General features: G+C 43.0%; 3 non-coding genes across 3 annotated transcripts; all 3 read right to left on the minus strand.

Annotated features, from left to right (window-relative positions):
• Positions 1-8,964: 8,964 nt before the first annotated feature.
• Trnat-agu (transfer RNA threonine (anticodon AGU)) lies at positions 8,965-9,038 on the minus strand. The gene has a single exon. It is a non-coding gene; the product is annotated as a tRNA-Thr (tRNA).
• Positions 9,039-25,760: 16,722 nt separating this feature from the next.
• On the minus strand, positions 25,761-25,834 carry Trnat-agu (transfer RNA threonine (anticodon AGU)). The gene has a single exon. It is a non-coding gene; the product is annotated as a tRNA-Thr (tRNA).
• A 10,564-nt stretch (positions 25,835-36,398) lies between these two features.
• On the minus strand, positions 36,399-36,471 carry Trnat-ugu (transfer RNA threonine (anticodon UGU)). Its single transcript has one exon. It is a non-coding gene; the product is annotated as a tRNA-Thr (tRNA).
• Positions 36,472-72,089: the final 35,618 nt, after the last annotated feature.

Genomic DNA, 72,089 nt, shown 5'->3' on the forward strand with positions numbered 1-72,089 from the left:
TACACCGAGGGAGTGAACAGTTCAGAAGTAAGAAAGGAGTTAGGCAAAGGGACTCAGTTTCACCGAAATTATTTTCTGCAGCTTTGGGAAAGGTCTCGATATTATTAAGTTGGGATGAAGAAAAGAATGCGCATACACGGATTTATCTGAACCAATCTCGATTACAGACTTCTTTGCTTCCGATCCGGAAGTACTTTCAGGAAGGATGGGGTAACTTAACGTAACAAACATGGCAATAGGCGTGATGGTAAATTATACTGTGAGCAAAATATTGTACAACCAATATGTTGACAGGAAAATTTGATGAAGTGAGAGAACTGCGTCCGAACATGCCTCGGAAGACCTAACGGTACGGACCGACCGCCGTGTCGTTCTCAGACGATAGGCGTCGCTGGATGCAGATATGGAGGAGCATGTGGTCAGCACTAGAGACCTGCATGACCGAGTAGGCGAGCACAAAATAAGAGATGGGGCGAGCACACTCTAACTGTATAGGAAGCCGTGACCGGATACGTAGCACGTAACTGCAAACACATTATAGTGTCATTATCCGTGTGAGACTGCAGCCAGTACAAGCTTCTCATTTGTGGTGTGTCTCTCTCTGTAATCATACTGCGCGAGGAAGCCAGTGCAGTAAGACGTAAGATTGAAACCAATGCTTACACATTGAAGAAACGGGAAGGTCTAAAAAGTCAAGTATGGAGTACATTTCTGTTGGTTGTAGACGAAAACAGTGCATCTACTGGGTACGTATCAGGCAGAAACTGCTCAACATTATTGTGTTTCGAGTCGGGAACCACTCATCTAAAGAAACATAGTTGCAAGAAACCTCAGAAAGATACAGCTCCTTGAGGGATACCGGGAATAATAAAAAATAGTACTACAGCATAGTATCTTGCAATATGTGCTAAAGATATCAGTCCTTTTAATGCTGTTTCCGGTGAAGGTTTCAGAGAACTAGGCCAAGAATTAATACATCTAGGTGCGCATTATGGAAAATTTAACGTGGCAGATGTCATGCCACATCCCTCTACTATAAGCAGACATGTCAAAGAAGAAGCTGAGGCAGTAAGAAACAGCATAATCCCTTCTGTTATTGCGGAAGTTATTAATAAAACATGTGCTACGATAGTTCATATGTAGACTGATTCGCGTAATCAGGTGCACTATTTGACGCATACAACACATTACATTAACACAGACTGGTCTCTTGTGAACAATGGTTCATTTACAACAAAATTCCCGGACGTTAAGAGGACGGGAGTAAATATTATGAAAGAAATTGAAGATAGGATGGCTGATTGGGACATTTCGCCTGACATGTCGCACAGTTTTGTTTTTGTCCCCGACCAGGGTGCCAATGTACGTAAAACACCTCGTTTTTACGGGAACGTTTCGATGATTTCCACATCAGTTCTGTATTACTTGTTTCTTTTGTTTATTATCATAGATCCTTCAAGTACTTTGTCATCACGAGCCGGAAAGAGATATCGTTTCAAGGAATGGAGGAACAACAGATCATCCGCAGCAGATGAAGTAGATCTCTGCATTTTAATGCACCCCGGAGATGATGATGATGATGACATCTTAAAGTGGTGGCGAAGATATGAAACAGATCTGCCAGGCCTGGCTGCAGTTGCAAGACGTATTTTATGTATCCTAGCAACAAGCGCACCTACCTAGTGAAAGATGCTTTAGTAAAACCGGCATGCTACTAAAATATGGCCACGCCAATTAAATCCGGAACGCGTTAGTGATTTACTGGTGATCAACAATAACTATAATTTTGTTTCTGTTACAAACAAATGCAAAGTATGACAAGTTACGTCTGTAAATGTTTAATGTTCTTTGTACGCTTTCTTTATGATGATGGTTGTCTTCTAGATTACGGGAACAGCACTTATTTAATGTTTCCATTAATGAGAGGAAAAATATATCTTCTGTTCGTAAATGAGACTCGTCTTGTATCCGCAGTTGTATTGAAATATCATTTTATTTTCCAAGTGCTTTATGAATGTAGCTGTGTCAAGTACGCGGTCTTGGAAACGTTACTTTTGTATTAAAAGAGAGAGAGAGAGAGAGAGAGAAATACATTGTGTGTGTGTGTGTGTGTGTGTGTGTGTGTGTGTGAGAGAGAGAGAGAGAGAGAGGCGTTGTATTTGTAAAGTACAGTGCAGCGAACCGTGGCGATGCGAGGTGTGACGTCAGCGGTGACCGGTCAGGCTCGGTTATCCGCGTGTCCGGAATCCGGACAACAGACATGGGACGAGTACGTGACCGAGCCGAGTCGTATGGGGCCGGACACAAGCGGCTCGGTCCCCACGTCAACAAGCGAGCCGTGACCGGTCAAACATTGAGCGTTGCAGCACTCTAGTCAGCACACCGCTCTCCCGACCGTTGTCAGTTTCCGCGACCAGAGCCGCTATGTCTCAGCCACGTAGCTCCTCAATTGCCCCACATGCCAACGGTGCTTGGCAGACCCAAACGGTCACCCATCCAAGTGGTGACTAGCCTAACAACGCTTACCTTCGGTGATCTGACGGAACCCCGTGCAGCGACCGCAGCAGGGCCGTTGGCGATGTAGTGATAGAAATAGGTGATAAATTTGTATAACTATGACAGTGGGAAACAACAGGCGGATGGATACATAAAGCGTCTCATAGATGGTTAATATTATTGTTTGCTATTATTGAACAATGTTATCAATTTCTACTCTAGGGTGCTTAATAAATACGTGCGATAATATTGAGCAGTATTTGTCCGGTTCGAAACCTTGGACGATCAAAACGCTGGCGTTGTGGTTATTACTTTGTTTTCTTGCGAGCAGAAGAAAAAAAGAAACTGGATGAAAAACTGAGCGTCAAAAGTTACTAAATTTTGTTGTTAAGCTTGTAAATTTTGAAATAAGTTCTTCTCTCATAGCTGTAGAGTACCGCCCTATACAGGGCGAGTCACTAACTATTGCCACCAAGAATAACTCCGAAAGTATGATAGGAGCTGAAATGTTTGTGGGATAAATGTTGCATGGGACAACGGGGGCCATACTATGACAATGGTTTTTTGTTGCTATGTGGGGTCGCTTCAGAGATATGAAGATCTTGCTAGGTGGGGTCGCTTCAGAGATATGAAGATCAACTTTGTTTTTTTTTTTTTTTTTAAATGGGATGCTATAGTTTTGTATTTATTTTCTGATAGCGGCTATCGAGACGAGTCCAATGGCGTGTAACAGTAAGGTGTTTGAAGGTCAACTAAGGTCAGAAAGGTGGCATGAACGTCCATTTACAGAAGGTGTTCGAAGTGATTACCATTGGTATCAATGCAGTGCTGCAGTCTTCTTATCATGGATTGAATGGTATTCCTAATCACATCCGCACTTATCGAAGCACATGCTCTGGCAATTGTCTCTCGCAAATCTTCAGGTGTAGTTGGAACGAGTTTATAAGCAATGTCTTTTACGAATACCCACAAGAAAAAAATCCAGACGCGTCAAGTCTGGCGAACGAACTGGTTACGACACATCTCCTCCGCGTCCAATCCAACGATTTGGGATTTGCCTCTGCAACTCATTTCTACCCATCAGCGAAAAATTTGCCGGACACCCATCCCGTTCATACCACATTTTGTTCATTGTTCCTAAAGGTATTTCTTCCAATAACAGACCTAATGTTTCTTGTAGGAATGTGGTATACTTCCTACCATTAAGATCTCCTTCGATGAAATAGGGGCCTATAATTCTGTCCTCCAGAATCCCACACCATACATTCACAGACCACAGTTTTTTGTGTGCTATTGTCACAGCCAACATCGAACTTTAGCTGTCTAATAATGCATGTTATGCAAATTAACATTTCAATGGTTCGTGAATGTAGCTTCGTCAGTAAATAAAATCAAATTAATAAATGTGTCATCCCTCTGAATCTGAAGCTGAGCCCATCGGTAGAATTCAATACGACGCATACAATCCGTACCAGTTAATTCCTGGTGGAGACTGATACGGTAAGGATGATATTTGTGGCGATGCAGAACGCGAATAACACTACTCTGGCTCATGCCAGATTTCCTTGCGATTAGACACGAACTAACACAAGTTTATCGAACCACAGTGGCAAGAGCACCTATTTCCGTTTCCTCGTTAGTAACTTCCCTTTGCTGGAAATGTTTCCGATGCGTTAAAGATCCAGTTGTTCTCAATTTATCATACACATATTTAAATGTGCGACTTGTAGGGTGAGTACGTTGAGGATATCTTTCAGCGTATAAGTCTCTAGCTCTCACTGAATTTCGTTGGCATCCTCCGTAAATGAGAAGCATATTGACTTCTTCTTCGAAGGAATACATCATTCACATTCGCTTGATTCGACGATACTAGTCTTACCGTTCCTATTAGTGTTGTATTGCCAAACCGTCGAATGGTGTTTACATGTCAATAGCATGTTAGATGGATACGCCTTATTCGGCGAGTATTTACTATTTGCACGATATACGAGACAGAATTGTCAGAGCATGTGCTTCGATAAGTGGCAAAGTGATAATACATGATAAGAAGATTGCAGCACTGCACCGATACCAATGGTCATAACTTCGAACACTTTCTCTATGTGGATGTTCATGCCACCTTTTTCACCTTAGCCGACCTTCAAAGATTTTACTGTTACACATCAATGGATTCGTCTCGAAAGCCGCTATCAAAAAATAAGTACCAGTATCTTTGAAGGACCCCACCTAGCAACAAAAAAAACCAACGTGATATTATGACCCCTGTTGTCTCATGCAACATTTGTCCCACAAACTTTTCAGCTACCATCATACTTTCGGAGTTATTCTAGGTGGACATAGTTAGTGACTCATCCTGTATATTTAGTGGGCAACAACTCATACGAATCATTATTAATTTTATGGTTGTGATGCGATCTTTCCTCTTATTTTAGATTCATTCTAGTAGACGAACGCAACAGCGAACACAAGGAAGCCCAAGCGAGAGTGAGATGCGAGAACAGACGGCGCAGTAATTCTCAGGTAACGCAAATATTTTTAACAGTTTTTGATATGCTCACTGTTTTGGAAAGTCTCTTAATGTCACCCACACACGCTCAATATTACTGCAAACTCGAATATATTGATTAATGATATAGGCCTCCTAGAGGCTGCTTGAAGAAAGGTAAAAATGGCTTGAAGGTCATCTGGGATATGGAAAGCTGTATTCTGAACTAAATTCCCCATGCGGTTTAAACGGAAATGATATGGGCAGTGTGTAGTACCACCACCGACTTACGGCAGTGAAGAACAACATTTCAAAAACTGAGGGCTGCCCAACGAAAAATGGAAAGATGCAGTCTGGGACTGAAAAACTGACGAACAGATAAAAGACAAGAGCTGAGGACGTGATAGTTGTTGTTATTGGCATTTAATGAGACGAAATGACGAAAGACGGACAAAGCAGGTCCTGTTTTAAGAGGAGATCTAATGGAAGATGGGTTGATGACATAAAGAAACAAGCAGGACAAACCTGGAGACGGAAAGCAGATATACACTCCTGGAAATTGAAATAAGAACACCGTGAATTCATTGTCCCAGGAAGGGGAAACTTTATTGACACATTCCTGGGGTCAGATACATCACATGATCACACTGACAGAACCACAGGCACATAGACACAGGCAACAGAGCACGCACAATGTCGGCACTAGTACAGTGTATATCCACCTTTCGCAGCAATGCAGGCTGCTATTCTCCCATGGAGACGATCGTAGAGATGCTGGATGTAGTCCTGTGGAACGGCTTGCCATGCCATTTCCACCTGGCGCCTCAGTTGGACCAGCGTTCGTGCTGGACGTGCAGACCGCGTGAGACGACGCTTCATCTAGTCCCAAACATGGCTCTGAGCACTATGGGACTTAACATCTGTGGTCATCAGCCCCCTAGAACTTAGAACTACTTAAACCTAACTAACCTAAGGACATCACACACAGCCATGCCCGAGGCAGGATTCGAACCTGAGTCCCAAACATGCTCAATGGGGGACAGATCCGGAGATCTTGCTGGCCAGGGTAGTTGACTTACACCTTCTAGAGCACGTTGGGTGGCACGGGATACATGCGGACGTGCATTGTCCTGTTGGAACAGTAAGTTCCCTTGCCGGTCTAGGAATGGTAGAACGATGGGTTCGATGACGGTTTGGATGTACCGTGCACTATTCAGTGTCCCCTCGACGATCACCAGTGGTGTACGGCCAGTGTAGGAGATCGCTCCCCACACCATGATGCCGGGTGTTGGCCCTGTGTGCCTCGGTCGTATGCAGTCCTGATTGTGGCGCTCACCTGCACGGCGCCAAACACGCATACGACCATCATTGGCACCAAGGCAGAAGCGACTCTCGTCGCTGAAGACGACACGTCTCCATTCGTCCCTCCATTCACGCCTGTCGCGACACCACTGGAGGCGGGCTGCACGATGTTGGGGCGTGAGCGGAAGACGGCCTAACGGTGTGCGGGACCGTAGCCCAGCTTCATGGAGACGGTTGCGAATGGTCCTCGCCGATACCCCAGGAGCAACAGTGTCCCTAATTTGCTGGGAAGTGGCGGTGCGGTCCCCTACGGCACTGCGTAGGATCCTACGGTTTTGGCGTGCATCCGTGCGTCGCTGCGGTCCGGTCCCAGGTCGACGGGCACGTGCACCTTCCGCCGACCACTGGCGACAACATCGATGTACTGTGGAGACCTCACGCCCCACGTGTTGAGCAATTCGGCGGTACGTCCACCCGGCCTCCCGCATGCCCACTATACGCCCTCGCTCAAAGTCCGTCAACTGCACATACGGTTCACGTCCACGCTGTCGCGGCATGCTACCAGTGTTAAAGACTGCGATGGAGCTCCGTATGCCACGGCAAACTGGCTGACACTGACGGCGGCGGTGCACAAATGCTGCGCAGCTAGCGCCATTCGACGGCCAACACCGCGGTTCCTGGTGTGTCCGCTGTGCCGTGCGTGTGATCATTGCTTGTACAGCCCTCTCGCAGTGTCCGGAGCAAGTATGGTGGGTCTGACACACCGGTGTCAATGTGTTCTTTTTTCCATTTCCAGGAGTGTATATGGAGAAGTCTGGAAGAGAACCATATTCAACAGTAGATGATAAATATCTGCCAACGATAGTGACTATATACAGAATGTTTAAAGAAAAGTCACATATTCCCACAGGAGATAGAATTCGCCAAAACTAGATGTTTCGGAAACCAGTATCTGTTGAGATATGGGACAATCTTGCCTCTAATTCCCAGTTGTCTTTTATGTAGAAGTAGACACTATAGGCAGTGCTGCCTGCGGTTACCACGCAGTCTGATACATCCTTCAGCTCTTCTTTGCTGTGAATCAGCACTCTTTCAAATACATCCACCTCCATTCGGATTGCGTCACATGTATTGGTCAAACGTTCCTGTAACTACTCATTCTCAAGGGGTTGCCTTTGAACGTCTCCATAGCCAGAAATCCAACGGATCCACGACGAGTGAACGGGAAGGCCACGCTACCGGATCTCCTCGACTAATCCATCGACCGTGGAACGTCGTGTCCCGTCGTGCATAAACCACAGTCGTTGTCTTTCTGCAGGGATAATGTTCCCCATTACCGCTGGTAATTCAGCGCGCAGAAATCGGCGACACACAAGTTTCGTTAATCTTATCGGTAAAGTGCACGATTCTATGAGTCCGTCGCCAACAATTCCTGTCCAAACACTGATACTGAAGTGATCCCGATGTCTCACCTGCATGCTTGCTCCAGGATCTGCATCTGCATTCATGTTCTTACTGTGGTAATTTACTATGCCATCTCTTAATTCTACACTATATTCCTAAGAAGTAAAACGGTCTATATCTCAACATTTCTTGCAGTCCACTTTTATATTATTTAATTGAGAGGGGTAGGACGTCAAGCGGGCCGACTTGGAGCAGGAGATGCACCACAGGACATTTTAATTTCCACTGTCCATACCTTTACAAATAAATTCATAAAACTTTGTCAGCATGATCGGGAAGGATTAAGGATTCACACACATAGCAGTGGAAAAGGATAACAAAATAATTTTTTTACATGTGAAATTTCATCATTTTTTCACTTACTATTGGCCGCATTTGTTGTTATAGATACACATGTTTTTATAAGTAAGAGAGAGTCTTCGATGAGTTTTGCACAGCTTACGAACCATACTTGCAGGTGTAAGAAACTCTAAAATTTTCCAAATCTATTAAATAATGTGGTAAAAATTGAGATAATTAACTTTAAAATGTAACAGCTCATTTATTTTTTCATAAATTAAATAAATTCTAGAGTTTCATACAACTGTAAGTATGGTTTGTATGCTGTGCAAAACTCATCGAAGAATCTCTCTTACTAATGACGAAAAGTGTACCTATAGCAACAGATGCAGCCAACAGTAAGTGAAAAAATAATGAAATTTCACATGTAAAAATTTTTTTTATGTTTTTGAATTTCCACTGTTATGAGTGTGAATCCTGAGTCCTTCCTTGTCATGATGAGAAATTTTTATGAATTTATTCGTAACAGTATACGCAGTGGAAATTAAAATGTCGTGTGGTGCCTCTCCTGCTCCAAATCGGCCCGGTTGACGTCCTAATCCCCTTAACCTGGCAAGTTTTGACCAATACTACCTCCAGAGGCAATATGTGACACTTTTTTTGAAAACTACCTTAAAATTGAGTTAAATTGTTGTACGCTCTACCAATTGTGTGGTGTGTATTTTCCAACTAATGTGATGATCCACCAGTAGTCCAAAAAAGCAGTTCACTGTGTACTTCATGTGTCTTATCCTCTGAATAGAATTTTTGTAGATTGTAGACTTGTACAAGGTACTAAACTGAATATATTCTGAACCTCGTACGTCTTGCTTTGGAGATAATGATCAATTGTTTATCATTGTCTGTAGATGCATCTCATAGCGGGAGTAAAATTAGGAAGGCACCGGAGGGATTCGAACCCTCGATCTCCTGTTTACTAGACAGGCGCTTTAACCAACTAAGCCACGGCGCCACAGTATGCTGCGGGCACTCATGTCGGTGAAACCAATAAGTGAGCAGCTGGTTACTGCAGCTGGTGCGAATGACGACACTTGGAGCTCCAAGGCAATGCTCGTCAGAGCAAGCTCTGTCGAACAGAACTAGGTGAGAAGTCGCAGAATTTTTTTTCTTTCAAAATTTCCAGCAAACAACGTGTCGTGGTTAACTCACAGATGCTTTAATAAATTTCATTTCGTCATCGTTCTGTACTGCTCAGGTCCCCAATGAAATGTCGGTCTACGCCAGTACAAATGCTTAAGTTCTCTCTTGCCGCTTCTAAGTGGAGGTGAGAATGCCTCAGTACAACCCTGCGCTGCTCAGACTTGAGTATTAAATCCGCTGCTACAATCTACTATATCACGCGAAACCCTTCTTCACATCTACCACCTAGAAACTAAATGTAGTTCACTATACGGTATATTGACAAAGTGCTCTACAACCTGAGCTATGTACAGGTTTTCCCTCGAACAATCAGCTGTGCGACCGAGGTTCTAGCAACAACAGAGGCCCTCAAACAAGCACTTAATATGAACGATATTCTCGGAATAACACATTCGCTGACCGCCCTTGGAAAACTAGAGCATCAATCATGGAGCTTGAAAAAGAGCTATCATGTATTTGCTGTAGGGGAGTTACTCTATGAGTGTGTCAAACCATACGGGAATCATAGACAACGATATAAACTATCTGATCAAAAGGATCTAGACACCCCTAAGTAATGTGGAATTGGGACTCCCGCCGGTTTAAAAGGAGGCAAGGATAATTGTGGTCTCAGTACTCACAACTAGGGCAAAGTGGTCCATCCATCTCCACTGCACATTCAACATGGGTTTAGAAAACATCGTTCCTGTGAAACACAACTAGCTCTTTATTCATATGAAGTCATGAGTGCTATTGACAAGGGATTTCAGATCGATTCCGTATTTCTGGATTTCCGGAAGGCTTTTGACACTATACCACACAAGGGGCTCGTAGTGAAATTGCGTGCTTATGGAATATCGTCTCAGTTATGTGACTGGATTTGTGATTTCCTGTCAGAGAGGTCACAGTTCGTAGTAACTGAAGTAAAGTCATAGAGTAAAACAGAAGTGATTTTTGCCGTACCCCAAGGCAGTGTTATAGGTCATTTGCTGTTCCTTATCTATATAAACGATTTTGGAGGCAATCTGAGCAGCCGTCTTCGATTGTTTGCAGATGACTCTGTCGTTTATCGACTAATAAAGTCATCAGAAGATCAAAACAAACTGCAAAACGATTTAGAAAAGATATCTGACTGGTGCGAAAAGTGGCAGTTCACCCTAAAGAACTAAAAGTGTGAGGTCACCCACATGAGTGCTAAAAGGAACTCGCTAAACTTCGGTTACACGCTAAATCAGTCTAATCTAAAAGCCATAAATTCAACTAAATATCTAGGTATTACAATTACGAACAACTTAAATAGGAAGGAACACATAGAAAATGTTGTGGGGAAGGCTAACCAAAGACTGCGTTTTATTGGCAGGACACTTAGAAAATGTAACAGAGCTACTAAGGAGACTGCCTACACTACGTTTGTCCGTCCTCTTTTAGAATACTGTTGCGCGGTGTGGGATCCTTACCAGATAGGACTCACTGAGTACATCGAAAAAGTTCAAAGAAAGGCAGCACATTTTGTATTATCGCGAAATATGGGAGGGAGTGTCACAGAAATGATACAAGATTTGGGCTGGAAAACAATAAAAGAAAGGCGTTTTTCGTTGCGACGGAATCTTGTCACGAAATTCGAATCACCAACTTTCTGCTCCGAATGCGAAAATGTTTTGTTGACACCGGCCTACATAGGGAGGAACGATCACCACGATAAAATAAGGGAAATCGTTGCTCGTACGGAAAGATATAGGTGTTCATTCTTTCCGCGCGCTATACGAGATTGGAATAATAGAGAATTGTGAAGGTGGTTCGATGAACACTCTGCCAGGCATTTGAATGTGTTTTGCAGAGTATCCACGTAGATGTAGATGTAGATTGCGTGTTTGTGAGATCTGGTGAATGGCTGGTGACACTCACTTGAAAAAGCTTCACGTGCTCCGAAAGTAGGCTCTTACAACCATCACAGACGCGCCATGGTTTGACTCAAACACATACACCAAGACACAAACATGCTCTCCACACCTCACTCATTAAACACAGAGCACAATCATTCTATCAAAACCTTATAGCTCAGACAGAAGGCAATGTGGAAAAGTCCACACATCCTTCAGATTATGTGGGCACACCCCCAGATATGATGATACTGCCAAAATGTTGTCAGTAGAGAAGCGCAACAGGATGGGTGGGGCAGGAGAGCTGTGATACTCATGGCTGTGGCCGATAGTATTTTATTTTGCTAGAAGGTCGCCTTGATGCAGCTTGACACTCGTGAAGTACGAGGGCAGTTCAATAAGTAATGCAACACATTTTTTTCTGAAACAGGGGTTGTTTTATTCAGCATTGAAATACACCAGGTTATTCCCCAATCTTTTAGCTACACAACACTATTTTTCAACGTAATCTCCATTCAATACTACGGCCTTACGCCACCTTGAAATGAGGGCCTGTATGCCTGCACGGTACCATTCCACTGGTCGATGTCGGAGCCAACGTCGTACTGCATCAATAACTTCTTCATCATCCGCGTAGTGCCTCCCACGGATTGCGTCCTTCATTGGGCCAAACATATGGAAATCCGACGGTGCGAGATCGGGGCTGTAGGGTGCATGAGGAAGAACAGTCCACTGAAGTTTTGTGAGTTCCTCTCGGGTGCGAAGACTTGTGTGAGGTCTTGCGTTGTCACGAAGAAGGAGAAGTTCGTTCAGATTTTTGTGCCTACGAACACGCTGAAGTCGTTTCTTCAATTTCTGAAGAGTAGCACAATACACTTCAGAGTTGATCGTTTGACCATGGGGAAGGACATCGAACAGAATAACCCCTTCAGCGTCCCAGGAGACTGTAACCATGACTTTACCGGCTGAGGGTATGGCTTTAAACTTTTTCTTGGTAGGGTAGTGGGTGTGGCGCCACTCCATTGATTGCCGTTTTGTTTCAGGTTCGAAGTGATGAACCCATGTTTCATCGCCTGTAACAATCTTTGACAAGAAATTGTCACCCTCAGCCACATGACGAGCAAGCAATTCCGCACAGATGGTTCTCCTTTGCTCTTTATGGTGTTCGGTTAGACAACGAGGGACCCAGCGGGAACAAACCTTTGAATATTCCAACTGGTCAACAATTGTGACAGCACTACCAACAGAGATGTCAAGTTGAGCACTGAGTTGTTTGATGGTGATCCGTCGATCATCTCGAACGAGTGTGTTCGCACGCTGCGCCATTGCAGGCGTCACAGCTGTGCACGGCCGGCCCGCACGCGGGAGATCAGACAGTGTTGCTGACCTTCCGGCGATGATGACACACGCTTTGCCCAACGACTCACCGTGCTTTTGCCCACTGCCAGATCACCGTAGACATTCTGCAAGCGCCTATGAATATCTGAGATGCCCTGGTTTTCCGCCAAAAGAAACTCGATCACTGCCCGTTGTTTGCAACGCACATCCGTTACAGACGCCATTTTAACAGCTCCGTACAGCGCTGCCACCTGTCGGAAGTCAATAAAACTATACGAGACGAAGCGGGAATGTTTGAAAATATTCCACAAGAAATTTCCGGTTTTTTCAACCAAAATTGGCCGAGAAAAAAAAGTGTTGCATTACTTATTGAACTGCCCTCGTAGCATATGGTACAAAAGTGGTTCAAAATGGTTCAAATGGCTCTGAGCACTATGGGACTTAACTTCTGAGGTCATCAATCCCCTAGAACTACTTAAACCTAACTAACCTAAGGACATCACACACATCCATGCCCGAGGCAGGATTCGAACGCGCGACCGCAGCGGTCGCGCGAGTACAAAAGTGGAGTGAGTACAAACGACAGATGGTATGTATGTACCAGTCCCGTGGGAGAATTCGCCAATTGTGATGAACTTGCTTCTAAGTGGTCGACACGTTCGGGTGCTAGGCGCCAAAACGCCTAACATCTCTTATTAATTATTTATATACTTTTCATTGTATGTAACCCGGTTTTTAGTATGACAATCTCTCATGGTTGCTCTACGAGTCCATCGTTTTTGTTTATTAAATTTCACTAGTTGTGAGAAACATAATGTTGTGTCTAGACAAGACAGCCTAGACACAATGAGAGGAAGCCGAAAGGCACGCGCTTAAACTCTCGCAGGCTGGCTGGCGTGAGGTCTGAAACAGGATACGTAATGAATGCTATAAAGAAAAGTACGTAGCTTCTGGAATACTTAACTTTAATCCACATTTGTAGAACATCGCTCCTGATGATACATTAATGGAATCTCAATATCACTTGAATACGGCGCCTTGCTAGGTCGTAGCAAATGTAGCTGAAGGCTATGCTAACTATCGTCTCGGCAAATGAGAGCGTAATTCTCAGTGAGCCATGGCTAGCAACGTCGGCTGTACAACTGGGGTGAGTAGCTAGTACGTCTCTTTAGACCTGCCGTGTGGTGGCGCTCGGTCTGCAATTACTGACAGTGGCGACACGCGGGTCCGTCGTATACTAGCGGACCGCGGCCGATTTAAAAGCTACCACCTAGCAAGTGTGGTGTCTGGCGGTGACACCACACATAAGAGAAACGATATTGCAACGGAAGTGCTTCGGACACCTTCGGCTCTCTTCGGCGCGCCGGGGAGACGAAGTACTTCGGCTGCGCTAGTCACTCTGTTTCGGACGTTCCTGAGGGTCGGACACGTATCTCAGTATCGTGCGTTACTTAGACGTGAACATGCAATAGTCACTCTGTTTCGGGTGTTCTTCAGAGCCGGTCATGTACTCTATATCGGGCGTAACTTAGCTGTGGCTATGTAACACTCACTCTGTCTAAAGTACCTGAGAGCCGGACATGTGTATATATTTCGGAAGTTGGATGGAAGAGTTACCATACAATTAAGAAAGCTATGGCGCGTGTTGTGTGAATATTCGAATTATAACCAAACAGGATACATTAAAGAGAAGTGTCGCCTACCATCATTGCCAATACTACAGATCTTGCCCTCTGTAGATACAGAGGCTAACCTGGGCAAGTAGCATCCTGCAAAAAGCACAATCAAAGGTTGGAATTGACAGCGTTGCAGCCTCCGCCGAAGAAGTACCCACGACCGACGAGCTGTCTTCTGCGCTGCGGACACAATTTTAGAAGGCGACAGGTTGGTGGAAAGAACGGTCAGAGACTCTTATTCAATCTCTCCAGCTCCCAGATCTGACTTCCAAAGGGACACATGATTTATAGAGCTCAGCGACTTCGAATGTGCTCTACTCATCGCACGTTATCTGAGTAATAAATCCGTCAGGGACGTTTCAACCATTCTAAATCTACCCAAAAGCAACTGCTGGTGATGTGACTGTGAAGTGGAAACGCGAAGGAACCACCACAGCGAAACCAAGACCAGTCTGAGTTCGTGGAATCACGGACAGGGACCATTGTGCATGACAAAAATAAAAATCGCGATCCACTAGAAACAAGACATGTTACCTCCCCACTATATTTGTTTCTGTTTGAAGGTTATCCCAACTTTATCTCTCCCACTCTATAAACATCTAAGAATTACAAAAACTATGCCCCCCCCCCAAACTGTTATCCAACTTAAACTCATATGCTAACCTTTGAATAAACAGCATCTAATTTGAACTCAACTCTAACTGATATGAATACATTTTGAAGTTAAAATCTTCTGGGTTATTAGGTCGCGTCATGTTTCTTCTAAAATGTTCGACATTTCGACCCCTCTGCTGGGATGTTCCTCAGGATCTTCTGGTGTCCACTACCGCTAGAACACTGTCAGAGACGAGTGTCGCGTCCACTTATAAAGGGGAATTTTTTGGCGTTCGTGCTGGAGAAGTGATAGTATTGGTTAAAATACATGTGTCTACCATTGGTGGGCCATAGTCATAGGCTAATACAGAAGAAGGGGCGTTGGTAGCTCATCTCCTGTGGATACCATTGCCGGTCATCGTCATTGGATAGAAAGGCACTGTTCCACACTTATGCTGGAGAAGGGTTATTGGTTGAAATGCCTGCTACCGCTATTGGTTGGTCCTCATCAGAGGCTACATTTGAAACGGACAGAGCAAGAGAGGGGGGAATGTTTACCCAAAACATAATTCTGGACGTAGAATGTCGAATTCCGTTCATGAGGAAAAGTTTATAGTTTCGTGAAACAAACGAAGTATCACTCAGTCGATATTCACTACAAGATAAACTACTACTGACAGCAATAAATACCCCACCACCAACTGTATTTAATCCATCTTTCCTGAACACTGTTACATCGCTTGAAAAAGTTTCGGCTGAACTTATTTTCGGCTTCAGCCAGCTACCTGTACCTATAACTATTTGAGCTCCAGTGCTTTCTATTAGGGCTTGGAGCTCTATTTCTTTCCCAACACAGCTACGACAATTTACAGTTACAATACCGATAATTTCTACAAATACGTTACTGTGTTTTACCTGCCCCTTTTTAGACTGACGCCCTTTCTGTGGTTTCCTGGGACCCTCTAACATAAAAAACCGCCCAGTTGGAAGATGCTGCAATGTGGTGTCAGGTACCGCCGACAGATGGTTTATTCGATACCCTATCGTGAGAAAGACCTCCTAAATTGTGATCCTTCTCCGCCTTGGCTGCTGTGTTCGGAAGTAACTCGCCAAAATGATAACCTTCTGTTATTAATATTAGAAAAACGAAACAGTGAATTTACTTGCATTTCATATAAAAACATCTCAATAACAGGCTATCATTCCATTATTTCAAAAATGTTTATTACCAGCAAAATAATGAACAACTGCTAAATGAAAAGGCAGACGAAGCGCTTCGAAGATCTTCGGGTCGCGCCGAACTTGGATGGCGGGCGTGGTGGTTCGGCTCTCAGGTTAGAGGGCGATCGCCAGTCTCTGAGAACAGACATGTTGTCTGTCGCAGTCTGTATAAGTTAAGACTTAATTAGGAATCTCTGGTTTTTGGACAAGTAATTAAGAACTAGTTTCATAGTACCCAGGTAAAACGAAGTTCATTATTTTGTTTATTCTCTGTGAAATTGTGACTAATGGAAATTATTTGTAATTCATAAATTGAATTGCACAGTTTCTCGTATTCCGTTAATAAAAAGCGTGTGGTATCCCGTTTAAGCAAAACAATTCAAAATTTAATAATTTATATATTAGTTCCTCGTTAACAGTTTATGATAGTCTCAAGATAACGGATTCACGTCCATCGTGCTGTTTTCTGCGCAGGGGACCACAACTATAGAAGACCCATTTCGCTTCGTACCTCGTGCTATCGCACTTTTGACAATGAGCGTAGTTGTGGTACTGAGTCAAATGCTTTTCGGAAGTCGAGAAATATAGCATCTACCTGACTGCCTTTATCCATGGCTTTCAGGTTGTCGTGTGAGAAAAGTGTGAGTAGGGTGTCGCATGGTCAGTTTTTCGGAATACGTGTTGGTTGGCAAGGCGAAGGTCGTTGTGTTCGATTTATCTCCTTAGTTTGAGCTCAGAATTCGTTATAAGATTCTCGACTAAATGGATGTCAAGGATACTGGACAGTACCTTTTGAAAATATTTTGCCTGATATTCATATTAGGCTTCACACATTGCTCTCTTGGCTGCCAAACGCATTGCATTCGGCATCTCTGCGTCTATAGCTCTATATTTTGTTGTACACCGATTAGGCAGTAGTCTCTGTTTCTCGAGAAGGTTCTTTGTAGTGGCCGTAAACCGTGAAGGGTCCCTCCCATCGTGAACTGTTCTGCTGGTTACGTACGCGTTCGTTTCATGGTCAACTATTATTTTAAACTTGAGCCGAAGTTTCTCTACATGCTCCTGTCTTGAGCTAAAAGTTTCGAGTTTCTCGTTGGGGCTTGACTTTGCGCTTCTTTGTCTAGTTTACTGAACATATAATATATTCCTGGAACGCCCTGGAAAGACTAGAACATTAATCATGTTATTTGTGAACAAACTATTACCAGTGTGATGTACATGAACTAATCTATCAATGTATCGAACAGTACAATAGAGTGCAACTTCTTTGGTTCAAAGGGCATTATCGAATCCCAGACAACGACATGACTGATTAGCAGCGAGTAGTATTGCAGAGGGAATTCCTTTCTTATTACGTCTACCTCACACAGCTCTACGTCTTTATTCTTGATGTTTACATATTTGCAGCGCTGTGCCGCCAGTGAGCTCCTAATTGAGCCATGTAACATGGCGGTGTGTAACGTAAGTTTGCCAGTGCGTGAGAAAGAGCGGTATACTTCTTTGGTTCAAAGGGCGTTCTGGAACCCCAGACAACTACACTCCTGGAAATTGAAATAAGAACACCGTGAATTCATTGTCCCAGGAAGGGGAAACTTTATTGACACATTCCTGGGGTCAGATACATCACATGATCACACTGACAGAACCACAGGCACATAGACACAGGCAACAGAGCATGCACAATGTCGGCACTAGTACAGTGTATATCCACCTTTCGCAGCAATGCAGGTTGCTATTCTCCCATGGAGACGATCGTAGAGATGCTGGATGTAGTCCTGTGGAACGGCTTGCCATGCCATTCCCACCTGGCGCCTCAGTTGGACCAGCGTTCGTGCTGGACGTGCAGACCGCGTGAGACGACGCTTCATCCAGTCCCAAACATGCTCAATGGGGGACAGATCCGGAGATCTTGCTGCCCAGGGTAGTTGACTTACACCTTCTAGAGCACGTTGGGTGGCACGGGATACATGCGGACGTGCATTGTCCTGTTGGAACAGCAAGTTCCCTTGCCGGTCTAGGAATGGTAGAACGATGGGTTCGATGACGGTTTGGATGTACCGTGCACTATTCAGTGTCCCCTCGACGATCACCAGTGGTGTACGGCCAGTGTAGGAGATCGCTCCCCACACCATGATGCCGGGTGTTGGCCCTGTGTGCCTCGGTCGTATGCAGTCCTGATTGTGGCGCTCACCTGCACGGCGCCAAACACGCATACGACCATCATTGGCACCAAGGCAGAAGCGACTCTCATCGCTGAAGACGACACGTCTCCATTCGTCCCTCCATTCACGCCTGTCGCGACACCACTGGAGGCGGGCTGCACGATGTTGGGGCGTGAGCGGAAGACGGCCTAACGGTGTGCGGGACCGTAGCCCAGCTTCATGGAGACGGTTGCGAATGGTCCTCGCCGATACCCCAGGAGCAACAGTGTCCCTAATTTGCTGGGAAGTGGCGGTGCGGTCCCCTACGGCACTGCGTAGGATCCTACGGTCTTGGCGTGCATCCGTGCGTCGCTGCGGTCCGGTCCCAGGTCGACGGGCACGTGCACCTTCCGCCGACCACTGGCGACAACATCGATGTACTGTGGAGACCTCACGCCCCACGTGTTGAGCAATTCGGCGGTACGTCCACCCGGCCTCCCGCATGCCCACTATACGCCCTCGCTCAAAGTCCGTCACCTGCACATACGGTTCACGTCCACGCTGTCGCGGCATGCTACCAGTGTTAAAGACTGCGTTGGAGCTCCGTATGCCACGGCAAACTGGCTGACACTGACGGCGGCGGTGCACAAATGCTGCGCAGCTAGCACCATTCGACGGCCAACACCGCGGTTCCTGGTGTGTCCGCTGTGCCGTGCGTGTGATCATTGCTTGTACAGCCCTCTCGCAGTGTCCGGAGCAAGTATGGTGGGTCTGACACACCGGTGTCAATGTGTTCTTTTTTCCATTTCCAGGAGTGTATATGGTTGACAAATTAGCAGCTAGTAGTATTACAGAGGGAATATCTTTCTTATTACGTCTACCTCATACAGACTTAGTAACCACAGTCAAAAAAGGGGCATTCCATCAATGGTACTGCTTGAAGGAAACTTCTCAGGCGACAAGAGGACAAAACTTCGCAAGGATCCAACCACTCATTTCTAAAAGAATACACCAGGGCGTGCTGAAAAGTAATGCCTCTGATTTTTTTAATGTGAAAACTCTTAAAGATACAGGGTACTTTTCCGGCTCAATATTATGTAAAAATCAACCCTATTTCTTTCAGGCACTGTTTATAATGTATATGTTTTACGGATTTTTGTTGATATCAGGTAATGCAGCACACTTTTTAAACAAATAAGAAGTATTTTGAATATTTTTGAATCTGCTTAGGGTTATTAAAAACCTTATAAAGAAATTGATGCAATTTTCGTTTGCAAAATACTTCCTCAAATTGAGATACCATTTAATCCAATGTTATACGTTTGGAGGAGACCAAATTTTTACCAGATACGCATGACATGATGGCTGAGGCACTAGACCTACTTAATTCCACCTATTATGCATATTACAAGGATAAAAAAAATATCACGCCTTACATATTATTTTTATAATTGTTTTCCTAGTAAAAATGTTATTTTTTCTATAATTTAGTTGATTCTGGAATAAAGCTTAAGTCTACTACATAGGTATGGACTATTGCAAGTTCCAGAAAAAAATTAGAGCAATGCTTTATAAACTTTAGGAAATATTTGTACCTGAATTCTGAAAAATACAGCTTGCGGGAAATTGCGAATGAAGATATGAGTCCAATTAAACTATGCCTCAGAACATTCATGAAGCATAGTCTTCATCCTGCAGCATTTCTTCATCTTCAAGCTTCCTCTTGGCATTCCTTTTAGCACTTCTTGATTCTTTGGTAACTTGAAGAGCGAATCTATCAGCTCATGCAACTGTTGTCTGTGACCTGCAAGCAATTGATCTTCCTCATTAGAGCCACATTTTATGCTTAAATTTCTCAGTTCATCGAACCTTCCTATCACTTCATCATTGAAACATATCAATGCATCTAGTACACCAACTTTTAAGGTATTTAGTCCTACATAAACATTGTTGGGTAAGCTTTCCCATATGGAATGATTGAAACTTTCATTAAGACATTTACTAAGGAAAACTGAGTCACTCAGGTCTCTAAAAATTAGTTTTATTTCATTCATAACAGGCTCAGGAACCGAATGCTTATGATGGTATATTTGACCACTTTCTTTTGCCTTTTGGTAACCATACCAAGAATCTGCTTCTTTAGGGCAAAGTGCGTGAACAGGGTGGTCATCTGTGGACAACTTATGAAAGTAGGTGACCCATACAGCTTTTCTCATTGCTGTAACATCATTCAGAGGAGCAGTTCGTCTAATGGCCAGTCCATAATAACTCTGAAGAAAGTCTATTTCAGTTTCTGTCAATCTGGCTCGGCCAGACAGAGATTTTCCAGCAGATATGAACTTTTCTTTCATTTCTCTTCATAGTTTCCTCAATCTAGCACCCATTCTTTTTAGCACATGTCCACAACATTCCAGTTTTATTACCGAGGTATCACCATAAGCACTGACCTCATTAATTTTATTGAAAGCTTTAGAGTCACCACCGCCTAGGTACTTCGTATATCTAACGTTATAAACGGACACCGACATCTGAAATATTTTTAGAGCTCCATCACACTCAATACCTCCACTGTAACTATCATAATTCTTAGAACACTGATGTTCAATATGTCCTTCAATGTTACCATGGTTGGTGTGGCAGTACTTAGATAAGCACTCACATCAACAACTTTTCCATTCTCCAGAGAAGTAGTACTTACAATACCATTCAAGGAACTATGTCCTCGACATTGCCATGTCCCATCAAGTGCAACAGCGATATCCCTGGTTCCACCAATATTTACAATTTCTTGTAATGCACGTTTCATAGATGCTTTAGACACAACCGTCAAGGCACCTAAAAGTATTTTTATGTACGTGCTGAACCTATTGGGAGGAGGACGAAGGTCCATCAAACCACAAAACTTTTGAGCAGCCTTTTTTTTCCCTATTGCACGTATTGCATAGATTAACTTCAAATTCACATCCTATGAATTATGCATAATATTTGAAGTCATTTACGAGGCAGATTTATTGCGGGATCTACTCAGAAAAACTAATTTCGACGCGAAACCTTTCCTGCTACTTTGTTGTTCAGATATTTCCGGACAGCCTACACCATCACATTGTTTACATTTCGCCACTTCCTTTATCAAAGAAGATAAGATGCCCACATCAACAACAAGAAATCCACTACAAACAGCATCATTGTTAACACAAAAATTTCAATCACCAGGAGGCGTACCATGTGGGAGTTTCTTTCCTGAAGAACTGATACATAGGTTACTTTCAACAGTGTGACTTGGTTTTTTTTTTTTTTAACTGGTTACCACGGATTTTCCTTTTATTGAATTTCTTGATGCGTGGCATAGTTCGTATTTATTGCAGACTAAAGGATATGTACTTCCACAAATATATGTAGCACTCGGGCAACAAACTTCAGTAACACGTGTACCAACTGCTTCAACTAAACAAAAGTAAATACTAGCAAAGATAATCATTTACAAAAACCAGAAACCTGCTCTGTTACTGACATATACAATGTATCATACGTATAACTGCTGGAAACAGAAAGTTCACAGTTCTTTTGGAAATAACACTGGTTTCTGCGACAGAAATAAAGGGGACGTAGCGGCATACATGACCGTAACTTTAAAATTTGGTATATATAGGTGGTTTTTCATTTGAAATCCTATAATTTATATATATCAGTGTAATCAGGAAGACTATAGAATTTAATAAAGTCATAAAAAAATTTCTATTTCTCCACCATTTGTAAGTACCGTGTATCCTTAAAGCTTTATAAATGTAACAATAGTTATTAATATTCTACATCTGTACTCTTCATGTCTACACATTTATTTCTTAATATAGGCACCCTAACGACGAACACGTTTGTCGCAACGAGAGACCAGTTTGTTGATAACGTCACAGGAGAGTGTTTGACTTTGCTGACGGAGCTACAACCTCACCTCTGCATACACCGCTTCGTCACTATCGAAGTGAAACCCTCGATGGTGTTCTTTAAATCTTGGAAACAAATGAAAATATCATGGTGCCAAATCGGGACTGTATGGTAGATGATCGACAACAGTGAACCCAAGGCGTGTACCTTGTATCCTTAAAGCTTTATAAATGAAACAAACGTTATTAACATCCTACATCTGTACTCTTCATGTCTACACATTTATTTCTCAATATGGTCACCCTAGCGACGAACACGTTTGTCGCAACGAGAGACCAGTTTGTTGATAACGTCACAGTAGAATGTTTGACTTTGCTGACGGAGCCATAACCTCACTTCTGCACACACTACTTCATCACTATCGAAGTGAAATCCTCGAAGGTGTTCTTTAAGTTTTGGATACACATGAAAATCTGATGGTGCCAAATCGGGACTGTATAGTGGATGACCGACGACAGTGAACCAAAGGCGTCGGATTGTTGAAGATGTCGCAGCTCTCGCGTGTGGTCTGGTATTGTCGTGTTGAAGGAGAGGTTGCACCATGTGTGGACAAACCCTTCGAATCCGAAACGCGTTACAGCCTACTGTTTCTCACGCACGGGCAAAATTACGTGACACACCGCCGTGTTAAATACATGTAAATATTAAGAATAAAGATGTAGAATGTTAATAACATTTGTTATTTAGAAATCTTTGAGAGATGCCACATAAAAAAATTCTGAGGCATTGCTTTTTATCTTGCCCTCGTATTCCGAGTTAAAGCCGGAAACTAAGTTAAAGCATTCACGACGTCTTATAACATCAACAATAAGAATTCAAGATGGACACGGGTGTTATGCTACATGTCTCTACGGAAGCAAAGTGTCAGTATCTCGGTACTGCGAAGATCGCCTATCAGAATGGGGAGATGTAAACCACCTCCTGCTCAGCTGTTTCCACTACACCTGTCAGCAGGCCAATCTCTGTAAGGTACTCCTCAAAATGCCAATTCCCCTACTCATAACTATCAGGAACCTTGCCCGACAGCCAAAAATCTATGTCCACATAGCAAGATAGTTTCAAGAGACGGACATTAATCTCCAAATACCGAGATGTGAAGACACCGAGTCACAGCAACCGCTTTACTTGATTTACTCCACAGGTGCACACCAGAAGAAGAAACCGCCCGTACTCGTCTTTATAACTCATCAGGTTACCTTCCATTCAGAAGGCTGTTGCACGCAGCGACTGTTATATTGACTCGCAAATAATAGATTTCAGCTATCAGTCATCCTTTTGATATGTTATTGGCAGATCTAGATTTCAGCTAGAAACTAGCCATTCTCAATGCACTATCATTTTTGATCAATGCATGTAATGCCTGTTGCTCGGGCTTCATCCACAGTTCATTGAATAAAACTAAGTATGATTAGTATTCAATCAACTGTGGATGAAGCCCGACCAACAGGCATTACATGCATTGATCAAAAATGATAGTGCATTGAGAATGGCTAGTTTCTAGCTGAAATCTAGATCTGCCAATAACATTTCAAAAGGATGACTGATAGCTGAAATCTATTATTTACAAATCTTTATAACTGTTTATCGATGCATATTTAGTTATATCCAATGATGAAACCCATAAAACATAACTACGTGTGAAATACGATTGTCATTTATTTACATCCTCAGCGTAAGAATTTTACATCATAAAAAAATTTAAAAAATGATAAAAATAAGAAAGTTTATATGTTTGTTCTATTTGCAACGATAAGATGTCATTAACGAAGTGTGAGATATATCGAAACTTCACTATAAACATAACAAATGAATATGTAATTGTAAAAACGTTAAGTAACAATATAAATGGCTAAATTTCTGGGCAGTTAGATGCCACATAAATACAAAAAGGCTCGGAAAAGCTTCGAAATATAGGGAACAGGCTACTCAGCATGCAATTCTTGCAGAATCGACCAATTGCATAATGCCAGAATGAGATTTTCACTCTGCAGCGGAGTGTGCGCTGATATGAAACTTCCTGGCAGATTAAAATTGTGTGCCCGACCGAGACTCGAACTCGGGACCTTTGCCCTACGCGGGCAAGTGCTCTACCATCTGAGCTACCGAAACACGACTCACGCGCCGTCTTACAGCTTTACTTCTGCCAGTATCTCGTCTCCTACCTTCCAAACTTTACAGAAGCTCTCCTGCGAACCTTGCAGAACTAGCACTCCTGAAAGAAAGGATATTGCGGAGACATGGCAGAAGGTTCGCAGGAGAGCTTCTGTAAAGTTTGGAAGGTAGGAGACGAGATACTGGCAGAAGTAAAGCTGTGAGACGGGGCGTGAGTCGTGCTTCGGTAGCTCAGATGGTAGAGCACTTGCCCGCGAAAGGCAAAGGTCCTGAGTTCGATTCTCGGTCGGGCACACAGTTTTAATCTGCCAGGAAGTTTCATATCAGCGCACACTCCGCTGCAGAGCGAAAATCTCATTCTGGAAACATCCCCCAGGCTGTGGCTAAGCCATGTCTCCGCAATATCCTTTCTTTCAGGCGTGCTAGTTCTGCAAGGTTCGCAGGAGAGCTTCTGTAAAGTTTGGAAGGTAGGAGACGAGATACTGGCAGAAGTAAAGCTGTGAGATCGGGCGTGAGTCGTGCTTCGGTAGCTCAGATGGTAGACCACTTGCCCGCGAAAGGCAAAGATCCCGAGTTCGAGTCTCGGTCGGGCACACAGTTTTAATCTGCCAGGAAGTTTCAATTGGATAATGGTTAAGAGGAAACAAAGCAAACCGACCAAACGCTGAAGATATGGAACATGAGAACGATTTCACCCAACATGCATTTGATGCTGCCTAACATGTACTATAACAACGAAGCGCTGCTCCCATGCCAATGTAACTCCATGTGTTATTCTTAGCGAGATTGTTGTTAGGCATGAGAAGACAAACCCTTTAACATCCCAGTCTACATCTTCTTGCATTAACACAGTGTGTAATGCGTGGATGAGGGTACAGTTCCAACGCAACAAAAGTTGGAGACCGTTGCTCTAAACTTCCTCAATAGTGTTTCGAGAAAATATCATCTTCTTTGCTATCTAAGCTCCTGGAGCGTTTCGGTAACGCTAGCGAGCAGCATACCTCTGAATTGCTTCGGTATCTTCCTTTACTCCAGTGTGTGGGGAATCGCTGTGACTGAGTCAGGCAGGACGCCATTTGTATAGAACTTTACAGGAATGTCAAAGCGTTAAATGAAGTAACATCTGAATTATTTTATGTAATTGATTTAAATATTTTTTTCTATGTAAAAGTGGTTGCTCGAAGAGCTTTGAAAATGGGGCGATTAGTTCCAACATATGTAGATAACATTTATTGTATAACACAGTCATCAGAAAGAGCACTATAGATGATCGCACACACACACACACACACACACACACACACACACACACACACACACACACACACGTCACAGACACGTTATACGCTTCTGCATTTGTAATTACAATGGATTCAGTACGCTGTAACGTTCCAAGCGTGTTTGTTAAATACTTTTATCGATTTCGTCCTTAGTCTAGGACCGATGTTTCGAACATAATTGAAAATAATATTCCAGTCGATGGGCAATATCATTCTGAGAGTATTAAAAAAAGAGACAAAACTATTGGTACTGTAATTATCCTACTGTTATGTAACACACAGTGACAGGCTGTGATGGCGCTTAACAACGTCTCTTATTACAAGGCGTGAAGGTCATTAATTTAGTATTCGCGTGAAGAAAAATTAATTTTAGGCACCGGAGGGATTCGAACCCTCGATCTCCTGTTTACTAGACAGGCGCTTTAACCAACTAAGCCACGGCGCCTTGTAGGAGTGTGTTGAGGGTAGCCTGATGTCCCGGACTCCGCAGTGAGCAGCTGGTCCCTACACTTGTTGGCGTGTGACGTCATCAGAACAGCTGGCGCAGCTGATACTGGTTCTCATAGCGCGCTGTCTCGCGGAGCATGTGCTTTACTTCGGTTACTCTGTGAACAATAGTGACGTGCGTGGCAAAGGGCGCTTGAAATTCTACCAGATATTAGGGTCTCTTCCAGTTACGCTACTGGATGTTAGTGTTGTCCTCATCAGTCCATAATCGTTCGGCAAAGTGGGGAGACTGGACAGTATAAAGATTGGGAATTTTTACTGTGGTGTCACCGCCAGACACCACACTTGCTAGGTGGTAGCTTTAAATCGGCCGCGGTCCATTAGTACATGTCGGACCCGCGTGTCGCCACTGTCAGTAATTGCAGACCGAGCGCCACCACACGGCAGGTCTAGAGAGACGTACTAGCACTCGCCCCAGTTGTACGACGACTTTGCTAGCGACTACACTGACGACGCCTTTCTCTCATTTGCCGAGAGACAGTTAGAATAGCCTTCAGCTAAGTCCATGGTTACGACCTAGCAAGGCGCCATTAACCATTTCTTGAGAGAGTCTCACTTGTATCATCAAGAATGCTGTATACAAATGATGGATTAAAGTTAAGTATTACAGCAGCTACGTACTTTTCTTTATAGCATTCATTACGTATCCTGTTTCAGACCTCACGCCAGCCGGCGTGTGTAACGCGTGCATTTCGGCTACTTCATGGTGGCGTGGCTGTCTTGATACGCCACAACATTTACGTGTGCGGATAACCAAGCAGTTGAGCGCCCCACAGAGCAAATATCATTCTCATCATTATCTTCCTGTTTCATTCGTGTCTGAAGCGCTTAAATACCTCTGTGCCGTTTCTAGTAAGTCCAATCTTGTCTTCGTTCTTTTTTTGTATTTTTTTTATCATGCACTGTCCCGATAGGAACTGAAATATCTTCTTAATAGAAAGGAAAGTAACATTAAGTCCCTTTATAAACTTAAAGTTTTCGTCTTTAAATAAAGCAATATCAGTTCTTCTTCTCCACAATGGGATGTTGTGAAAACTGCCGGTCAGCAATAACTCGTAGCGCGATGCTATACTTTTCTTTTTCCCTATTATATTTTAATGCTCATATTCCAGATACGCTTAGTTATCTTCGAAAAACGTATTAGTAGCACTGTGACTCGTTAGTATGTAACTCAGTGTGTGTCCAATTATCCACGTTACTGCGTTGTTCTTAATTCGTGGATATCTTCATCTCTAAGGATGTTGAAGAGCCATTAAGCTTATGTAATTGGGAACTGTACGACCTATAATCGCTATTTTGTGGCGTAGTTACTACAATATTGCTAATGCTTTGCCACGGGGGTAATTATATTAACCTGACTGCTTATCTGACATACCGTTGCTGAGCATCGGCGAATGGTATTTTAATTTTCCGTTTGTTGGTATTTTGTCGTTGAAACTGAGATAACACTGCTACTTAAGAAGGCAGGTTACTATTAGGAACATCCCTCCAAATTATGTTCCATTTTACATTCGGACACTTCATTTCTACACGGTTTCTTACATTGTTTCATGTCATAACTTCTTAGCTGCAATTCTGAAGTTGGTAGGGGCTGGAGGGAACTTGTGATCTTGTTTATTTAACTAAATTCCAAGAAGTACTGTGTAACTTGAGATGATAGTAACTGGTAGGTATTAATGCAGGAGGTTCACAATTTGTTGATTTCCACTTGTAGTCGAACTCGACTAGTGGCTACAAAAGATGCACCAGTGGTTTCTCAGAAGATCTTTACAACGCTGCACCGCGTGGGATTAGCCGAGCGGTCTGAGGCGCTGCAGTCATGGACTGTGCGGCTGGTCCCGGCGGAGGTTCGAGTCCTCCCTCGGGCATGGGTGTGTGTGTTTGTCCTTAGGATAATTTAGGCTAGGTAGTATGTAAGCTTAGGGACTGATGACCTTAGCAGTTAAGTCCCATAAGATTTCACAGACATTTGAACATTTTTACAACGCTGCCATACACTCGTCTCTGGCAGGTTAACGATATCAAACCTTAGTTTGAAAGTACTGTCTGCTATGTGATCAGAGACTTTCAGCCGCAAGTTTTTAGCACCGGAACCTTTTGTACAATGCTGAGTTCCCTGATGGTGTGAATTCTTAGCGTGACCACATTTTATTAAATTAATCAGTCCGGTTGCGGGTGTACATCCTATCTGGCAGAGCCTCTAAATAGAGCTAAGGGAATCGTGGCAGGTCCATTTCTCGCACCACTTGATGTGGTTCATGTCACTGATGCCATTTACCAGTATGGAGCAAAGTTATCTCCCTTGTCTTGAGTTTGGCTCCTGTTGCTCCTGTAAACCTCTGTGGGACACTACGTCTCGTCTTCGTGAGGTCTTGTTCGCTAGATACTCAAATACACATATCATGCGACCGATGACCTCAGCAGTTTGGTCCCATAGGAACGTAACACACACATAAAAACACATATGATCGGCATATCCTCTACAGAAAGCGATCGTGGAATCAATTGCGATGCCCATTATTCTGTCCCTGAGTAACAATGGCTCCAGAGCAATGGCATATAGCACCAATTCTTCCAGATAATGTTCCAATTCACATGTAGCCACTTTTCCACACGGCATGCCAATGTTAACTGCTTTACTTGTACGTCTGTTTGTCAGTGCACATGACGAAGCATTAATTGCTTGATTGGAAAACGAAGCGTTTGCCAAATTCCATCTTGAGCAGGTAGTAATGGCTTATTAAATCAAAGGCCTTCTCAAAATCGAAGAAGAGTAGCGCTGTATTTCTTCTTGTTTCAGGATACGTAGGGACCCCAGATCACTTCAAAAACTTTCGAGACTGCATTAATAAAAAGTAGAGAAAAGTTGAAGATGGTGGTTTAACGTCTCAGATGTTCTACATAGTCTACCTCCATTTTTTCACAACGCACGTTCATACAGCAATGTGGAACTGTGAGAATAGTCCTTCTCTTTAATGTTGTTTGACTCTAGCCTCACGTTAGCACCTTTTTCGGTATTGGCGAAACGTCACAGACACATTCAGCACTTTGTTAGTTTTGTGGTATTTTCGAATCGGTAACATCGAGTCTCATTACCCGTGATAATTTTTTCCAAAGAGAAGTGATCGCGTTTTCCATTTCAGTCAAGTCACGGTAGGCGTGCACGGGTCTTTGTTTTTGTTATTTAGAGATACAGAGAAGTTCTGTCTGTTGCTCCATTGCGATTTGACACATTCACGATGGCACAACTGTTGCACGTCCACCACTTAACCAACTGCTCTAGTGGGGTCTTGGAGAACCCCATGCGAGATGAATACAATACATAGTACGTGAACGGAACAACAGATGGCGCCTGTGTTCTTGGTAGTCCTCAGTGAAATGATGTCGTTTAATGCGGAGTATTGGATGCGGTGTTATCGGCAATATTTTGTGATATAAAGACAAAGATGTCTCAGAATACCCCACCAGAGTATTAACGTAAATTGTTTTTCATTATCTTACTTAGTCTTTTACGCGACTTAAGTCTTAAGAGTACTTCGATAGAGCAAAATTTGAATGATAACGTCAACTTTTAAGGTAATGTGAGTATGTATGCATTTTTTTTCAGAATGGCATCATCGAAGTCATTAACAGATGACGAGTTGGAAAGAATAAAGTGAAAGCTCCTGCGTTTTTGCAATCTGATGAGGAGAGCGCAGCAGATGAGGATGAATTTGTAGTGAGTGATCATGATTCCACCTCTTAAGTTACGTCAGAAAGTAGTTGTGAAGAATCGGTTGAAGAGGCGTGTATAAGACCTTCCGCAGACAAATATTTTTTTGTAAAAACGCAGTGCTACAAGCGGTCAAAAGAAGCTCCTCCTGCAACTCGTACCCGTGCTCACTGCCTTCCAGGCGCTAGACGTGAAGCAAAGACGCTTGATTTAACTGACGAATTAGCTGCGTGGGAATTGTTCACTACTGACGATTTATTACAACTAATACTCACCAATACAAACGTGAAGATACATGACATGTCAATTAAATACAGAGCATTCATAACGCCGCTAGATATAATAGACCTGGGAGCATTTCTAGGTCTGTTTTATTTATCTGGAGTAATGAAATCTAATCGCAAAAATGTTGTTGGACTTTTTGATAATGATGGAACTGGTCGTGATGTGTTTTGAGCCACTGTGAGCGTTCATAGATTTTTATTCATTTTGTCTAGTTTGCGTTTCGATTATGTTACTACAAGAGATGCTAGGAAGGCTGATGACAGACTTGCAGCTACTAGAGATGTCTGGGAACTCTTTATAGAGAAATATCAAAAGCATTATACTCCAGGAGCGAACGTGACAGTCGATGAAATTTTAGTATCCTTTCGTGGTAGGTGCAAATTTCGCATGTATATGCCTAAGAGGCCAGCCAAATACCGCCCAAAGTTATGTGCCTTTGTGATTCACGAACATTCTATTTGTGCAATGCATTTGTCTACACAGGCAAAGGGACAAATAAAAGTATATTATCAATTCCAACACAGGATGTTTTGAAATTAATAACACCAATCGAGGGAAGCAGTGGAAATGTGACAGTAGACAATTGGTTCACGTCTCTTGAACTCTGTGATCAACTGGCAGCTAAAAAGCTGACTGTCTTAGGCACTCTAAAGCTAAATAAACCGTAGATCCCAGAAGAATTCAAACCAAACAGAAAGCGCGCAGTAGAATCTGCATTATTTGGGCATACCGAGTCTCAGGACTGAAGACCACAACAACAACAAGAACGAAGGAAAGACAATTTGTTCTTCTTTTTTCGGAAACGGGCGAGCTGTGTGTTGCTTTCATCTGTGCACCAAGATCAGAAAATTGGTACTCAAAAGAGAAAACCTGAATTGATCATTGATTACAATGCCACAAAAGGAGGAGTGGGCGCAGTGGACCAAATGTGGGCCAACTATTCGGTATCACGGCGAACACGCAAATGGCCAATGTCTGTATTTTATGCCATTTTAAACATAGTAGGAGTCAATGCTGCTGTCTTGCTTCAGTGCACCAAACAATTTGATCAAACTGGTAATTTAAAAAGAAGAGAATTGCTACAGAGGCTTGGAATGGATTTAATAAAACCGCATATATAGCGTCGAGATGTCCTACGCCTTTCTCGTTAACTGAGAGATGTTGTTGTTAAGCTTGGTGGTACTCCTCTTGCCTCAACGTCTTCAAAGGCAGAACCCATGAAGAAAGCAAGATGCTACATGTGTGTAAGAAATGCGAAAAAGAAAACCAAAATATTGTGTGAAAAATGCTCAAAACATGTTTGTCCCGATCACAGATTTTCAGTGTACCAAAATTGTTTGTAATCATATCTCAAATTCGTAAAAATGTCTATAATATTCATTGATAAAAGTGCTATTCAAAATAAAATTTATTTAAATTACAGTTTCGTCTAAGTTACTGAGTTACTCCGAGACCACACTAGAATGTTAGCGTATGAGCATTTCACTAGAGTAGTTAAAGGTTAACATCGTCCGCTCACGTGTGACTGGTCGAATGTACATCTGATGTTGACAGTTGTTAGCTCAAGCTGCCACCGTAATTACTGCACTGACGTCGTTTATACACCAGGAATAAAATCAGTCTCGGAACCTTTTAAACGGAACATGTGTGATGTCTGAGTTGACAGTCCGAACTAATCATTCTTCGTCCTAGCGCAGCAGTATACTAATATGTCCCAAGGCTTTTTAGAAACCTTTTGCATTCCTAACTTGTTCGCACTCGTCACGACCTTAAAATCACCGTTCAACAATTAGATTGGACGCATTTTATCAATTCTATTCCTGCTGCCTTTCCTGAGTACTGGGAAATTGAAACCATGCTTAATTTATATGGGGTGTTACAATAGCTCGACAGTTCATTCGCCATTTCTACTAGGGTACGTCGAAGGACGTTCCAGTAATGCTGGTAGAACTCAGCACAGATATCGTTAGGCTCGGGAGACTTCCGTTTGGTTGCACTGTTGATGGGGCAGTCTCAAATTCTTTGCCAGCAACGACACGTCAAGAGTTTCAGTCTCTTTCTCAGACACACAGCGGATTACTTTCTCGAGGACGGTATCACAAAGAGGTCCATTTACTTGCTTCTTACTGTCTAGATTGCAGTAGTAATCAGCGACTTTCGATATTATGCCGCGGTGTTCAGTGATTTTATTTTTCGTTTCATCTTCGAAGTCGACTATCAGAAAATTATGGCGTCTTTCTCACCTGAGCATGTGAAAAAGAAAGGCTGTTTCATTTCCTGGAATGGTCTTCGGTCGCGATCGTACAATGGTACCGTCCATTTATTTTCGTCGAATGGCATTAATTTTTTAGCTTGCGCCTCTTGATATTGTGATACGTATCAGCATTGCGGATATTGTTGCTTTGGTATAGGTCGTGTCGTGTAGGTAATGGTAGTAATCTGTCGCTTATTTGTGCCTTTTTTGGCTGCGCGTATCTGATATCAACGGATCTTAGATTACGGTTGGTATGATGTATCAAGCATTGGATGACTCTGCCGCAGCGACCTTTACATCACAGAACCTGCTCCCAGGCCTGGTGAATTCCGTCACCGAGAGTCTTCTAACAAAATGACGTTGAACTTCCAGTATCCTCTGCCACGAAAAACTTCAGCACATTGGAGATTGGCATAAAACTGATAAACACAGTGATCAGAGAGGTCAAATGGAGCTATGTCGTAGTTAATTACGCGCAGTTGTAGGGTTGCCGAAACATAAATCCTGTCTATGCAAATGGCCGACTGGCTGTTCTCATAGGCTTACGAAAAGCTGTTTCCAGGTATCGATGAGTTCTGAGGCTTTAACGAGGTTTGTAATTATTGACATACGGTCGTGTCAGATGACTGGTCCTTTACGTTTGAGTCACAATTAAAGTTTCATCCAATGATTAGATTTCCGTGAGGATTATCACGCTGTATTGGTATCTCATTTATGAGGAACAACGAAAGCTTGCTATCAGAAGAGGTGTTCACGTTAACTACCAGTACACCATTAGCTCTGTAAGATACCCATCTGACATTAACAAGAGGTTTCGCTTGGGTAAAATATATTCCTTCACCCAATAAGGTTCCAGCACCAGCTGAGATCCCTTTATTTAAATTGTTAATCGAACACAAACCCAACACCTTAACCTTATCTGTCACGTCTTGCAGTAGTGGAATATCTGCATTGATAATATAGAGGGAATCTGGAAGCATCCGCACCTTTACGGTATTTTATATTCCGTTATCGTCCGTACAACCGTCAAGCCACCATGCAGTGCGTATCCGTTCGTTCTTCATTTGATCTTTTTGTTAAAGACTGCAAATGACCTGCGCTCTCATTAAGCAGCATTAAAAATTTATGACCTTTTGGCCTACGTTTTTGAGATGATTCGACCGCACCTCCGCTCGCAACGTGGAGTTTTTTCTGATTAGCAAAATGCGGTCGTTTACTAGTTTTGATGTCTGCGAGCAGGTTCTGTTGTGGCCTTATCGTTTGTTACTGAACTTGCAACACCGAAAATGCAGGATGCATGGTACCTGCTACCGATGTATAACTTTTTTAAAATTGTATTTTAAATATTTGTAATTTAAATGCCTTCTTTTAATAAGTAAGGACATTGCTTCTCTGTATGTGCACATTTAGGTAGAAGTCTGTTGACGTTTCATTGTATTTGTCTGTGTTTTGCAGTGAAACTTATAGGCTCTGCCAGATGTCTAGAGCAGGAGTACGGACAGTGGACGGGCGGAAGAGGCTGCATTAATTACAATTGCCCGTTCCTATAATTAGCCACGGCTCCACAATACGCTACTGTCTTCAACAACAGCAGCAGTTCCAGGAACACAGTTTCGTCGTCAGCTCCGAGTTTCGTTGTATGCACAGCACTGAAGTAAGACTGTTCATTTGTAGACAGTATTAACGGCTAACCCAGCAGCACAAATCAATGTGATTTGATTGATAAGGTTTATTTAAATAATAATCAGTTAAACTCAGGGCGATTGTGTACTCATTGCCCCCAGACATTGTTACAAAGCAGGGTCCTTGTTCCTTTTTTTCCCTAATATGCTAACTGCCATAAGAAACAAACTGATCGGTTATAGCCAGTTTATTAATGAATAATTTCTCTTTTAAGAATTTTAGCCTCAGTCTACTTTCAATTAACTGTTGTACGAAAGAGGCTTCAGTATATGACTAAAGTAAAGCAATTTCATTTTCCAAGTTTGAGAATCAACCACTGGAAAAAATCCAAATCTAAAGAAATGCACAAATTAAGAGTGTAGAAGTTTTATTTATTTTATATATAGCTTTGAGCACATGGCTGTTTAGTTTGGTACGTATTCTAGTATTTAATTTTATTTCAATCGGTAAAAGAGGCTCAGTTGTTCAGACAATAATATGTAATCCAGTTTGCAAAATAAGTAATAGCAAAGTAAAAAGTGCTTGCTTTTTTTCTAAATTTCTTTAATGACGTTATGTTGAAGTCACTGAAAGTCATTGTTCACGTAACGAAGTTCAGTACTAACATTCAGTTTAATTGCATATTTTTCAAATCATTACTCGATTGCCTTTTACAAAATTTAATGCCAAACATAACGTAAGAGTGACTTCTCAGTTTTCTTTATCATTACATACTCCCTTAAAATTAGTGTAAAAAAAAACATGGCTACCCTTAGTTGCCATGTCAGTGTTTAATAATACATGTTTTTCTTTCCCATCATCTTATACAGGATTTTGGATGTAAATTGCCCTAGTGGGCTGGCGACCGTTAATTACTTCCTTTTCGTTCATTAGTGTAACTTTTGGATTCATGATCAGTGGTACCCCTTTCTGTCCAGTGTTGTTCGTGAGTGAAAGCACAAAATAACTTTCATTTTCCAAATTATAGCCCTGTTCGGTTTAATTACTTTTATTTTTAGTAGACTTTCCATCAGAAGGGTCGGTTGTACACTTTCCTCCTACTTATCGGTGTCACTTCTTCGGGAAAGATAGCCTTATACGCTGAGGGAGGTTACAAACTCGGTTCAGTTAATGCTCCTGCTTCTGCAACGGTAACGTCTATTTGCTGCGGTTCAGCTGATCCGCATTGATGAGAAACTTGGTCTGGTGAAGAGCACTTTGACTCCTCGGTAGAAACAGGGGTAATATCCACTAGCTACTGTGCGCTGTTGTCATTTCCAGGCGATATATTAGCCTTATCGTGATCCGTTGTGATACACATCTATTCGCCAGAGACTGCAGTAGTGATTCCATTGGAAACAGCAGATGCTGTACGGAACTTCGAATTTCCTACCACGGCTGCATAACATTGTGGTAATGCACGAGTCTCTTTGAGCGACAACACCAGCATGAAGTTGTGTCGTGGAGATGACCAGCGGAATTACACACATAAGACGTTCTATGTTGCGTTTCATAATTACCAAGAGCTTTGAGCCCCATTACTTTATTGCAGAAAGGGACAAGAGTGCGAAGTTCTATGCATACACCTCGAACACTGTTATCAACTCTGAAATGCATGTTTCCACTCGAAAGTTCGACAATAATTACCACGTCTTTTACACAGTTTAGCTCTATCTCACCGGGGATTGTGAACTTCCCGTGTCCGAATGCCAAGCCCAGCTAAAGCAATGTTGACGGTACTCACCTCATTAATACTGTGACGATATTCAGCAGATCCATTGGTTGATGGCATGATTCGGTTACACGTAGACCGCATTGCTTCGAAAGTCGTAAGCCTGTCCACCGAATTCATTTTCACGCCCTGTATGATTGCGAAACAACCATGAGTCAGATTCCAGAATCTTGGGTAGAAGAGCATCAAAGCTGAAACAAAACTTGTAGGTCGCCTCACGAACGCGCGATTCCATTACGGTTGCTGTCACAATAACAACAGCGACAACAACTACCGCAACCACAACAAGGGAGTCCTGCCACCGGTACGAACGACCGACGGCCAATCCGTGACTGTACTATTACCAGTGAAACATGAACTACGAAATTTTGTTTTTTCTTGGTTTCCCCCACAGCTGGGACTGTTGTCCTTCCCCAATGTTGTCTTGATAGCTACGTTAGTGGGACGTTTAGTGTCAATCCCTCTTCATCCTATGTTCCGTAGTGTCTCGTTATCGACTAACGCTATTTCCAAATACACCAAACGGGGACGTCTAAAAACCTTCCTTGAGCACGGCCCTTCTCGTTGTCTAGGGTTCGTAGCCTACTGTTGTTTCAGTGTAGTGTAGTACCATTACAATTTCCACACAATAATCAGAACCTATCTTTGGCGTAGGTGGAGTACACATAGTAGCCCTCTTCCGTGGCGAGCTTGGTCAACAAATATATTAACAATAAGAATGTTCCACTTTTGTTAACTCAGTGAAGAGTAGCTTCTACTTTCTTTAGTTAATTTGTGACGTATCTTGTTTACCGTAGATAACGATAGCCTCTTTGAAATTGGAACGAATGAGAAATCGTCGTTCCATTTAAAATGTTTGCCCCCTGTGAGAATCGAACTCACGACCCCTGGTTTACAAGACCAGTGCTCTAGCCCCTGAGCTAAGGAGGCAGACAGAGCCCTGTCGACTTAGCTGTGGCAGAGATGCGCCGATAAGTTGGCGTAACCTTGGTCTATTATTATCTTGTATCGCTGCTTGTCCCCAGTAACGGCATCATCCTGCCTGCCTGCTTACGGCCTTTGTTCAGCACATTTCATTGTCTTGTCGGCGTGGCGTTGCTAATATCACGGAGTTGTACTTTCAGTTAGGAACGTATAAGTTTATCTTCTCCATTCCGATCGTTTTGAACGATGCAGCTGTGTTGTAATTAAAAAAAAAAGCCTCATCGCTTCGTCTTTAACGCTGCTGTGTGTGTGTATGTATGTATGTGTCTACTGTCGTCCATCACATTGTCCAGTATCTGAACCATCTTTCTTCTCGCCTCCTCTTCCCGTCCTAATATTCTTCTATGACTGTTTTTGTAAACCCATCCGTCCATCATAATATATGTCCTGTCCACTTTTTAAAATATTCAATAATTGCCTTTCCTTTCCCGCAGTTCTCAATACCTCCTCGTCTTTCACCTTATCCATCCCACTTATTTTTTTCACCCTCTGCTTCTTCCTCATCTCAAACCCTGCATCTTTGTTCCACCTTTCTTTCTTACTGCCGACGTTTGAGCACCATAGAGGAAGATACGCTATTCAGAATGCTGTAGACTATCTTTTCCTCATCTCTTTCTCCATATTGCTCCAAGAAGACTCCTTTTCGTATAAAATGCCTCTTTTCGCATTGCTGTCCCACTTTTTATTTTTATTCCTGACGCTTACAGTTTCATTTCCTATGCATTTAGAGCTCTGCACATGTTCTAAAGTTTCTCTCTTCGGGATTATGCTTACTATTTTATTTTCTCCTAGTGACAATAACTTTGTTTTCTTTGTATCGACTTTCATTTAATAGCTCTTAGCTTTAGCTCCGTTCGTTGCTAGTAAGACCATATCGTCTGCGAACTCCAACCATCATAATTTTCTCCCTCCAGTTCTCCTTACTCCCTTGCGATCTCCTAGTGACAATAACTTTGTTTTCTTTGTATCGACTTTCATTTAATAGCTCTTAGCTTTAGCTCCGTTCTTTGCTAGTAAGACCATATCGTCTGCGAACTCCAACTGCACAGTGCTCAGATGTAGTCTCTAAATACATATTGAAAAGGATAGGACACAGGTAACAGGCTTGTGTTACTCTTTTTTTTTTAATTTAGCTGAGCCGGTACGTCTCTATTTCGCTCTTACCTCTGCATTTTGATTAAAATATAATGAATTTGTAAGTCTCCGGCTTTTTCAATCCAGGCTCTTTTCACTCACTGTAGTTGTAAGCTTATGATAAGTCACAGTGTTAAATGCCTTTTTCAGGTTTATAAAGCACATGTATAAATCTCTTTCCTTCTCAGTATTTATTTACTTACCGTTTGGCAATACGTATACAAAGGTTACATGTCAACATTTAAGCACAGCTCTTGCAGTGTAAAATACCACAAGTAACAACAGCTGTACATGGATATCAAAGTCTTTTATGTATTTTACAACACCACTCGTCGCTGTGAGGAAATCTTCGAAAGGACCCTTGTAGGCACGTGTCGGACATGTCGATACAGCACGAGCAACTGTTTGTCGTTCTGCACCACAATCACATGATCGTGATGAAGGTTTGCCCCACTTGTAGAGAGTGCCTACACATTGTCCATGACCCATTCGCATGTGGTTCGAGGTTGTCCAAATTGCCCGAGGCTGGTCTAATCTAGGGGATTTCTTCTGGATGCAAGTCATTGTGGGGAGCAGTTTTGTTGCCAGCAAGGTTTCCATTCATCGATGATTTAATTCAGTTTTCATGAGACTCCTGGCTGTGATGAGAGTGGGATGTTTTGATCTTAGTCTTTTTCGCTCCTCAGGGAATACCTCTTCCATTATTGGAAGGTCGGTGTTGTTAGTAGTCTTTTGGTAGTCACATAGTAGCGCACTTTTCCCTTCTGATATCAGGAGATGGAATGTGGTTCCAGATAGGTGGCCAGTATGTGGGAGTAGATCGTATTGACCCACTAACAATGTGCATGGCCTCGTTAAGTTGTACGTCTATCTTTTTTATGTGTGGACTATTAAGCCAGACAGGCGCTCAGTACTTTGCTGCTGAATGTACCAAGCTGATGCCCGGAGAGCGTCTGCTGGCGATCTGCAGCAAGAGCTGCAAAGTTAATGGAGAATGTATTTTCTGGTTTTGAGCTTAATAGACGTCCGTGTAAGGTGCTCCTTAAAAGAAAGTCTCCTATCTAACGTGATCCAAAGGTATTTTGGATGCACATTATGATGCAATTTATCTCTTTCAAAACAGACATCGCCTGCCGTTGTGGCCGAGCGGTTCTAGGCGCTTCAGTCTGCAACTACGCGACCGCTATGGTCGCAGGTTCGAATCCTGCCTCGGGCATGGATGTGTGTGATGTCCTTAGGTTAGTTAGGTTTAAATAGTTCTATGGGACTGATGATCCCAGGTGTTAAGTCCCGTAGTGCTCAGAGCCATTTGAGCTATTTTGAAAATAGACATCGAGGGCTCTATGTGCAAGTCTATTGATGAAAACATAAAACTTCTGTTTTATTTGAGTTTGATTGTGACCTCCATTTACGGAAGTAGCGGCTTAAAATGTTTAGATCAGAAGTTAGGATTTCTTTAATTCTTTAAAACGTTTTATGTTGGGTAGCTATTGCCCAGTCGTCTACGTAGCCAAAGTTTTTGGACTGTGTTGGAGGGATATCATATACACTCCTGGAAATTGAAATAAGAACACCGTGAATTCATTGTCCCAGGAAGGGGAAACTTTATTGACACATTCCTGGGGTCAGATACATCACATGATCACACTGACAGAACCACAGGCACATAGACACAGGCAACAGAGCATGCACAATGTCGGCACTAGTACAGTGTATATCCACCTTTCGCAGCAATGCAGGCTGCTATTCTCCCATGGAGACGATCGTAGAGATGCTGGATGTAGTCCTGTGGAACGGCTTGCCATGCCATTTCCACCTGGCGCCTCAGTTGGACCAGCGTTCGTGCTGGACGTGCAGACCGCGTGAGACGACGCTTCATCCAGTCCCAAACATGCTCAATGGGGGACAGATCCGGAGATCTTGCTGGCCAGGGTAGTTGACTTACACCTTCTAGAGCACGTTGGGTGGCACGGGATACATGCGGACGTGCATTGTCCTGTTGGAACAGCAAGTTCCCTTGCCGGTCTAGGAATGGTAGAACGATGGGTTCGATGACGGTTTGGATGTACCGTGCACTATTCAGTGTCCCCTCGACGATCACCAGTGGTGTACGGCCAGTGTAGGAGATCGCTCCCCACACCATGATGCCGGGTGTTGGCCCTGTGTGCCTCGGTCGTATGCAGTCCTGATTGTGGCGCTCACCTGCACGGCGCCAAACACGCATACGACCATCATTGGCACCAAGGCAGAAGCGACTCTCATCGCTGAAGACGACACGTCTCCATTCGTCCCTCCATTCACGCCTGTCGCGACACCACTGGAGGCGGGCTGCACGATGTTGGGGCGTGAGCGGAAGACGGCCTAACGGTGTGCGGGACTGTAGCCCAGCTTCATGGAGACGGTTGCGAATGGTCCTCGTCGATACCCCAGGAGCAACAGTGTCCCTAATTTGCTGGGAAGTGGCGGTGCGGTCCCCTGCGGCACTGCGTAGGATCCTACGGTCTTGGCGTGCATCCGTGCGTCGCTGCGGTCCGGTCCCAGGTCGACGGGCACGTGCACCTTCCGCCGACCACTGGCGACAACATCGATGTACTGTGGAGACCTCACGCCCCACGTGTTGAGCAACTCGGCGGTACGTCCACCCGGCCTCCCGCATGCCCACTATACGCCCTCGCTCAAAGTCCGTCAACTGCACATACGGTTCACGTCCACGCTGTCGCGGCATGCTACCAGTGTTAAAGACTGCGATGGAGCTCCGTATGCCACGGCAAACTGGCTGACACTGACGGCGGCGGTGCACAAATGCTGCGCAGCTAGCGCCATTCGACGGCTAACACCGCGGTTCCTGGTGTGTCCGCTGTGCCGTGCGTGTGATCATTGCTTGTACAGCCCTCTCGCAGTGTCCGGAGCAAGTATGGTGGGTCTGACACACCGGTGTCAATGTGTTCTTTTTTCCATTTCCAGGAGTGTGTATTGATATCCCTCCACATATATATATATATAAGTTAAACAAGAGAGGAGGAAGGACAGATCCCTGTGGAATGCCATTATTCTATACATTTGGACAGCTAGTGTTTTTTTTCTGTATTTTTCAGTAAATGTCTTTCCAGTTAACATGCTGTCAACTAGCTTTGTTGTTCGTTTGCATGGGACAAGTTGCAATAATTTATAAAGCAGTCCATACCTTCAAACTGTGTCATATGCTGCGCTTAGATCAACGAAAGCAAGTGATCTTCTCTGCTCCATTTGGTATCCTGCTTTAATAGATATTGTCAACGATAATACTTGATCAACACAGCTCCTGGTCGGAATTCAGCTTATTGAATAGGAATGATCTGAAAGATTACTCGACTAATCCGACTGAATAGAATTATTTCAATGAACTTATAAACAGTGTTCAGTAGTGCGATTGGGCGATAGTTGTTAGGCTGGTGTGGTGCCTTGCCGGGCTTGAGTATTGATAAACAGTGTTCAGTAGTGCGATTGGGCGATAGTTCTTAGGCTGGTGTGGTGCCTTGCCGGGCTTGAGTATTGCTTTGATTTTTGATTGCTTCATTTTTTGTGGGACTGAATGAGATATCATAATGTCAGAGAATATATCTGCCAGTCATCTTCTTGCATACTTCCCACTATCCAGAAGAAATTCTGGGTGGATTCCGTCACTTCCAGGGGCCTTTTCGGGTTTTGGAATTTTAAGAGCAGCAGAAATGTCAGGTATACAGAAAGTTCTTGAGAAGTGAGAGTGTTCATTCGAGTTCTTTTTGAGTAACGAAAGCTTGTGTGTGATGTATCTTATATGAATTTTATCTTTTCGTGCTCTTGATGTGGTCTGTAAACGTGATGTGTCCTATTAGCTGATATATAAGTGCTGTTCAAACTTTGTTTCCATCGAACTTCATTAGTAATGACCATGCTTTTCTACTTGATGTTTAAAAATTAATTGACTCAACAGTCTCTGCCCACCTAATTCGTCTGGCTGTATTGAGGTATGAAGTAGGATATCTGCTATTTTAGGGTCCCTGCCTTTTTGAAATCTCATATTGTTTCTCAGTAGTCTCATTAAAAAAAAAAAAAAAAAACACCTAACTCCGTCCGAACAGGTCTTGGAGACCCAACGGCACCGAAAGGCCGCCGTGTCATCCTCAGATACAAGCGTCACTGGATGCGGATATGGAGGGGCGTGTGATCAGTACACCACTCTCCCGGTCGTATGTCAGTTTCCGAGACCGGGGCAGCTACTTCTAAATCAGTTAGCTCCTCAGTTTGCTCACAAGCACTGAGTGCACCCCGCTTGCCAACAGGCCGGATGGTCACCCATCTAAGTACTATCCCAGCCCGACAGCGCTTAACTTCGGTGATCCGACGGGAAGCGGTGTTACCACTGCGGCAAGGCCGTTGGCAGTTTCATTCCGGCTCGCCTTTTTTGCTGCACTTATCGTAGCCCATAGTTTTTTTTTTTTTGGGGGGGGGGGGGGGGGGGGAACCCAATCAAGACATCTGCCCAGATTTCTAGCAAATACATCCTACTTTGCTCTTCTGAAGTTCCATATAGGTCGTGGAATGTATGAAACGAATGGGATATTTGTTCCTGTTTCAATTAAGACTGAACGGTGTTGGCTGTGTGGGAAGTCTTGTAATGCAAACAGCCAACTTTGGAGAGGTAATTTATTTTCATTAGTTGTTACAAAGCATAGATCGGGATTATACTCCTGTCTCCAAGCTGCTGATACGAAAGTTCCTTTACCCTTTGCATCAAAAAAACAAATATAAGCTATTGTCTTGTGCCAAATTTACAACGCCCTCACCATTTCCATATTTCCTCATACTTCCACTGACAAGGGAACCTCCCCATGGCACCCCCTTCAGATTTAGTTATAAGTTGGCACAGTGGATAGGCCTTGAAAAACTGAACACAGATCAATCGAGAAAACAGGAAAGAGTTGTGTGGAACTATGAAAAAAATTAGTAAAATATACAAACTGAGTAGTCCATGCGCAGCATAGGCATCATCAAGGAGAATGTGAGCTTAGGACCGCCGTGGTCCCGTGGTTAGCGTGAGTAACTGCAAAACCAAAAGTCCTTGGTTCAAGTCATCCCTCGAGCGAAGAGTTTACGTACTTTATTTTTGCAAAGTTATGATCTGTCCGTTCGTTCATTGACGTCTCTCTTCACTGCAATAAGTTTAGTGTCTGTGTTTTGCGACCGCACCGCAAAACCGTGCGATTAGTAGACAAAAGGACGTGCCTCTCCAATGGGAACCGAAAAAATTTGATCACAAGGTCATAGGTCAACCGATTCTTCCACAGGAAAACACGTCTGATATATTCTATACGACACTGGTGACGGCATGTGCATCACATGACAGGGAAATGTCGACCCACCTAACTTGTACACTTAGCGAATGGGTAAAAAGATTCTTCTACCTTGCCCGATTTAGGTTTTCTTGTGGATGTGATATCACTCCCAAAAAAGTGACGAAAACATAAGAGTTTATCACATAAACTGAAAAAAAAATTAAACTTTTCGCTCGAGAGAAGACTTGCACCTAGGACCTCTCGTTCCGTAGCTGCTCTCGCTAATCACGGGACCACGGCGCTCCTTGACTGCGCTTCTCCTTTATGTTGCCTATCTTTGCATGGACTACTCAGTTTGTATATTTTACTAATTTTTTTCATAGTTCCACACAACTTCTTCCTGTTTTCTCGATTGATCTGTGTTCAGTTTTTCAAGGCCTATCCACTGCGCCAACTTATAACTAAATCTGAGAGGGGTGCGATGGGGAGGTTACCTTGTTAGTATGGTGGCTGTTAAAATTTCCGTGGCAAAATGCGGGATTTTGTGATACCGGGATGACATGAGGAGGGCAAGAGATAGCTGGGGGTTTGTATATATTAATTACTGTTATTTCTCCTATTTTTAGTGTAACTTCGTGAATGTCATTGAGATCAGATACAGAGCATAGATGCGCATTCTCGATTGACGATCGTATGGATATTGCCACTCCGTAAGCACGATGTTACGTTGCTCCTATTAATTCAAAGCCAAGAATTCATTTGCTCTTCATTTTCAGTAACCGTTTCCTGAACAACAACAACGTCAATGTTATATTTTGATAAAATCTTCTGTGAGACTTGGAATTCCTTGAGGGGCAATGAATGTTCGCATCCGTGACATACCGTAAGTCACACGCGTCCTCTGGGTGGTACTAAAGAACAGTCACTTCAAGGCAAATATCTAAAGTCAAGAAGCAGAGGCAGGCAGATAATCTCCTTCTCAATAAACTTCTCCCCAAGAGTTTTCTAGAGTCCTTCTGTAGAATATTCTGGCAGAAACAGTAAAAAGTTATCTCAAAGTATTCACAACAACTCTGAAACATTCATGGTGTGTATATGTAGAGTAAAGTAACAAATGAAAATTTGTGTGAATGCCGGGAATTGAACCTGGGCCTCCAGTTTGCTAGGCAAATGCACTGACCACCACACCACATTGGCACTCCAGCATTTCATAACTGTGCGGAGTACCTGGTGTGCATCGACTCCTGAAGCCAAACTCTCGTTCATATCGTAGCCCAGTTGGTATTCCCCTCTAAATCGAAAAGCATTGCAGGGGCTCTGCAGTTGTTGCAGTAGCACCTCAGCATCGAATGAAATGGAGGATCCTGCTTGAAACCCAGGCATAGGTGTTTTAATCAAACGAAACTCTATGAATCCAGAGAACGTTTCAATTCTGAAACATCTATGAGGTATACGAGGTACGACAATAAAGTAATGAGACTGATTTTCTTTGCAAGATGTGGCAACCCTGCAGGCTTGCGTAGGCACATTATCTTTGACTTTGGTCTATGAGCTGTTTCTAGTCCAAGTGAAACATCGATGCAACTGCTCAGTCGTAAGTTGTACTGTAATAAGTTAACGCTTGTTTGTGTGTCTTGTCACGGAAAGGGAACCACATAATATTGCGCAATGGTATGCTATTTCTTTTTTAGTTAAATTGGGTGAAAATGCGACAGTAACTTACGGTAAGCTTCAGAAGGCTTTTGGAGAGGAGGTTATGTCAAGAGCTGAAGTTTTTCGTTGGCATAAAATGTTTAGTGAAGCCAGAACGCGGATGTCAACTTGGCCAGGATGCTTGAACTCGTACGATCTGATCGAAGATTATCCGTGAAAATGACTGCAGAAGAACTGGACATCAATCGAGAAACGGTTCTTCTTATAATAACTGAAGATCTTGGTATGAGAAAGATTTGTGGAAAAATGGCCCCAAAAAATCTCACACGACAACAGCGAGAAACATGGGAAAATGTGGCAGCCGATCTGTTAGAGCAAACGGAAATCGATCCAGAATTGTTGAGCCGTGTTATCACTGGTAATGAAAGTTGTTTTTTCAGTACGTTCCAGAGACAAACCGCCGAAGTTCGCAATGGTGCTCAAAGGGATTACCCAGACCAAAAAAAGCTCGCTTGTCAAAGTCAAAAGTGAAATGCATGCTTCTGTTCTTCTTTGATTCCAAGAGAATTGTTCATAAAGAGTGGGTGCCTCCTGGGCAAACCGTTAACCAACATTACTACAAAGAAATTTTAGAAAGACTTCGTAAAAGAGTTCTTTGTGTCCGTGCCAACATTGCTGATAATTGGATTCTGCATCACGATAATGCACCATCCCATTCTGCTTTGTCAGTACAGCAAGTTTTAATCTCAAAACAAATTTCAGTCCTACCACAGCCACCTTATTCATCAGATATAGCTCCGTGCGACTTTCTTCTATTTCCAAGAGTCAAAACGACGGTCATGGGACACCATTTTCAAACAACACAAGATTTCCAAAAAGCTGTGACCAGGGTCTCGGAGGATATTACAGAAGACGAGTTCCAGAAATGGTACTATCAATGGCAGAAGCACTGGAAAAAGTATGTGCAATCAGAAGGGAACTACTTTGAAGGAGACAACACTAAACTTGACTAAAACGGTAAGCAACATTTTTTTCACATCAGTCTCGTTACTTTATTGTCGCACTTCGTATATATGGACTGAAGCGACAAATGAAAATTTATGCCAAGGCCAGGATTGACGAGGGAGACATGCCAGTTGTGCGAAGTCACTGTGCCAGATTAGCACATCTGCCTAGTGAGCAGGAGGCTCGGGTTCGAGTCCCGGCCTTGGGGCAATTTCATTCACTACTTCAGTCTACACATACACAATGAACATTAACAAAACCGACAGTCTTATGAACATGTGTCCAGAATTGCATCATTGCCACGGTAGATGGTGCTGAACGGCCAAGCAGTTGGAAACAGTCGAGAGGCTGCATCGCTATACCAAAAAAGTACTCTCACAGACAGCAGTCACATCAGACAACATGTGAAGTCCTTTTTGGTCGTTTGTGTGATCATCGACCCTTTCAGACAGACGAACATGCAAGGCTCTGAGCACTATTGGACTTAACATCTAAGGTCATCAGTCCCCTAGAACTTAGAACTACTTAAACCTAACTAACCTAAGGACATCACACACATCCATGTCCGAGGCAGGATTCGAACCTGCGACCGTAGCGGTCGCGCGGTTCCAGACCGAACATGCAAGGAGGCAGCAGGCTGTGCGCACACCAGATCTGGAGGACCGGGTTCTACATGACACTGAGACGAACCCGAGTACAAGCTCGAGGCAAGTGGCCCGCCAACGTGGTGTAAGTGAGAGTACGATTATGTGTGCCCTGAATGATGACCACCACTATCCCAGTCACCTGCAGCGAGTGCAAGGAATATCAGCAGCGGATTTCCCTCTACAGGAAGGATTCTGTCGACAGTTTTTGCACGCTACCCTCACAATTATACGATTTTTGTCATCAGTCCTCCTTGCCTCCCAAGCAACCTTTACCAAAACTGGCATCATCAGTCTGCATAACCATTATCTGTAGGCTACAGACAATCCTCGGGGAATGTCTGATGTAATGGTACTTTGACTTCCGCGCCTCCGCCAATACAAAGATATAATTTACGATCGCGCACGCAGAAGAGCTCTGCGCCAGCGACCGATTTTTAGAAATAATTATGTTCTTTTTTTTTACTTTTTGCGTAGGTTTTTGTTTTTTAACAACTAATTGATTAAAGACTCTCTCTCTTGTCTTCATACGAAAGACGTGTATTTTTCGGCGATGTGTTGAATGTGCTTTTGGGTGGAAATTAAAATTACATTACAAAGCGAGGTTGTTTCAATAGTGATTCGAGGTGGTTATCGCCAAATTTGTAAATTGATCATGACAGTGACAACTTGAAGAAGTTTTCAACAGACGGAGAAAAGTGAAAGACAGGTCGTCCTACAAGAGAAATTAGGAGGACAGCCATGAAGACTATATTGTAATTAATACTGCGTATCTAACAAGATTATAAGGTAAATTTCAATTAGTTTTCTGATGCTATTTCCGACAGTCGCTTTTTGTAGTGTTGCCGACCCGGTCTGCCATGCACGGTCAAATTACAGCATGATCTCAATCAATAATAAGTCCGCCTTATCCGTAACTGAAACCACCAAAATTCAAGATATCAATCAGATTTTCTATTTTATATTTTTCACGGTATTTTCCCAAGACAAAGGTAACACTACACTGAGACGGCTCATCAGCATCGGTTCAGCATCATGTGTGGGCAGGAATTTTTGGAGACCACATACTTGGACCTGTTATTATTCCACAAAGCCTTAACGGAGGAATGTACCTGGACTTTGTGCGGAATATTGTGCCTGGGCTGCTTGAAAAGGTGCCTTTGACTATACGACAGGTTATGTGCTTTCTGCATGACGGAGCGCCACCCCACTTTCGCTTTACAGTTCGCCGACACCTCAACAGCATCTTTCGTGGATGTTAGATAGGACACGGAGGCCCTGTAGCGTGGTCTGCTAGATCATCGGACTTAAATCCCTGGATTTTTACCTCTAGGGGCATCTGAGAAGCGTTGTTTATGCTGGACCATTTCCTGGTGTGCGGACCCTTCAACAGCGTGTCCACGACGCCTTTGACGCTGTTCCGAGAGAGATCAAAACTTGCGAACGAGTCCGACAGTTCATGATGCGAAGTGTGAACACGTGCATTGCATCCCATGTTCACACTGACGTGGATGCGACGCAGCTCGGTCCTGTGCTGCGGAATGATTTCTTGTCGTTGCACGCACACTACCCATTTCCGGACAAGTGTTCATAGAGCCTTTTTTTCCTCCATTTACAGTCACGAATCCGTCCCTGCAGTTTATCGGTTTCATTAATATTCACCCTGTATACATCGTAGATATCTGAGACCTCAAAAGATCTCTGGAATCATGTAGTTTCATTCTGAAACATTCATCCGTCCACGTCGTAACTGTCATTACGTTGCGCGACGTACACTCGCGGCCGCGGTCTGAATCGAGGCATTCCTGCCGATGTGCAGCACGCGAGACAAATGGCGTGACGTAGTACTCCGCGGGATTACCTGAATACATTTATTGGCAACCCCGTATAATTGCCTGCACTGATACCTTACCAGATCGATATAAGCAAGGTCCGCCAACCTCGTTTTAACCAGTGAGACTTCACAACTAAAAATTCAGTAATGAATGTACACTACTGGCCATTAAAATTGCTACACCAAGAAGAAATGCAGATGATAAACGGGTATTCATTGGACAAATATATTATACTAGAACTGACATGTGATTACATTTTTACGCAATTTGGGTGCGTAGATCCTGAGAAATCAGTACCCAGAACAACCACCTCTGGCCGTAATAACGGCCTTGATACGCCTGGGCATTGAGTCAGAGCTTGGATCACGTGTACAGGTACAGCTGCCCATGCAGCTTCAACACGATACCACAGTTCATCAAGAGTAGTGACTGGCGTATTGTGACGAGCCAGTTGCTCGGCCACCAATGACCAGACGTTTTCAATGGCTGAGAGATCTGGAAAATGTGCTGGCCAGGGCAGCAGTCGAACATTTTCTGTATCCAGAAAGGCCCGTACAGGACCTGCAACATGCGGTCGTGGATTATCCTGCTGAAATGTAGAGTTTCGCAGGGATCGAATGAAGGGTAGAGCCACGGGTCGTATCACATCTCAAACGTAACGTCCACTGTTCAATGTGCCGGCAATGCGAACAAGAGGTGACCGAAACGTGTAATCAATGGCATCCCATACCATCACGCCGGGTGATACGCCAGTATGCCGATGATGAATACACGCTTCCAATGTGTGTTCACCGGGGTGTCGCCAAACGCGGATGCGACCATCATGATGCTGTAAACAGAACCTGGATTCATCCGAAAAATTGACGTTTTGCCACTCGTGCACCCAGATTCGTCGTTGATGCAGCGTCAAGGGTAACCGCAGCCATGGTCTCCGAGCTGATAGTCCATGCTGCTGCAAACGTCGTCGAACTGTTCGTGCAGATGGTTGTTGTCTTGCAAACGTCCCCATCTGTTGACTCAGGGATCGAGATGTGGCTGCACGACCCGTTACAGCCATGCGGATAAGATGCCTGTCATCTCGACTGCTAGTGATACGAGGCCGTTGGGATCCAGCACGACGTTCCGTATTACCCTCCTGAACCCACCAATTCCATTTTCTGCTAACAGTCATTGGATCTCGACCAACGCGAGCAGCAATGTCGCCATACGATAAACAGCAAGCGCGATCGGCTACAATCCGAACTTTATCGAAGTCGGAAACGTGATGGTACGCATTTCTCCTCCTTACACGAGGCATCACAACAACGTTTCACCAGGCAACGCCGGTCATCTGCTGTTTGTGTGTGAGAAATCGGTTGGAAACTTTCCTCATGTCAGCAGGGTATAGGTGTCGCCACCGGCGTCAATTTTGTGTGAATGCTGTGAAAAACTACTTATCTGCATATCTGAGCATCTTCTTCCTGTCGGTAAAATTCCCGTCTGTAGCACGTTACCTTAGTGGTGTAGCAATTTTAATGACCAGTAGTGTAACAACCTCCAGGTAAGATTGCGCGATTCGACCACTGGACTGGAATATGGTCATCGCGAACAGTTCCATAAACCACCTTCAACTGGTAATTTGCAGTTGCCGCTGACAATCACACTAACAAAGAAAGGAACACAGTTAAAAGGCAATGAGGAAACAAGTAATATAAAACACCACTTTCAAACTTGGATGGAAAGAAATGAAGGTTATTGGTATGAAATAACCTTAGGCAAGTTTGTCACTTTTCTCTAACACTACCTCTAGCTAGCTGATAGCTCGCCGCTCAGCCGTGTGGCTGATCTGATCTTTATCGATCAAATCCACACTCACTAATCCGCCTCGCTCGCCGAGAAATATAGAAAAGTACTGAGTAGAATTCCACGCACTCACCAGGGGACGCACTTAAGATTCTCTCAGTCTTCCGCATTTCACTAAGTCACTTGTTTGACCTACTCCCGACTTCTGGGATACACAATAAAGACACCACTTCCATCCCAAAGGGCACACAACTGCTGCTCTCATTCGGGATGCTGGTCAAGCGCCCGTCATCGCGAGCCTCCCATCGCTCCACAAAACTATCTAACATATAGGCCCTGCACCCGCACACCATCAGGAGCAGAACGTGGGCATTCTCACTGACCATTCTGTGCCGGCTGGAGTGGCCGAGCGGTTCTAGGCGCTACAGTCTGGAACCGCGCGACCGCTACGGTCGCAGGTTCGAATCCTGCCTCGGGCATGGATGTGTGTGATGTCCTCAGGTTAGTTAGGTTTAAATAGTTCTAAGTTCTAGGGGACTGATGACCTAAGATGTTAAGTCCCATAGTGCTCAGAGCCATTTGAACCTTTTTTTGCTTCCTGGCTGAGCACTGAGAAGCTCTTTTGCAACAGCTGTCACGGCGAAATACACGCCCTGGGTATCCACTTAGTCAGCTTCGAACACCATTACCTAAAGAGGTGCTCTAACCTAGGGATAGGATAAAAGCGCTCGATTAAAAAATGGCTCAACTGGCTCTGAGCACTATGGGACTTAACATCTGAGGTCATCAGTCCCCTAGAACTTAGAACTACTTAAACCTAACTAACCTAAGGACAGCACACACATCCATGCCCGAGGCAGGAGGCAGGATTCGAATCTGCGACCGTAGCGGTCGCGCGGTGCCAGACTTAACGCCTAGAACCGTCTCGGCCACTCGGCCGCTCGATTAAAACCCATACCGGTATTTAGTCCCGATTAACCGGTATTTTTCGTTATTTTTTTGGTCTTGGTTAGAATGGGTAGTTTTTTATTTTTTAATAATAACTGAGAAAAGAACCGAAATATCAATTAGCCATAGCAGCATTGCTAAAATTTTTTCGTTTTTAAATGAACTATTTGTTAAAAAAATGAGTAATTTTTATTCGTAAAATATTCATTGGTTTGAAATATTGCGCTGTTGTAGAAAATGGAAAAAGCGAAATATCAATTAGCCATAGCAGCATTGCAAAAATTTTTTCGTTTTTAAATGAACTATTTTTTTAAAAAAATGAGTAATTTTTATTTGTAAAATATTCATTGGTTTGAAATATTGCGCTGTTGTAGAAAATGGAAAAAGCGATTAGTGCTATTATAATAGCAATGCCGACATTAACGAGCTACAAACACATGGCTTAAGAACTGATAAGCATAGCTGGGACAATAATGTTCCAGTTTCCACGTCTCGTGGCGTAAGGTATGCGTTTACGTGCACTGTGCAAGAGTTCGCCCCCACCTGATCTATACGTTAGTTTCTCGCTTTCGCCGCCGGATATCCATTGTATTGCAGAAAGGTACCGACATTAGTCTAGGAATAGTTTTACGAAGGGACGTAGCAATGAAGTACAATGCTTCACTTGCTTTAAAAGGTTGAAGATTCATATGCTATTGCAATTAAATAATAAAGTAGAAAGGAAATATTGATAACAGTTCATTCATAGTACCTACACAATAAAAATACACTCCTGGAAATTGAAATAAGAACACCGTGAATTCATTGTCCCAGGAAGGGGAAACTTTATTGACACATTCCTGGAGTCAGATACATCACATGATCACACTGACAGATCCACAGGCACATACACACAGGCAACAGAGCATGCACAATGTCGGCACTAGTACAGTGTATATCCACCTTTCGCAGCAATGCAGGCTGCTATTCTCCCATGGAGACGATCGTAGAGATGCTGGATGTAGTCCTGTGGAACGGCTTGCCATGCCATTTCCACCTGGCGCCTCAGTTGGACCAGCGTTCGTGCTGGACGTGCAGACCGCGTGAGACGACGCTTCATCCAGTCCCAAACATGCTCAATGGGGGACAGATCCGGAGATCTTGCTGGCCAGGGTAGTTGACTTACACCTTCTAGAGCACGTTGGGTGGCACGGGATACATGCGGACGTGCATTGTCCTGTTGGAACAGCAAGTTCCCTTGCCGGTCTAGGAATGGTAGAACGATGGGTTCGATGACGGTTTGGATGTACCGTGCACTATTCAGTGTCCCCTCGACGATCACCATTGGTGTACGGCCAGTGTAGGAGATCGCTCCCCACACCATGATGCCGGGTGTTGGCCCTGTGTGCCTCGGTCGTATGCAGTCCTGATTGTGGCGCTCACCTGCACGGCGCCAAACACGCATACGACCATCATTGGCACCAAGGCAGAAGCGACTCTCATCGCTGAAGACGACACGTCTCCATTCGTCCCTCCATTCACGCCTGTCGCGACACCACTGGAGGTGGGCTGCACGATGTTGGGGCGTGAGCGGAAGACGGCCTAACGGTGTGCGGGACCGTAGCCCAGCTTCATGGAGACGGTTGCGAATGGTCCTCGCCGATACCCCAGGAGCAACAGTGTCCCTAATTTGCTGGGAAGTGGCGGTGCGGTCCCCTACGGCACTGCGTAGGATCCTACGGTCTTGGCTTGCATCCGTGCGTCGCTGCGGTCCGGTCCCAGGTCGACGGGCACGTGCACCTTCCGCCGACCACTGGCGACAACATCGATGTACTGTGGAGACCTCACGCCCCACGTGTTGAGCAATTCGGCGGTACGTCCACCCGGCCTCCCGCATGCCCACTATACGCCCTCGCTCAAAGTCCGTCAACTGCACATACGGTTCACGTCCATGCTGTCGTGGCATGCTACCAGTGTTAAAGACTGCGATGGAGCTCCGTATGCCACGGCAAACTGGCTGACACTGACGGCGGCGGTGCACAAATGCTGCGCAGCTAGCGCCATTCGACGGCCAACACCGCGGTTCCTGGTGTGTCCGCTGTGCCGTGCGTGTGATCATTGCTTGTACAGCCCTCTCGCAGTGTCCGGAGCAAATATGGTGGGTCTGACACACCGGTGTCAATGTGTTCTTTTTTCCATTTCCAGGAGTGTAGTAGCTGATCTGTTGCCCGTGTCTACATAATATGTCTTTATCTGCTTGTAGCCCTTGAAAACGGACAAATTAAAACGAAAAACAGACTATGTCAACTTCTGTTGTCACTCTGTACTGCTGACTATTCCTAATGCCCAAATACTGGTATGATACCTGATTACAACGTAATTTTTGAGTAGAGTTTCAAAAAATTATAAATAGTAGGCGAATATTGGTGATTTTTTGTAGTATTCAACCACTTACCGCTGTTCGAGAAGAGTAGCGAACGCTGGACGGACAAAGTTTTTTTGCTTGTCTGTTTGATTTAATATTTTGATTCTATGTATCTTGAAACAGAGAGTCAAAATTTTTTTAGTCTTTGTTCGATTTCTACGTTTATTACAGGAAATAACAGGAACAAAAAAACCGAAAATCAGTTATTTCAGAAACCGGTTATCTTGAGCGGTTTTAACGATAAGGCTAGACCGACATAACCGAAAACCGGTTGTTTCAGCGATAACCGCAATCCCTGCTCTGACCCGGCGATACACAGTTGGGAGTGAAAATACTTTCCAGACCTACGTGGTGACTCAAAAGTCGCGGGACATAGGACAACTCCGTTGATTATGCAGATATAAAAAAAACGATAGAGAGCAAAATCGTTGGACGTACGTTTTAAATTATGCCCTTCATGTTGAATTTGTATTTTTTCATTGTTTTTCCAGTAATCAACAACAAAATTGTTGGAAATTACGTCTTAAATCATGACCTTAATGTTGAATTTTCTTTTTTTTCAGTAAACAACAATAATGTCCCCATACACAATTCAGGAAAGAGCAGAAACAGTTCTTTATCCAAACTACAGGCATGAATCTACGCGAAATTGCGGAGGAATATCACAGACGTCATATAGATCAACCACCCCTCTCACCTCGCAACCACTGGTCGTTTAGCGGAGCGGTTCAAAGTAACAGGCAGCACCTCTGACAAACGTCGGTCTAGGCTTCCACGTAAAGCAACAGATCATGCAACCTCAAGCTAGCGTAGTAGCTAAGCTGACAATCAGTTCAGCATGGTCAACGAAAAATGGGCCAAAAATCTAGCTTCAGTGAAACATCCGTGTTATCATATTATCCAGAACTCATTTCCATTCATATAGTGTGCATTTTGTCCAGTAACTTCACGGAGATGACACAAATAGATAGGTGCAGTTCTGTGAGTGTTTTACAGAAGACGAACGCACTAGCTACACCTTGAAGCTGGTATTCTATTCAGCGACGAGGCCATCTGAACGGAACGGTGAATAGATACAACACCGTTTGTCGGGCAACTGAGAAACCATACACTGCTGTCAATGCTCATTATTAGAGTGACCAAAGGTTAAATATGCGATGTGGCATACGGGGGGATTTTCTCATCGGTTCCGTATTTCTTAACGACAAGCTCACTGCTGAACTGTAGAGAGAGCCATTATGTAATGAAATCCAGATTCCTGCTATAGTACTTCAGTGTCTTCATTAGGATGTATCGATTTCGGCTACATCGCCGACTTCAGACCATATCTGAAAGTTACGTAATATTTTTTTAATTTTATTATAATTTTGTTTATCGCATTTTCAGATACAAAAATTCTGTACTCACGCCCACATATCATCAGTAGTCACTATCACTCTGTATTTTATTACGATTTGGTGTAGATTTAGAACTCATATACTTCAAGGTGTTTCGTGGTTGTTAATCGCCCTTTCTCATACTTTTTATGGTCTAACATTTTTTCGTCAGATTTTACAGATTTGAGGCTGTGACAACTGGTTACAGTTGCTGCAGTGTATTGATGTTATCATTTTGGGCTGTGTGTGTGTGTGTGTGTGTGTGTGTGTGTGTCTAAGATCTTGTTCAAATGTCTCTGAGCACTATGGGACTTAACATCTGAGGTCATCAGTCCCCTAGAACTTAGAACTACTTAAACCTAACTAACCTAAGGACATCACACACATCCATGCCCGAGGCAGGATTCGAACCTGCGACCGTAGCGGCCGCGCGGTTCCAGACTGAAGCGCCTAGCACCGCATGGCCACACCGGCCGGCTAAGATCTTGTAATCGATATGTCTGTGGGCAGGTGTTTGCACAGACGTACATTACTGACCTGGCAAAGGCACATCTTTACTGAAGCCTGACGTTTGGTGAGGTAAGATGGCGGCGCACAGTGGGCCAGAATCTTGAAAACGTGGCCAAAAAGGAAAAGAAAGTTTAAAGATGGGGATTTTGGACTATCAGGTTGGCAGCAGCAATGCTGGGACAACTGAATGCCGGCTGTGCGAACGACCAGATGTTCATTTGGTCGGTAATATCTCAGGTCAAATGCGGCAGTTCATTGTTAGCGTGCGCGCAGGTGGCCAGGCTACAAAAACAGTTGTGTTGTTGAAGGAAGTTATTTATGTTTTGTGCAAGTGAAACCAATACTTTCAATATGAAATGTATTCCAGGAGGTATGTACTAGTGAAAAAACACTTATATCATTGTTAAATCATCAATTATGCACGTTTACTTTTCAATTAACGCACTACAGGGAAATGAATGACAAAATTGTAAAATGCGCTTAAAAAATAGAGATAAGTTACGAGTTCCACGACATTCCGCTTTCTTTTGCGCTGTGTACGCACGTATATATTATTACCTTTGTAAATTAAGCTTCAAATCCTGTGACTAGTTGCGACTCTGGCTTTGAGCCACGTTTTAAGCGACACTTGCAAAATGTCATTGTTCAGACATCTTCGAAAATGACAGTAGAATCAATTAATTATGAGTTTTATTTGTACAATTTAAATTACAATCGACACGTAGAAGCATTGTAAAAAATAAAATAATTAGAAAAATGACGAAAAGTGTAACACAGATTTTTTTTTTAAATTTCAGTTTCATCTGATCCAGCGTATTCCAGAATCTTATTTTCGAGGAAAGATATTTTTCTAATAACAAAAGAGTATTTGTCAAATGATTCGGAAGGGGTCATAGAACATTTGGAAAGGTCGTTGACAGAAAAAAGTGGACATACAATTAAAATTCCCTATGATATGAGGCCTACCATTAGGATTTTGTTAACAAAGTTAAGAAGCAAGTATAAGGAAGCAACTCGGCGACAAGGATATTTTTTCAAGAAGAACGAAACCTGGTTAAATACAATAGTATATATTCCGATTGATTCGAAACCTGCAAGTGTGGCTAAATGAACAGGCCGACCTGCCACAAAATTTGAAACATTATCTGGTAGGTCTAAAAGAAGGAGAACTGAGGAGATTCGTACGAAGTTCAGTCCTGTCGAATTATCGTTCGCCGCGCAAATGAGTCTTCGATCTTCGGGGCACCCAGATGCTGCGAAGATTGTGAAAGACGTCACACTCTCAAGTCCATCCAAGGTAAAAAAATACAAGGCAGGCTTGCGATTTTCATCATCGCCATCCTCATATGATGCAAATGAAGGTCTAGCACTCCTTTTCGACTTGAAATTGTTAAAAGAATCTTACCAGCATTTGAGAAATGGGGCTAAAGGAAAAGGCTTAAACACACTATATCCACCGTATTCAGCTGTTTTGGTAGCAAAAAAAAAATTGCTGCCCTCCAGACGTAACCCTCACTTTTACCGAATCAAAAGCTGAGGTACGGTTGCAAGCTTTGTTAGACCACACTGTTCAATGTGTTCTACGGCTGAAACGAGACGATATTTTACATATGAGTGATTCGGAAATGTCTAATATGGCCCTTATTTGTAAGTGGGGCTTTGACGGAACCTCCGGGCAAAGCATGTATAAAATGAAGTTTTCAGATTCGAGTATTTCAGATGCAACTTTATTTTTCACTTCGCTTGTTCCACTGAAACTTGCAGGTGTAAATGAAAAAACTAAAGAAGAAAAGATCTTATGGATTAATCCGAAGCCGTCTTCAACCCTCTTTTGCAGACCACTGAAGTTACAATTTACAAAGGAAACAGAGCAAACGTCTTTAAATGAGAAAGCGTATTACGACAAACAGATCGAACAACTCCAGTCATTCGAAACAGTTATTCATGGGAAAGACATTTCTATTAAATACAATTTAAGCATGACCATGGTAGATGGTAAAGTGTGCAATGCTATCACCAACACGAAATCTGCGCAACGGTGCTATCTTTGCAAGGCTACGTCTGTCCAATTTAATAACATTGACGATGTTTTGAAAAAACAAGTTACCACTGATTATCTGCAGTACGGACTATCAACTCTTCACGTCTGGATTCGATGTTTTGAATGTTGTATCCATTTGGCATACCAAATGAAAACAAAAAAGTGGCAGGCACGTAAAGCAGAAGATAAAGAGGAAAAAGCAAGCCAACATTCAAAAAGCTTTCAAAGAGCAGCTTGGAATTGTAATTGACATGCCGAAACAAGGGTTTGGCAGTACGAATGACGGAAACACCGCTCGACGTTTTTTTGAAAACACTCCAACATCAGCGCTGATAACTGGAGTTTCCGAAGAACTAATCCACCGTTTCCATATAATTTTGCAGACGATTTCGAGCGGACGTCAGATCGACGTTGAAAAGTTTCGAGCATACGCCTTAGAAACTGCCAGGCACTATGTGAAAGAATACCCCTGGTACAACATGCCAACAGCAGTCCATAGATTGTTGATTTACGGTCCAGACATTATTTCTTCGGCCATTTTACCCATCGGTCAACTATCGGAGGATGCTCAGGAATCAACCAATAAGTTGATAAAGCATATCGCCTGAGTTTTTCTCGAAAGTTTTCAAGAGTTAAGACTATGGAAGACGTGTTCAGGAGATTGTTGGCAACGACAGATCCCTACGTTTCTTCCTTACGCAAATCTTCGCCGAAGAGCTGAAGAGTTTGTCGCCAGAAGCCGTTGCCCTCTTAGTTCCTGTGGCGGAAGACTATGAAGATTCAGATGCAGATGCAGATAATGAGGAAACAGTGTTTGAGGATGATGACGATTCAGTTGAAGCAGAAGATGAAAAACAATAAGAAAATGAAAACTTGTAAATTAAGTTATAAAAAATTACAAAATACATAATTGTAATTAAAATGAAATAATTTTTTGTAATATTTTACACCATCTTGTAACCTATATTTCGTCCTTTCTTCGAGTTTTCCACTTTTTTGGTTTATTTTTTAAGCATTAACTACAATAACCCCTAAATACTGACTTTTATATGAATAAAAATATATAAATATAAATAAATAAAAAGACATAGATTTTGACCGCCATCTTGGATCCACCATTTTTAAATTTTTTGAACTCTGTCATCATCAGTAACCTCGATAATTCCCTAAAAATTACTTTTATACGTAAAAAATGATAGTAGTGTACATAGAGCCTGCCATCTTGGGTCCGCCATTTTGTTTTTTTCACTTTTTGATATCATATTCTTAATCAGAAACTCCGTAAACCCTTACATACTAAGTTTGGTACAAATTGAACAACTACTTATATTTTGACCAGCTTTTTGGGATTCTGACCCACTGTGCGGCGTCAGGAAGTTTCTTAATGGTACTACTACGATTTTTTGAAAGGAAATGGCGTTATAAGCGTTACGGGGTGGTTTAAACAAGTTGTGCGGCTGAGCAAACGTTTGCATACTAGTTGGGTTTAATACGTAGTACATTTTAGAATCGTGTTATGTGAAGAACATAAAGTTACATACACACACGCTGCAGTTTTCGTAAGAACACTCAAATAAATAAAGACACTTGTTATCAACGACAAATAGGAGCACTTTAATAACGTGCATACTACTCGAAAGAACGCCTAAGCGGATGAAAACTGGTTAAAAACATATCATTAAGCAGCGACTGTTAATACTAGATTTACTAAACCCCTTAAAATACACATAAAACTATTTCAACACTGCCGGTATTTGACATAAGACAAAATGCAATGTAATTATTTAGGCTTAGATACAGTCCAAAAGCAAAAATACGTAATATGTTTCTAGTTAAATTTGCATTGACACATATTACGTTCCTTGTATGTTCCGTCTGCTGCACGAAACGTTACAGCCAAACACGAAGCATCTTTAGACCATTATGTCAGAACTCTAAAGTTGACGTAGCTGTATCAACTTATCCCCTTGTATTATGTCTGTTATATCAGTAAATAAACAGCTGTTTGCACGTCCTTCGTGCTCCCCGCCATATTTCGATCGTAAAGTGCTGGGTTCGGTGACACCAATAATACTGTATACGGTATTGCAAGTATAGTAATGTATATCTGTAGCTGCTTGTGTCTAACCGTCACCTTTGGTTAGGAATGCGGTAACATTTTAAAAGAAATGTTTGTGTTTTAAACCTGTTTGTTCATTTAGAATGTCATCAGCGCGTTGTATGGTGTGTATCTAGATTTCTATCCCTTCAAGTTCCTTCATTGTAAATCTTTATGTAATATGTGTAATATCTTCATTGCTAACTCCATTCTGCATTGTGATTATCGTTCATTAGGTGGTAGAGGAATGTAGATGGATTATTTTCGCTGATTCTCGTGTGCTCTTGACTTATACTGAAATTGCGGCCTGTCTGTCTTACGTAAAATTTATTGCAATCCTGACATTCGATTTTGTATCTGCCTGGGTTTGTGTATATTTGTAATTTTACTTTTCCTGAGTGAAGTCTACGGCGGATATTGTTGTTGGTGCTATATGCAAATTGGATCTTATGTTCTTCGTTAGTTTTATTAATTTGTTTGATATTATTCCTAAATGGGGTATAGGTTCCTACGTTCGTTTACACTTTTTTTTAGGGACAATGGACATAAGTACAAAATTTGTATCTGAAAATACGATAAACAATATTATAATAAAACAAGAAAAACTATGTAACTTTCGCAGATGGTATGAAGATGGCAATGAAGCTGAAATGGACTCATCACAGTAAAAACACAGAAGTACCGTAGCAGCAACCTGGAGTTTGTTACATAACGTCTCTAAGAGATACCTTCAACTCTGCAGGCCCATTGGGTCATAACTGTAGAGATAGCATCTCCAGATGACACTCCTGCCCTTTTTGGATAATCTACTCCTAGCAGAACGGCGGAGGTTTTTCTTTCAACGAGATGGAGTACCGCCGCATTTCGGAGCAACAACTCGCGAATTGCTGAATGGAGTTTTACCTGGGTAGGTCAAAGGGGTCCAGTGGAATGGCCGCCCAGATCGCCGCATTTGACACCATCGGACTTTTTCCTTTGGGGCCACCTCAAATCTGTAGTGCACGGCGTCAGGCCCCAAGCACTGCAGGAATTGCAGGGAATCATCATAGGAACCTGTGCGGCGATAAAATCAGCGGTGTTACGTAAAGTGTGCAAGAGTTATGTCAACCGCATTCAGATATACTGTCAACACGATGGCACTCAATTTCAACAATTCCTCCAGTAGCGTCGAAGCAGAGCAGATGCAGGACTTGGTAGTTAAACTCATTAGTTTCAGTTTGTCACTCTGTGAGTTTGCTGTTGCAAATGTCAATTTTGTTGTTAAGTCGTAAATGGTGTACGGATAGGACATTTATTTGTTTGTATTTGTTTCACTTTGCCATTTTTGACAGCCACTGTGTTTTGTTAAGTTTGTGATTTTAAGCAGACTAATAACGTTACCCAATAATTGAACTAAGTGGTGAATATTATGACGCAACAATTATACTCATGATGTAAAACAATGTATTTCCAACAATTTTCGTGTGAAATGATAATTAAATCAAGACCCTAAGCTGTCGACATGCGTTGATATACGGAGACAGTTGAAAATGTGTGCCCCGATCGGGACTCGAACCCGGGATCTCCTGCTTACATGGCAGACGCTCTATCCATCTTTTTTTTGTTGATCTCGTTTTGTTCTATATTGTCCGTTGAATTTGTTCGGAGCGGACGTCAGTTCTTCGTTGATCCGTTCACTCAGTTTTTTTATTACAGACGGTAGCTAACCCTCATGTCTTTCGGACATGTCCGAAAGAACAGATACCATCTTAATATAATTTTGGTGTTTTTCGGTATCTGCACAAATAACAGATTTGTCCTATGTCGCTCGACTTTTGAATCAGCCTGTATAGTCTGCGGCTTGCGATAGGTTTTGAACATCAGAGAGTAGACAATTGCCATTGTGTAGATTTATGCGTAAGAACTTAAGCAAGTTAGACATTTCGTCCCAGGCTAAGGCGATTGCGCAAAAAGAGTGGCGCACTGTCAGAAAAGAGATCTTCCGTGCTTCCTGCAGACATTTTTGCTGCTGTTCGGGTAACACGTGCATACCGGTGAGCGAGTGAAATGGCGTGTCAACTGTAAACATACTCTGAAGTTGAAGTACGGGGAACGTCACGATTTTGAAGGGTAAAACGTGTAAAACGCATACAGACTCACATTGAAGTTCTGGCGATGTTGGTTCGAAGTGCAATGTCATGTGATCCTGCAGAGAAACAATGGCAATAATTTGACCAAGGCCCTATGGATATGGATGATGCTGATCGGGTAGTCCACATCCTGCAGCGTGCGGTATCCATCATTCCGTTTGTTGGGAAGGGAAGGGGAAAGAGGATTTTCCAACGATGAGGACGTTAACAGAGTGGCTCTGGACTGGCTCAATGACCAAGGAGCGGATTTCTATTGCCCAGGAACTGAAAAGTCGGTATAACGTTTCGTCCGTTGTTTACAGATATTTGATGACTATGGGGAAAAATGGCGTAATGTATCTGCATCACTTTGAAGTATAGTGGAGCATTCGATGAAACTACGTGGCTTGTCATAATAACGTCTAACTTAACGTTTGCGTTTTTACAACTAAACTTATGTTTTTAATCCTGGCAGAAAATCCAAAGAGATTCTCGTCCTATGTGAAGTATATTAGCGACAAGAAACAACCAATGCCTTCTCTGCGCGATAGCAATGGAGATACGATCGAAGACAGTGCTGCCATAGCAGAGTTACTAAACACAGCCTTCCGAAATGCCTTCACAAAAGAAGACGAAGTAAATATTCCAGAATTCGAATCGAGAACAGCTGCCAACATGAGTAGCGTAGAAGTAAATATTCTCGGAGTTGTGAAGCAACTTAAATCAATTAATAAAAGCAAGTCTTCTGGTCCAGACTGTATACCAATTAGGTTCCTTTCGGAGTATGTTGATGCATTATCTCCATACCTAACGATCATATAAAACCGTTCGCTCGACGAAAGATCCGTACCCAAAGACTGGAAAGTTGCACAGGTCACACCAGTATTCAAGAAAGCTAGTAGGAGTAATCCGCTAAATTACTGGCCCATATCGTTAACGTCGATATGCAGCAGGATTTTGGAACATATATTGTGTTCAGACATTATGAATTACAGTACCTCAAAGAAAAGTGTCTATTGACACACAGTCAACATGGGTTTATAAAACATCGTTCCTGTGAAACACAACTAACTCTTTATTCACATGAAGTGTTGAGTGCTATTGACAAGGGATTTCAGAACGATTCCGTATCTCTGGATTTCCGGAATGCTTTTGACACTGTACCACACAAGAGGCTTGTAGTGAAATTGCGTGCTTACGGAATATCGTCTCAGTTATGTGACTGGATTTGTGATTTCCTGTCAGAGAGGTCACAGTTCGTACTAATCGACGGAAAGTAATCGAGTAAAACAAGTTATTTTTGGCGTTCCCCAAGGTAGTGTTATAGGCCCTTTGCTGTTCCTTATCTATATAAACGACATGGGAGACAATCTGAGCAGCCGTCTTAGGTTGTTTGCAGATGACGCTGTCGTTTATCGACTAATAAAGTCATCAGAAGAGCAAAACAAATTGCAAAACGATTTAGAAAAGATATCTGAATGGTGCGAAAATTGGCAGTTGACCCTAAATACCGAATAGTGTGAGGTCATCCACATGAGTGCTAAAAGGAATTCGTTAAACTTCGGTTACACGATAAATCAGTCTAATCTAAAAGCCGTAAATTCAACTAAATACCTAGGTATTACAATTACGAACAACTTAAATTGTAACACACAAATATGTTGTGGGGAAGGCTAACCAAAGACTGCGTTTTATTGGCAGGACACTTAGAAAATGTAACAGATCTACTAAGGAGACTGCCTACACTACGCTTGTCTTTCAAATACTGTCTTTCAAAATACTACTGTGCTGTGTGTCAGATAGGACTGACGGAGTACATGGAAAAAGTTCAAAGAAGGGCTGCACTTTTTGTATTATCGCGAAATATGGAAGAGAGTGTCACAGAAATGATACAGGATTTGGGCCGGACATCGTTAAAACAAAGGCGTTTTTCGTTGCGGCGGGATATTCTCACGAAATTCCAATCACCAACTTTCTCCTCCGAATGCGAAAATATTTTGTTGACACCGACCTACATAGGGAGAAACTATCACCACGATAAAATAAGGGAAATCAGAGCTCGTTCGGAAAGATATAAGTGTTAATTCTTTCCGCGGACTATACGGGATTGGAATAATAGAGAATTGTGAAGGTGGTTCGATGAACCCTCTGCCAGGTACTTAAACGCGATTTGCACAGATCCATGTAGATGTAGATGTTCTCGTCGATTAAGCAGTTCAACTACGCTCCGTAGCCTCATGCTGTGCTCACCATTGGATGACTACTGTTCTGTCCCTGTATTCGCAGCCAATATCGTGGTTGCATGGTATACAATATGTGGGGCGTCGAATGCCGTGAATGTCATTGGCCTTTTGCGACCTCGCACTCAAGGGATTCCTCGTAAGTTGGAATAGCAAGTGTCACTCAGTCATATCGAAGTATCGCCAACCGTCACCCAGGAAGCGAAATCATTTCAACGCCGCTACTGGGCTAGGAAGACAGCCATGTCGATTTTCTTAAGAAAGACTATGAACGACTCAGTAGAAAAAGTAGAACAGTGCAGACGGAACCGCCTTCGATATGCCACAATGTCTACCAGCCTCTTCTCGGCATCATCAATACTCGATCCCCACAAGCTTTTAGCACTTGATCAGTAGCATCGATGGCGTTCATGTCGTTTGGATTGGATCCTCTGGTTGTGGTATGGCAACATTTTGTGAATGAGATTGTTCTAGTGCTGGTCTTGTATTTACTGTCCTACGAGACGATCAGCGACCCGAAGCCACGGCTGATGGAGTCCAGCATCCAGTATTGATGTCAACGCCAGCCAGTCTGACGTGTAGTCCAAGGGTCTACCAACACTACTTTGGTCCAAGGCAGAAGCTGTCCTAAACTCCAGCTTCGTACGGATCTGAAGGCATACCGTTCTCGCGGGCCAGGTTCAGCATTTAGCACGACAACACGCATTCAACATCGCGGTCCATTTGACAGGATAATGCGGTCAGTGATATGGAAGGGATTGAGTACTCCCCAACATGGCGTGTGAATCAAAACACACACGTGATCACTGCTGGGCACCCTCAGATTCGACAATTTTGATTAGCAAAAACTTATTTTCGTGTTTGGAAGGCCAACATTACCACAAACCAGCTCCAGAACACTTAATAAACAGCAGAATGTTGTCAGATTCTATGAAAAGAAAAGGCGAAGCTTTTGATGAAAGACCATCAAAGCTTATTCGTGAAGAAGCAGGTGACAATCCATCAACAATAATAACTTTAACCAGAAAGGATGTAGAGTAGGTATGCAACAATATTACTCACTCTCATTTGAAGAGTATGCCGTAAGTGCCAAAATCTGAGGCGGAAGTTCAGTTTTCCTTATCCCAGAAGGAGATAAGAACTACGAAAGACGAAACTTTTGTCCTCAAAATGATGTGGAAAACAGCCATGTTATTTTTTCTACCGACTCAAATCACGAATTTCTATGTCAACAGAAAATTATATTGATGGATGGTACTTGTAAACAAGCAATAAAATATTTTTTTCAGCTGTTTACGATACACTGTTACTCTGGAGGTTCTTACATACCACTAGGAAGGAAAAGTATCTGAAGATTCTGAAGTGTATTCATGATGAATGTCGGAGGAGACAACTGTTTTTTAAATCGAAAGCATTGGTCATTGACTTCGATTAATCCATCCATGAGCGCATGAAGATTGCTTTCCCTTCAAACAAGATCGTTGGTTGTCGGTTTCATCTAGCTCGTACTTACTAAGTACAATTATAAGTGTTATTTTATGAAAGATTTACTTTTGTTGAACAATAAACGGCCATAAATTGTACAGAATTTTTATGGAATCTTCTGTCGGTACTTGGAAGAACGTAGACTTATTATGTATTGAAAAACACAGTATTGATGTTTGTGGAGCACTAATATCGCGTATTTCAATTCATAATATAGAATTTTATTCGCCATTTTTAAGCACCGACGTAAAAACAAGGGGTGTTACAAATCTGACGCGGCTGGGTGTCTATTCGGTCTGTTTAATTTACGGAAATAATATTTTTTCTGCACGTTTCAGCTGGCGAAAAATACAAAAACTTGGTTTGTCGTCTTTGCACAAAGACAAAAAAAGTGAAAAAGGACAGTGGCTGCGCTACACCTTTGTACTTATTTATTTAAGCGCCACAAGACGTTCCTGATGTTTTTGGCGACCTGGTCAGCATACAGCCACAAGACAAAAGCTCAGAAAGTTTGCAGATTACGTTGTAAAAAATTACTTCGATGAGGAAGAACATGCAATGTTTCCTCCATACATTTGGACAGCTGATTTTGCGTCTCTGACGAGGGCTACTAACACTTGTGAGAGTTTTTAGTCTCGATTCGGTGCTTCGAGTGAGTCCCCTCAGCGACAAATCTTTAAATTTTTGAAAAGTTTGAAACATACGCAAACCAACTAATTCTGCCAAAAAACAGCCACATCAACACAACGGATGCAAACACAAAAAAGAGGCAAGATTTCATACAAGAAAATTAGAGTTGCTAAAAAGTGGTGAACTTAGCAAAGTAGGTTTTGTAAAGTGCGTATCATACAAAGCAGCTGCAAGTTGAGCGTGAGTATAAAATAAAGTCACGTGATTTCGTGAAATATTTTACACTACTGGCCATTAAAACTGCTACACCACGAAGATGACGTGCTACAGACGCGAAATTTAACCAACAGGAAGAAGACGCTGTGATATGCAAATGATTAGCTTTTCAGAGCCTTCACACAAGGTTGGCGCCAGTGGCGACACCTACAACATGCTGACATGAGGAAAGTTTCCAACCGATTTCTCATACACAAACAGCAGTTGACCGACGTTGCCTTGTGAAACGTCGTTGTGATGCCTCGTGTAAGGAGAAGAAATGCGTACCATCACGTTTACGACTTTGATAAAGGTCGGATTGTAACCTATCGCGATTGCAGTTTATCGTATGGCGACATTGCTGCTCGCGATGGTCGAGATCCAATGACTGTTAGCAGAATATGGAATCGGTGGGTTGAGGAGGGAAATACGGAACGCCGTGCTGGATCCCAACGGTCTCGTATCACTAGCAGTCGAGATGACAGGCATCTTATCCGCATGGCTGTAACGGATCGTGCAGCTACGTCTCGATCCCTGAATCAACTGATGGGGGCGTTTGCAAGACAACAACCACCTGTATGGAAGTTCGACGACGTTTGCAGCAGCATGGACTATCAGATCGGAGACCATGGCTGCGGTTACCCTGCGGTTACAGACAGGAGTGCCTGCGATGGTGTACTCAACGACGAACCTGGGTGCAAGAATGGCAATACGTCATTTTTTCGGATGAATCCAGGTTCTGTTTAGAGCATCATGATGGTCGCATCCGTGTTTGGTGACATCGCGGTGAACGCACATTGGAAGCGTGTATTCGTCATCGCCTTACTGGCGTATCACCCGGCGTGATGGTATGGGGTGCCATTGGTTACACGTCTCGGTCACCTCTTGTTCGCATTGACGGGACTTTGAACAATGGACGTTACATTTCAGATGTGTTACGACCCGTGGCAGTACCCTTCATTCGATCCGTGCGAAACCCTACATTTCAGCAGGATAATGCACGACCGCATGTTGCAGGTCCTGTACGGGCCTTTCTGGATACAGAAAACGTGCGACTGCCGTCCTGGCCAGCACATTTTCCAGATCGTTCACCGACTGAAAACGTCTGGTCAATGGTGGGCGAGCAACTGTCTCGTCACAATACGCCAGTCACTACTCTTGATGAACTGTGGTATCGTGCTGAAGCTGCATGGGCAGCTGTACCTGTACACACTATCCAAGCTCTGTTTGACTCAATGCCGAGGCGTTACGGCCAGAGGTGGTTGTTCTGGGTACTGATTTCTCAGGATCTATGCACCCAAATTGCGTGAAAATGTAATCATATGTCAGTTCTAGTATAATATATTTGTCCAATGAATACCTTTTTATCATCTGCATTTCTTCTTGATGTTGCAATTTTAATGGCCAGTAGTGTAGTGTATGTAATGTTAAGTAAAATCTTTGTTTTCACGTACATTTTGTATTCATTTATATCTCTTTCATTGTACCGCTGTTTTCAACGTTCTTTTGAAACCAGTGCAGGTAATGGCAGCAGATAGAAGTAGCCGAATTCGTGTATTCCGTTCGAGGAGTGAATTAGGAGAGTTATCGAATTCGAATGTTTGGTTTTCTACAGCAGGTAGAAGTTGCTGAATTCGTGTGAGCCGGTCACCGCTATCTCCAAGTGGAGCCACATACAGAGCATGCCTTCCTGGCCAGCGGGTGGTACAACCGTCACATCAGGGTGTCACCGACTTCCATTCCGGGCTGATGCAGCGTCCTCGGCGACTATGAGTACGCTAATCGATTACCGAGCGAGGTGGCGCAGTGGTTAGCACACTGGGCTCACATTCGGGAGGACGACGGTTCAGTCCTGCGTCCGGCCATCCTGATTTAGGTTTCCTGTGATTTGCCTGAATCGCTTCAGGCAAATGACGGGATGGTTCCTCTCAAAGGGCACGGCCGACTTCCTTGCCCTTATCCAATGGGATCGATGATCGCGCTGTTTGGACCCTTCCCACAAATCAATCAACCACTCAATTGTTATTGGACTCAGCATATTCTTCTTCAGAATACGTAGCCCTTATTCGACGCAGAAGAAGCAGAAACGACTTGTTTTTTCAGTAATTAATCGAACAATTTTGAATGTTATTTTTTTGCATCTAACGACGCTGCACAGGTTCTGGGTCTGCGTCCTGACGAATTAGTGGGGGTTTCCAACCCGCAGAGGGGGTACAACGATAAATCACATCCTTGATAGACCTGGACCCTGCTGCTGGTACACACGTGTCCGTAACCGAGGTATACAAATCTTTTAACTCACAAACATCATTCAAACGCAATTTCTCAATGAAAAACACAGTGTGCAATTTTTCCATACTTAGTGAAAGTGAATGTCGTTACTCCAACCTAATTTTTGCGTATAAACTGATCTGAAGGTTTGGCCACTGCACCGCAACAGAACGCCGTTGTAATGAGACAAATAAATCAGAAATGTGTATAAACTGGTTACATTTGTATTTGGAGGTTCACATAACCAGGAAAAGTCACAGATTTATAAAGTAATAAATCAATTTTAGGACAACACCTTACTTATAGCAAACATTCAGGGGGTGATATCATGAACAGTCATGAGATTACGTGGAGGTACTACATTACTTGGAACTTCTGAAGACTGCTTAGGAAAATTCAGCAAGCTTTCCTAAAGTGCGCTGCTCCAAAATGCAATGTTGACGAGTATGGAACTCAGAAAAAAATTGCGCAAGTTGTATAGTAAAAATGACAAATTGTGGGTTGCTTAGAAAGTGGATTACGCTTACAGGAAAAAGAGCTACACTTACAACTTTGTGAACTGAGCAAGCGTGCGCCGAACACCGCCAGTCAGCAGTGGATAAGACAGCCGAGATGGCGGCAGAAAAATGCTGCCTCCCTCCTCCCTCCCGGTTCTCTCCGATGATCTCAGGACCACGAGTGCCCCAGAGGGCATCACCATGACAACTGCCTTTTTCAAACCCAGCCCTCAACTTTTTGAAGAGCTCTATGTGGAGGACACGATTCCCAGCCATTGCCAAAGTGATCAGAGAGGATTTCGTTTTACTTAAGTGAATGCAGGGGAACCTTGCAGAAATTTCCCGTTCTTGGATTACGAATGTTCAAACGTGTGTGAGTTCCTAAGGGACCAAAATACTGAGGACATCGGTCCCTAGACATACATACTACTTAAACTAACTTAATCTCAATGCCCTAGGGAGGACTCGAACCTCCGGCGGGAGGGGCCGCATGATTCGCGACATGGCGGCTCTAACCGCGCGACCACTCCGCGCGGCTCTTGGATTACATCTTAACAACACAAGAGATTGGTATTGGATGATAGCCATGTTCCACCCATTGGTCGACGCTGAAGCGCGGTGGCGGGCAAGATCCATTTTTTTTTTATAACAAAATCTGGAATGAAAGGAAACAAATTTTCTCATGGTGGCCGAACAGAGCTGCGGCGGCCCGCTAATAGATCTGCGTACGGGCAGGTGAATTGGATTGGTTCTGCTCTGTGATACACTGGGGACATGCAGTGGCTTAGCAGAAAATTGCCTTCAAAGGAGAAAACTGCTGGCATTTGGCGACAAACCGCGCATCAGTGGCTTACTGCACCAGAAGTCCGCAAACTGCAGTGTCCTTGGCAACCACGTCCTTTCTCTAAAGCCACTGTGACTGATCTCCAGTGGTCAAGCCAGACCACGGGACGAACACATAGTCCTGCTGGTTTCTAACAAGATAATGCTGAGCCTTGTTATTGAGTTAGCAAGACTTGTACTCTCCTCAAAAATAGCCAAAAAAATAAGCAGAATAATAATCATATATGGCACAGCGATATGTTATTGTCATGTCACGCAATCATGTGATCTACCCCATAAAATACTGACGTCTGTGGCGTGCTGATTTCATAATCCTGTAATTTTTATGGTCAGTAATGTAACTACTGGCTTAAGGTGGGCAGATTGTTTCTGACTCTAGTCCACTGATAGGGTAAAATTAAGTTAGTGAGGATGTGTAGCAGAAACTTTCCTGTTAAGTTCAAATGCAGCATCAACAGCATGCTGCTTGCCTTAGTCAGGATGATTAAATACACTACCTGACAAAAAAAAAAAAATAAAAAATAAAATAAAATAAAATAAAATAAAAAAATAAAATAAAAAATTGCAATATCGAGTGAAATTTCCAAAGATCTTGGCAGTATGAGTCTACTTTACATGCTGACCTTTCAGCCTGTCTGGCCTGCATGCATGCACTGATTCTGTTGGGAAGTGTATCATACAACCGTTGAATCCTCTGCTGGGGCAAACAGGCCCAGAACTGTTGTCACTGGTCCTTGACATCCTTGATAATGACATGGGACAGAGTTGACGTCCAAGCTGGTCCCCACATCTTCTATTGCGGACGGTGTAACCTTCCCGTGTAAATAAAAAAAATATAAACTAATGATGTGTAACCTTCCCGAACAGAAAATAAGAGATAAAAATAATTAAATTTGGATAATTAACTTCTGACGTATGAAAACTGATAAACCTTAACTCATGAATACTGATAAATTTTGACGTAAGCAGCGCTAAGCCTGTGAAATCAATCTGAATCCGTCCGTGAGAAATAAACTGAAAAATTCTTACCTCGTGATCTTGTCGCCGGATAACTATGTCTATATATCTGCTCGTAAATAGCATAGTTTAGTGGAATGCTGGCCTATCTAGTAATACTGGATAACATCCCCTTAGAAAAATTATAAATGACTGCGCTGTAAACTCCTTACGTTATTTGATTTTCAAACAGCAGAGCTAACTGAACGTACTCAGACATTTATCTCTTTACTTACTCTGATCATCACTAAATTGATACACAATATTTTTAGCGCAACGCAATATGTCTTTCAATAATCCCTACAAGAGTGGCTGTGACTAACAATAACCTATACCTTTCATGAATCACTTACCTCACAAAAGTCTTCGTTACTCGAACTACTGCAATACAGCGAGCGACAATACTGCCAGATAAATAAAAGATTCTGACTATTGAAGGCACTAACTACTGATAGGCATAGTTTGCAAATGAAAGATTTTGATAGAGAACAAACAATGTATTTACCTTAATAGTGTTCAAAAATCATAATATATATATCAGTTCATGACATCCAGTATTACAAATTTCGTTTTTCTGACGGACACACGTCCAGATCGTCCGCTCCCAAAACTTTGCCATCTCTCTTCCCACATCCACCACAGCTGGCGGCTCACCTCCAACTGCGCAACGCTTCGCGCTGTTCACATCCAACTGCCCAACACTACAATAGCAAATTCCAACAATGCCAACCAGCCACGGACTGCACACAGCACAGCCAGTGATTTTCATACATAGCGCTACGTGGCGTTACCAACATAAAAACCTAAACAGCCTACTTACAAGGCGAAATTATACTTTTTTAGTTGACTGGTAAAAACAATTACATTCTGAAAACTTTTTACGTTATTAATAAAGGTCTACAGTCCATTACACAAGAAAATTGAATATATTACAGATCTGGGTCAACTGGTGCTGACGAATCACAAAAGAAAATATTGAAACAAATTCATATTAACGTCACATACAAGTGGCTTAACTACGCACATACCAATAAAAATAATAAAATTTACCTTGTAATAGATGGTTGACTTAATTACTCTGATGATTCTGCATTATATTACAGATTATTCATTTGTTCATCATCATCTCATTCAATGGTATCATTTAGCTTTGCAGATGATCACAATTATTATTCAGTTCTATATAGTAAAGTTTTACAATTTGTTCTGCACTATGACTTTAACAACTACTGACTGTAAACTGCACTGTACCAGCGACAGACTACGACTACACTGTAGCAGCGAGCGACTGCAACTGCGGCAGGAACTGCTCTGACCTGCGAATCTGTTGCAGCTCTCTTTTAACAGGGGCAAAGATATTTTACATCTCAGACAGCGCCTGAGCAAGTGAGCAATAGATCGAGATTACCCCCTTACAACCCCTTACAACAGTTCTGGTTGACTTTAAAAATGGACCCAAACAGTCGAGACTGCCAAAACATTTATTTCGATGGCAACCGGTCTCGGTCAGTTTTT

The sequence above is a fragment of the Schistocerca cancellata genome, chromosome 2, assembly GCF_023864275.1.
Source record: "Schistocerca cancellata isolate TAMUIC-IGC-003103 chromosome 2, iqSchCanc2.1, whole genome shotgun sequence".
Lineage (NCBI taxonomy): Eukaryota > Metazoa > Arthropoda > Insecta > Orthoptera > Acrididae > Schistocerca > Schistocerca cancellata.